At 34.6% G+C, this 72089-nt stretch overlaps 1 pseudogene; it reads right to left on the reverse strand.

Annotated features, from left to right (window-relative positions):
- Positions 1–22091: 22091 nt before the first annotated feature.
- On the reverse strand, positions 22092–37456 carry LOC149535589 (DNA replication licensing factor MCM7-like; annotated as a pseudogene).
- Positions 37457–72089: the final 34633 nt, after the last annotated feature.

Raw genomic sequence — 72089 nt, forward strand, 5'->3', positions numbered from 1 at the left:
GTTGAGCATAAGAGGTGGATTAGAGCATAAAGATGAAAATGTTGCAAGGTATCTTAATGGGCTCATATAAAACTTGCAAAATGGGATTACCTTGTATTTTGCTAAGATGCTTAGAGATAGATAGATGTTGTAAGTAGTGATGATTTTCTTAAAAGATAGATGACTATGAGGTGACTATCCTAAACTGAATGACATCTCTAGGAATTGATTGGATTCTAGTTCTATATGATTGTGCCCTACTTTAAACAAATGGAAGTTCTAAGCATTGTAAATCTATTTCAAGTCATTAGAATGTGACTTCCTAAAAGTATGTACTTATAACTATTTTAAACTATGTCAAACTCTTCATGAAAGCTATGACCCAAATGCATCCCCATTGTGTTGAATCTTCTAATATACATCTCCATTAAAATATGTTTGCTGGTGTAAACCTATGAGGAATTGTTGGTCCCAATTCAGTTGTGTGTCAATATTAGGAATGTGACCAATTATTGCCACAAACCTTAGTATTGACATAATTTAACCATATTGCGGGTTGAATTCAATTGGGTTTGGAAATAAGTTATTATTAACATGTGTATGAACTGCCAGAGCAATTATAAATATAGTAGATAATAGCCTTCCATGTTTGATATTGAGGGATAATGTATGCACATGCTATAACAAAACTAGAGGATCATATTATATGCAGATTGAAATTTCTATTTGCCATTCAAAGCATATTAAAAAAATTATTCTAGGAAGTCTATGCTAAAAAATATAGTGTACAAACAACCATTACTCCATAAATCACTTCAACTCAATCATTATATTGTACAAACAACCTCATTGAATATGTCACTTGAACAAACTGATCATGTTACAATAGTATTAACCTCATGGAACACACATGGGATGAATATACATAATCAACTATTAACCCTTTCCAACACACCAACTTTATGATAATAATGAGTCAAATTCCAACAAATTGGAATCCTTAGAGAGAACTATATTTGTCACTACCCCATTATCATCAGATCGAGACCTATTTTCCTTCTTATTTTTTGATGATTGTGATCCTCTGCAATTCCAAGCATAAGATGATTAGCATAAAATGGTACTTGAACAAAGCACACTAATAAATATTGAGGATGTGAATTGATAATACCATTTCGCAGATGATTTTGGCATCTCACTCTTTACCACTTGTGCATCAACTTTATTAGCCCTCTTCTTTGATGACCTGCACATGAAGAATTGGAATAGTAAAAAATCTAAGATAAGATTAATCCACTAAGATTAACACACATGGGATGAATATTCATAATCAACTATTAACCCTTTCCAATAAACCAACTTTATGATAATAATGAGTCAAATTCCAACAAATTAGAGTCCTTAGAGAGAACTATATCTATCACTACCCCATTATCATCAGATCAAGACCTATTTTCCTTCTTACCTTTTGATGATTGTGATCCTCTCCAATTCCAGGCATAAGATGATTAGCATACAATGGTACTTGAACAAAGCACACTAATAAATATTGAGGATGTGAATTGATAATATCATTTCGCAGATGATTTTGGCATCTCACCCTTTATCACTTGTGCGTCAACTTTATTAGCCCTCTTCTTTGGTGACCTGCAAATAAAGAATTAGCACAGTAAAAAACTAAGATAAGATTAATCCACTAAGATTAACACACATGGGATGAATATTCATAATCAACTATTAACCCTTTCCAACATTCCAACTTTATGATAATAATGAGTCAAAGTCCAACAAATTGGAATCCTTAGAGAGAACTATATTTGTCACTACCATATTATCATCAGATCGAGACCTATTTTCCTTCTTACTTTTTGATGATTGTGATCCTCTACAATTCCAGGCATAAGATGATTAGCATACAATGGTACTTGAACAAAGAACACTAATAAATATTGAGGATGTGAATTGATAATACCATTTCGCAGATGATTTTGGCATCTCACCCTTTATCACTTGTGTGTCAACTTTATTAGCCCTCTTCTTTGGTTACCTACAAATGAAGAATTAGCACAGTAAAAAATTTAAGATAAGATTAAAAAAATGGGTCCTATTAAAGAATCTAATATAAATTCAAATAATGTATCTAGATTCTAAACAAATAAAAACTAAATCTCATCACTTACACATCATAACAATACAGTCCACCTTAGTCATGTGATAGTCTTGGGGAAGAGGTTGTAACATTGTATTTGGATCCAATTGATCACCTTTTATCTCTCTCCCTCTCTCCCTATTCAATCTAATGAGCCAACTAGATATGCTCGACATTTTAATGCCTCGAGTATTGCCTCATGGTCTGACTCGCGAACTTTCCAAAGAATCTTATTATGTGGTTTTCCACCATATTTTATCAAGTGGACGTTTGATGCAACAACAAGGTTTGAATAATGAAGAATCTTCCTCTTTGTTTGCCAATCCTCAAATAACCACAAGTTAGGATTCTTCATAGGATATCATCTAAGCCATTTGCCTATTACAACCACCGCACGAACATGGTACTCTAAACCTTCACCATCTATAACTGAGTAATCCAATTTTTGTTTGGCTTCAACACAATGACAAAAATAATAATTTGTCCCTTCTTCATTGTCTTTAGGTGCAATAATAGCAAAAACAAGGCCTGCAGTGACAAATGTACAAAATGCGGTTATTAATTCATAAAATACTTGGGTAAAAGTTATAAAGTTACATATTGAAATTACAAAGATATATAAATATATATATATATATATTACCAGGTTGCACTAGATCTAACAAGCAGTCAAAGTCAATAGACGAATCCATCTCTACCATTTCTAGTGCTTGTGGGAGACGATAGGTGTCAATTGGGTCCAACACTTGTATATCCCATTTGTCCACCCATTCAGTTGACTCACAGTCATCCCAATTTTCCTCTACACATGATGGACAATAGCATGCCATTTTTCATGTGTGGATACTCCATGAACATGCATTAGAGCTTCTAAAAGAGTGTAACTCACTACATCCTATTAGTGTGCAACATTCCTAATACAGTGCAATGTTAGTATTATCTATCAACGAAAAAAATCTATGAACTATAGACTCACCTTCCTTACCTAGACCCATTGTAGAATTACACCATTGGATGATGGATTTTGCATCTATCAACATTGTTCCATCTTTGTACTTTAGTTTTTCTCGAGCCAAGGTTCTTTTAATGCATGCGCTTGCACCATTGTGCTCTCTCTTACCATGACCAACCTTTGTGAAATTCCACACATATTGAATTCTACACAACATGTACATCCTGCTCAACCAATAGAACATCTGTGCATTCTTCAATTGAAATGCACAATTGTCTGACCAAATAATGTGCTGACAATATGATAAGCCCCTGTTAGCCAAATCTCCATAAAATAGTTGAAAACAACCATGTACAAACTCCGTAGAATGTGATTGATCATTGCTGATGTAAAAATGGTACTCCCTCAAAATCTTCCTATCATCCTTTGTACTTGTAGGTGAATGCATGAATGTTATGCAAACAAATATGGAAACCTATTGAGATGTATAACACTTTTCTTGCACCTCATTTTGTGGTTATAGTGTGTAGTTCTCTGCAAAATCTACAACTGAAACAATGGTATCTAGTGGAAACGTATCCTTGCACAACTTGAATTTCAAATCCAACCATCGAGCTCTATGGGTATGCCTTACATACTCATTAATAATCTTTTCACAAAAAATCTTCATGAATTCATACACTGAAATTTTTTCAATGACTAGATCACATCTTTTACCATGTTTCCCATCTTTTAGAGCATATGTCACTATCTTGAATTTTTTGTAATCTACTATTTCATTTCCAATTGCATGCGTACTATCCATATGTTGACAAGTTGATAAAAGTTTCAAAGAACCACAAAATAAGCACATTCCATCCAAGCATGATGTCTTGAAATTTTTTTGGCCATCTCAATGTTTGATATGAATTCCCTTAAAGATCTTGGTGGCTCTTTTATGTCACAATCCTGCAAAACAAACTGAGAATGCAAAACTAAGCATATATGCCTTAAAACATCAAAATGGTTAGAAAATTCAATATGTATCCTACAACAACAAGTTGTGTGTGTGTGATTTATCTTCACATAAAAAGGTTTACCCATCACAAAAAATCTTTGACTTATTCAAATTTGAGAATACATACTAATAAATTTTGCAAAAAATTGTGTCTAAGTTGAGTCCAAAAAATGTTTCGCATGTGGCTCGCGATTTTGGCTACCAATCCTCCTTCTTACAACATCTCTTTGATTAGGAGAAACACGTGTATTATTTTTCTAAAAATATTCGATCAATGATTTCAAGGAATCACTAATTTCTTTATCCTTTCGGGGTAGGCTACCGTTAAATGTCCATAACTAATTTTTCTTGGATCTTCTAATCTCTCACACCTTAGCATGGCTCTCCTTAGGGTACCTCTACCAATTTTTAATGATTTTCTTGTCTTTCTCATGAGTCGAGCTTTCTTCATTTGGCTACTTACTATTGTCAATGTGAGTACTCGTCATGTGATATTACTATCTTTGGTGCATGATTTAGAACCCACTTTGTCTCTCTCTCCTCTCCCATCCCCTACTCTCTCACACTCACACTCTCTTCCATCCCCTACTCTGTGTCTCTCACACACACACAATCCCATCCCCTCTCTCCCTCTCCCTCTCCCACTACCTACTTTTTCTCCCCCATCCCCTATTCTCTCTCTCCTCTCCCATCCCCTACTCTCTCACACTCACACTCTCTTCCATCCCCTACTATGTCTCTCTCACACACACACTCCCATCCCCTACTCTCTTCCATCCCCTACTTTTTCTCTCTTACACACACACTCCCATCCCCCCTATCTCTCTCCCTCTTCCACTGCCTACTTTCTCTCCTCCATCCCTTGCTCTCTCTCTCTCTCCTCTCCCATCCCGTACTCTCTCACACTCACACTCTCTTCCATCCCCTACTCTATCTCTCTCTCACACACACTCCCATTACCCTCCTCTCCCATCCCCTACTCTCTCACACTCACACTCTCTTCCATCCTGTACTCTGTCTCTCTCTCTCTCTCTCACACACACACACACTCCCATCCCCCCTCTCTCTCTCCCTCTCCCATGGCCTACTTTCTCTCCTCCATCCCCTGATCTCTCTCTCCTCTCCCATCCCCTACTCTCTCACACTCACACTCTCTTTCATCCCCTACTTTTTCTCTCTCTCACACACTCCCATCCCCCTTCTCTCCCATCCCCTACTCTCTCACACTCACACTCTCTTCCATCCCCTACTTTTTCTCTCTCTCACACACTCCCATCCCCCTTCTCTCCCATCCCCTACTCTCTCACACTCACACTCTCTTCCATCCCCTACTCTGTCTCTCTCACACACACACTCCCATCCCCCTCATCTCCCATCCTCTACTCTCTCACACTCACACTCTCTTCCATCCCCTACTCTATCTCTCTCTCTCACACACTCCCATCCCCCCTCTCTCTCTCCCTCTCCCACCGCCTACTTTCTCTCCCCCATCCCCTGCTCTCTCTCTACTCTCTCATCCCCTACTCTCTCACGCTCACACTCTCTCCCATCCCCTACTCTATCTCTCTCACACACAAACTACCATCCCCCTCTCTCTTTCCCTCTCCCACCACCTACTTTCTCTCCCCCATCATCGTACTCTCTCTGCCACCCCCTACTCTCACACTCTCACACTCTCTCCCATCCCCTACTCTCTCTCTTTCAAAGATACACACACTCTTATCCCCCCACTCTTCTTCTCTCCCATCCCCTACTCTCTACATTTGTCAGACACACTCTCATCCCCCTATCTCTCTCCCTCTCCCTCTCCCACTCCCTCTCCTACCACCTAATATCTCTCTCTCTCTCTCTCTCTCTCTCTCTCTCTCTCTCTCTCTCTCTCTCTCTCTCTCTCTCTCTCTCCCCCATCCCTTAGTATCACTCTCTCTCTCTCTCCCATCTTGTATGAGCTCTCTTTGCCACCACCTACTCTCTCCCACACTCTTACACTCTCTCCCATCCCATACTCTGTCTCTCTTACATGCACACTCCCATCCTCCCTCTCTCTCTCCTCTCCCATTCCCTACTCTCTAGATTTGTCACACACTCTCATCTCCCCACTCTCTCTCCCTCTCCCACTCCCTCTTGCACTGCCTACTATCTCTTGCTCTCTCAAGTACTCTCTCTCCCTCTCTAATTTCTCTGTCCCATCCCCTACTCTCACTCTCTCTCTTCCATCCCCTACTCTCTCTCACACTCTCTCCCATCCCCTACTCTCTCTCTCTCTCTCTCTCTCTCTCTCTCTCTCTATCTATCTATCTCTCTCTCGCCCCCATCCTGTACGAGCTCTCTCGGCCACCTCCTACTTTCTCTCAAACTCTCACACTCTCTCCCATCCCTTACTCTATCTCTCTTATAAATAAATACACATTCCCATTCCCCCCTTCTCTCTCTCTCGTAATCCCTATCCCACTACCTACTCTCTCCCATCCCCTACTCTATCTCTCTTACATGATTCCATTCCACCTCTCTCTCTCTCTCTCTCTCTCTCTCTCTCTCTCTCTCTCTCTCTCTCTCTCTCTCTCCCTTTCTCTCCCATCCCTCTACCATTTCCTACTCTCTCTATCTCTCTCTCCCTTCTCTCATTCTCTACTCTCTCTCTCTTTCACACATACACACACCCATCCCCCCCCTCTCCTCTTCCATCCCCTACTTTTTCTCTCACTTGCTCTCCCTCTCCCACTCCCTCTCCTACTGCCTACTCTCTCTCTCTCTCTCTCCCCCTCCCCCCCTCCCTCTCTCTCTCTCTCTCTCTCTCTCTCTCTCTCTCTCTCTCTCTCTCTCTCTCTCTCTCTCCCTCTGTACTCTCTCTTACATTTTCACACTCTCTCCTATCCCCTACTCTCTCTCTCTCTTTCTCTCTTACACACATTTCTATCCCCCCTTTCTCTCCCTCTCCCACTCCCTCTCACATGGCCTACTCTCTCTTCCATCCCCTACTCTCTCTTGAGCTACTTTTTCTTCCCCCTCTCCCATTCCATACTCTCTCTTTCATACACATGCACTCCCATCCTCCTCTCTCTCACTCTTCCTCTCCCACTCTGTCTCCCATCACCTACTATCTCTCTCCCCCATCCCCTACTCTTAATCTCTCTCTCTCTCATCCCCTACTTTCAATCTCTTTCCCCCATCCTGCACTCTCTCTTTTCCACCCCTACTCTCGCTCGCATCTTGTACTCTCTCTACCATCCCTACTCTCTCTCCCATCCTATACTCTCTTTGCCACCCCTACTCTTTCTCACTTTCTCTCTATCTCTCTCTCACACACACATGGCCATTCCCTTATCCCCCCCCCCCCCACCTAGTTCTCTTATGCAATTTAGGTCTTAATAGTGCATGCGCACTATAGTTTGTGTGCACTATAGCACACATGCACTACTGAGAAATCATGTTTTAGATAGCGTGTGCATGCTATAGGGCGCACATGCTATTGAAAGCTTATTTAAACCCAAGCCTAAGGCTTGGTTTTGCCTTGGAGATCCAACCCAAAGGTTTGGAGTTTATGAACAGGTCTGAGATGTGTTTTCCAACAAACATACCAAAAATGATTATTTTTCTTGTGTGCTCCCTTTCAAGATTCCTCGTGGTTGGCTATCGATAAGATTAGGTTACATAGCATTATAGGTCTTTGTGTTAGCTATCTAACCATTTAATTTATTTTTAATTTGAACTATTTCAAACCTTTCATCTATAATTTCTTTTGAGTGTATGTTCATTTTTTGTCAAAAACTACCATGTACTAATTGGGCTATACATTTTAGCTCGTTCATCAAATTTTGCAACAACGTAGTTTTTTAGAAACTAGACTCCATTCTACACACTTTGAAAAAAAAAAGTTTTGATTTTAGATTATTTTTCAATTATTTCTAGGGGGAGCACATAGATATTTCATATTTTTGGGATGTGTCTACTTAAAAAAATCATTAAAAAAAAATACACATTATAAAATTACCCAAAAAATCTGGGATAAACTACATAGTGTTAAGTAACTTTTGACTAGAGCAATTAAAGAATTTCAAAAAAAGGTTAAAATTTTAGGGGGGCCACACTTTGTACTGTGTTATGTTTTTTTGGAATAAATAGTACCACTTTTTGTGGCCCCCTTTTTTGAGGACCTAAAACTGAACCATTTTGAAAAAAAATTAGTAGTTTAGAAACTAGATTCAAAGGTCTACAACTTTTTTTTTTAATATGTTAAAATTTTGAGAGTAACTATCTTCAAATTCTTGTTGAAGTTCAAAATTTGTAGATTTCAGGAAAAAGGTGTCCACTTATACCCCCCTTTTGGCACCACAACTTTGTGTACTTACCCAAGGAGTGATTGATCAAGGCTTATTGTATGCAGCCATATGTTGTTGTAAGTTTGTTTAGTAGTTAGATATTTTTCTTTCTAGGTTTGTAGTTTTACTCTCCAAATTTGTAATAGTTTGAATCTATTAATAGAAAGTAAGAAAGCAAGAAAACTTTTCAATCTCTAGTATATTGTGTTTCTGATCTTGTCTCCATTTATCTATTCTATTGTGTATTTTTTTGTGCATTTTGTGGAGCATAGTTCTTACTTCTCATGCAAGTTAAAACACTCCATTGCCAAGTGTTTGTCATTTTGACTCAATCTCCACTGCCAAGTGATATTGACAAGGCAACTCTATCCATATTGACCAAGCAACTTGGCCATTTTATTGTTGAGTATCTCAGCCTTTACCTTGCTAAGAATTTCTTTGATGACCGAGTAACTTGGCCTTACCTTGCTGACTTACCCTTTTTCCATTGAGCAACTCAGCACCCAACATTGTTGACCAGATCGGTTGCCTCCGTTGTTTGGATATTTTTCACCAATATTACTCAGAAGTTACAAAAGCTAACTGTAGGCTTAAATAGCTAGAATAAGTATCAGTCATTCTTTTATACCATATGAATGCATAAATGGCTCTATTTTAGCTATAAAGCTTTTAACATGAGATGGTACATATTAGAGAGTTACTATATCAAATCTACTTAGCCTCACATTGGCTATCAATCATACATCCTCTACTATATATTCTTCCACGTCTTATTTATTTTCACAACTCAGTTTTGTCTTTGGTACCTCCAAAAAAAAAACCTAAGATATGTTAGAATGGTAAATTAATCATTGGTCAAACACCAATGTTTGCATAGACCACTAACCTAGCTACCATATTTTCTCATGTTCTATACATTGTTTCACCTATCTTTCATTACTATTACAACAAACCCTGGTATGTATCTTATGTAGTAATTAATATGTAATCCTCTATATAAATTTAATGACTGACAATGCAAACTGTAGAGCCTATATTAAAATTTCTCCATGGGTTTCTCTTTGGTGTTGTGTTGTGTAATTTAAATTGGCATCAATGCTTATGTTAATAAGCACAATATTCTCTGATTTACAATTTCCTCCACCTTGATTTGTCTCTATGTTGTGTTGGCGCATTTGCATTGTGCGTAGTATGTTCTTGGTTTGTAATAAAAATAAGTTGTTATTATGAAGAAGATATTGTCATGTTTGAAGCCACGAGTTACAAAAAGTACAGAAAGTGTCACATTATTATTGAAGTCATGTGAAATTGATGTTGCTAATCTGATAGAAGTTGAAGCTACCCAAGTATATAGTGTGTTGAGATTGTTGAAGATGGTACAACTACAAGGAGTATGTAAAACAAAGGCAAAGGTAGAGCATTGTGTGAAGTTGTTAGTTAGAGAGTGTTTGATTGAGTTATTTTGAAAAGGATTAACATTTGAATGATAGTTTTCTGATGGTGCAACATGGACTTACAAATGTGCACTAGGAAAAGAAGAAATCAAGAGATTGAAGCCCTATCATGAAAAAAAGAGAATTTGTGAAAAGAAGGATGCAAAAGTTGAAGGTAAAATGTTATTTTTCTACTATTAAAAGCATTTTAGAATGTGTTTGTTTTTAAGAATGTGTATCTAATGTTATAGGTTACTTGTGAGAGTTAAAATTTCTTGTGGGATGTACACAAATGTTTGAATGGGAGGTGAGATGATGTGCTAGAGATTTTTTTCATTGTGCAAAGGTCTATTTGAAATGTGTGTTCTGATTTGGAATGCAAAGTGTATGGGTTGGCAGATAGAGGGTGTGTCTATCTAATTGGTCTTTTTTCATATCAAAAGTGTTCATCACGTAATAGAATATTATTGGATTAATATCCCTAAACAAGTGATAAAGATTGAATAGGTGAATTTTTGTTAATGAGCTATGTAAATATATGGGGTACATTATCAATTGTAATCGACAGCCCAAAGGGCTTTTGTTTGGCATATTGATGAACCATGAATCTAGAAAAGGATTCTTATAGAAATAATGCGTATAACAAATGGACACCCACATATCTCCTTAGATGGATTTTTTTTTTATATGTACTGAATATTAGTTCGATGCAGTTGTAAAAGGTGAAAAACCCAAAGTGATGATGGTTTCTCCATAGTGATAATTTGTGGGCATTAGAACTAATGATTTCTTGGTTTGCGGTAATCTAAAAACTATTTGTGAGTGAGGTTTGTGGTGAGCCAAAAACACTTTCACGCAATTTTTTTGGTGATACTGAAACCACTTGTGTGATATTTTTGGAGTTTATGTTGAGCTCCAAACCACTTGAAAGCATTGGCTAGGGGTAATTTATAAAAACCTAAAGTGATTGTGATAAGGGGGAACAATATGAATAATGGTATTAGAGAAGTGATTGTAAATGGGTACCTATCAAGGATTTAGAATGAGACATGTATGTTTTCTAGATTATGGGGGGTATCCTAAAAAAATTGATAATTAATTTATTGGGGGATGTCAATAAGAGTAATTAATCACCCCAAATGTTTGGAAAGGAAATGTTGGCACTAACCCAAAGCCCACCCAGCTACCACCTTTACCCATGCTTTTCACATTCTGTCAAATATTTCACCTATCTATTGTAAAAGTTGCAGCTAACTCTTTGCTATAGTATGTATTTCTAATAAATAAAATAAGCTAGGCTTGTGATATGTAGAGCACATATTTGGGTTTCTCCATAAGTTTCTCTTTTTTTGTGTGTTGTGTGTTTTAAATTTTTAGAATGGTAAATTAATCATTTTTCAAACTCTAATGTTGACACAAACCACTAGCCCCAATCACCATGCTTTTTCACGTTCTCTGAAATGTTTCACTTATCTTTCATTACTACTACAACAAACCTTGGTCTGTGACTTCTATAGTAATTATCCTCTATAAATTTTATGAATGAAAAAGAAATATTTAGATCCTATATTTGGGTTTCTCTCTAGTGTTGTGTTTTTTTCTTAACAAGATTAAATTAATGTGTGTTTTTTCTTACTTTGAAGTCTTGTCTATGTTTGCACAAGCCAATGTCTTACACTTTGAAGCTAGTAACAAAAAGTTTCCCCTTTCTTCATTTTCTTTTTACTCCCAAATATTTGTTGCCTAATTTCACAGGTATAAATACATGTTAGATGATGCTATTCAATCATTTTCTATAATGTAGATGCATTAGCTTATAGATTTTATAGGAATCATATTCCTGATCTTTCCTTTGGGACAAACTATATCATGGGAGCCCCTAGCTAATAGGTTTAAAAATCCCTAAAAGAGAGTTATAAAGAGGTAAATTTAGAGGTGATAACAATAAATATTCATCTGGACCTTTTATATAGGTCAGAATATGTTATGCAATCAATGATGGCTTTCTAACTACATATTATGTGAATGAAATTTAGATTAGTTTTTCAAGTTGTAGGTATTGGTAAATTTCACTTAGTTATATTTAATGTCCAATCCTTCATGAGAGATCTATTTGATATAGACATGACATTCAAAATTTTGAATCTCGGTGAGGTTCAAAATTTTGAATCTTGATGAGGTTCAAAACCAAGAACATAAATCATCAATGGGCTCTTGGTCTACTAGTGAAGTTGAATAGCTCACAAAGAGCCTAATATGGATTAAGTCTTGTTGAGTGCAAGGCTTTGACATCATAAAGGATGAGACCAGGATCATGCTCTAGGTTATTTTATGTCCCATAATATCGAGCTCCTAAATTATGTACCTAGTGGCCTCTAGTGGCTGGTACCTCATAGGCTTTGTGCCTTCACTATGTTGCCTCATAGGTCTAAAACCTCTATCAAGAAAAAAAACAACTCATAAATCAATATTTTTATGACCTTTTTATACATTTTTTTACACATTCAAAACTTTAAAAATCAATGTGGTTAAAAATCAAGCATATCAATAAATATATCTATGACCATTTCATAAGTGTTTATTTACATGTTGAGTAATTTTTTTGTGATAGCCTTTGTCCAATATCATTATGTAGGTTCTATTGTTGAAGGAATAATATTGTATAAATCCATTTTAATTGAAAGTAGGATGTAGATTTTCTTTACTCCTTATCGATTAGAATAATATCCTCAGTGAAGGATCATAAAACATAGGCCTGATTGTATTGCTCATACAGAGAGTTCAAAAATCTAACATCAATTCATGAATGATATGTTTATACAAATCAGGAAATTTTCATATGAATAAGCCATCTAACAACCACCTTTTATAATTTTTTTTGATCTTAGCTTTTTATGTCATAAACAAATTGGTAGTTTTGTAGTAAATTGTTTCAATTGAAAAGCTAAAGTTATTTCCTAGGTAAGTTGTTCATTTATTCAAGGCTTCAGTACAACTATCTTCTCCACTTGTAACATGATTACACAATCACTTTATCTTGTCAAACTCTAACTAGTCAAATATCCATTTTAGTTTCTTCTCATAACTCAACTTTTCCTTTAAGTGTTTTTGTTATGACCAACTTCTCAAATCCTCTTCATCAATCATTTAGATATGAAACTCAAATCAGTTAGAAAATGATCACACCAATAAGGTTTGACATCAATGACAACATAACAATTGTTGTAATTGTAATTTTCAAAAGAACAATTGATATGTACAAAATAATGACACCCAAGATATTGAGCATATCTTCAACCTAACAATGATAATAAATTGTCTATAATTCACATCCTTAAAGTGGCTTTTTATATCTATAGATTTGTGAGAACATGTCTCCACTACTTTTGTTTTTTTGGATGGAGAATATATCAGTGAAGGTCATCTTACCTTAAGTAGTTTCCAAGAGAAGTGCTAACCTAACTGATGTTTCAATAACTTGTGCCTCATTACGTGTTTCCCATAGCACAAATTTGATGCAATATAAGGGAAAAAATGCTAAAAAAAATTAAACAATCACATTGTGATTTATCCAAATGATAAATGAAAATAGAAGTCTTATTATTCTTTTGATAACATAATGAAATGTTGATCCCAATAGGATTTGTGAGAGTGAAAGTTACTATATGTAAGTATTTAACAATTCTACAAAGCTTCAAATTACTTACTTGGTATGTCATACATAATGTCAGATTAGACATTAACAAACTAATAACATATTTCACTACAAACTTTTCTAATTATTGAATAAGTCATTAGCTACTCTTGGTATGCTCAAAATTCCCCTTTAAAGCTTTTCTGTTAACACCAACAAGTCTAGTGGTTGATGTTTAGCAAAATTTCCCATACATTTAATTTTTTTAGTTATGCAACAAGAATTCTTGTGCCTTATACCTCATTTAAATAAATAGCTAGAGGACATGGTTTCCATTAAAAAAATTGATGTAGTAGTGAAACACTTTCTTCATAAACACACACCATTCCTTTGACTCGGTTAATGGGTCAGCTCTTGTTTGGCATCTTTCCTAGAAAATTAGAAGACATGTCCCTAAATAGGCTCACTTGTAGCCAAAACTATAATCTATCAAAAAGATAAACAGATTATAGATTTGTAATAAATTATCATTGTGTTTTTGCAGTTTATTAGCACATTTGATATGTAACAAAACAATTTCAATCAACAAGTCAGAAGATATGCAATAATCAAATGTTTTTTTTAATAGTTTAGTTGGTGCTCTATGTTCCTCTTTTACATGGAAACTAAATTAAACAATAATCCATATTGTCAGGTTGGAGAAACCAGCTCATAATATTTAGTTTAAGTCACCATGTTTTTGGTATTTTAAAGAATTTTTTCATTGTTACTTAACCCCCCTTCTCACTCATACTAATAATGGATCACAAAGTGTGAGATCCGAAACATTGATGTTAAAGGAATGTGATCACTCCTAGTAAGAAGGAATGTGATTGGTACTTATCTCAGTATTGTTAGGAACCTGTTGTAGAAATTCTTTGGACTAATCACCCCAATTTTTATCAGTGATTATAGTTTTGCCCCAATTTCTATCAATGATTGCAACACCCTTATCTAGATTCAATGCAAAAGCTTCCCATAGGAACTTTTATCCCCATCAAATTAAAAAATGGTATTCAATGTAGAATTTTGTAGCCCAATTTGATAGCACACTTGAACAATGCAAGTGATTACATTTGATTGGTAAATTACTAAATAAAAAAAACATTATTGTGCTTTGAATGAAATGACACAAAAATGGACTTGATGAGAGATACATGTTTCTCTCTCCAATCTCTTTATTTTAGCAAGTTTCTTATTATTACACTATGGATGATAGGTACAAAACATAAAATAGAGGCCACATCAATTAATTTACTTAGTCAAAATGGTGGTATGGTGGCTATGGGTAGGGGCCCTAGCTCAATAAGTTGAAAGCTTCTCGTTGTAGGATAATATTCTTGAGGTTCAATTCTGCTATCTATGTAGTTTAGGTGTTGTGGCACTAATTTCATTCCTGTAGACTAAAAATAATAATAAAATGGGATGGTGGCTATGATTTCTAGCTTACTAAAATAGATTTTTAATAGATGTCACTTTTATTTAGATGATCAAAATGATATAAATTTATTTATGAAATTATTGCCTTCAACTAAGTGCTTAAGCTAAAGGGAATGATAGAAAACTCTATGGTGAAATGGAGAATTAATTTATCTTTGAAGTTGGGAGTTAAAAGTAAAATGCAGGGAGAAATCATTTTGGGATGATTTACGTAAGACTTCAATATTAGATTGGCAAAAGATATAGCAATTGTTATAAGATTTGAAGTACTAGATTAATAAAGCTACGTGATGCTTCCAATTAAAATATTCAAATCTTAACTCCCAAAAGTTTAAATTAGTAATTAAATTGCCTAGTAGAAATTAAATTTAAAAATAAACTTTCAAATAGAAGTAACTAGAAATTATACATATTTAAATAATAGATTAAATATCTAAGGACTCAACATACAAAAGAAAGGGACAGTGGAATATTGGGTTCTATTATTCCTAGGGACTTGGCCTACAATACTCCATGGTCTCCTCGCAAAAACTTTCAAAATACAAATATCTCAATCCAAGGCCTGCACAGATTCTCTATCATTTAGTGGCAGACATTGATGAAAGATACTCTATAATCCTTTCAAATTGCCCATTATTTTTACTTATATTTGGGCAAAGGTTCAAACCATATAGACACAATTATTATTGTCAAGCACACAATCCTTGTGCCTCACCTCCTTCTGACTCTTCCAATGGATAAAAGTTAGAAAACCTATGAAACAAGACAAGCTCTGTATAGACAAAAGCATATTCAGTGGCATCCAAACATCATTCAGCAACAACTTTACAGCTACTTAGCAATCACGCCTTCTCTTTGAAAAAGGTATGCCTTGCTCTTGCATTGAATAATTTGAGAAGAGATATTTTAGTAAATAATGGAGGTAGACCATGATGGAGCTCCTGTTGAGAAGAGTGTGGATAGTATTTTCTTCATTGTGCCCCTGCTAGAACGGTGTGAACAGAGCATTGAACGTGATCTGCTGGGTCGTGTAAGTGGCGTAGGCGGTGATCAAAATGATGGTGAACTGTAGGGAAGAGGTGAGCAGGCCATCGACTGTGAGGTTCAAATTCTTGATAGCGAGGATAACGAAGATCACAACTACGATGAAAACTAAGAGGCCTTTGTAGAGCCTACACCAGAACTTATCCTCAGGAAACCCTAGACGAATGCCACATGAATTTAAGCTGAATTTTATAGCAACTGTTATACATTTTGTGTTTTATGTGCTTTGTTCCAGATCAAAGTCTGAGTTTAAGGTGCAAAGAAAGAATACGAGATGTATGTGGCTTCCGTAGGCCTGGATGAGTTGTTATAGTGGGAGGGGTAAAATATTACAGTTAGTCTGATTTTACGAATTGCCTGAGAAATTTTGTTAGCATAACGAAGAGAACTCATTATTCATGATTTTTTTGTTGTGTGGAATTACTTAGATTCACAAAACAAATTCGTTATAAAATGCGGGACCAGAACATAGGCAAAAACCCACAAAATAAAACATTCATGCTAAGTAAAAGAATAATCTGTTCAGAGCAAGCCATGAGTAAAACCTGTCCAGAGTGTTGTGAATTCAAACCCTAGCCGCAGGTTCTGGAACCCTGCAACAAAAACAAGAATGAGAACCCTGCAACAATAAATATGTCACAACCCGTTTGTTCACAAACCAAACAAAATGGAAAGACATAATGCCACGTCGATTTTTGTTTGAAATTTTCGTTACAAAATTTTATTAATGGAAAATTTATTAACTAGGAAAGAAAAATAAGGAGTTGGTTCCGATATTGTGTCAGTTACGGGGAAGGTAGTTGAAAAAAAAGATTGGGATTTCTTGGCAAAGATAATGGAGAAAACAGGTAGAGCCCAATTGGGGAAGGGGAAAACGATATTGCATAAAATGAGCACACGGAAAATGCCATTGGGATGAAAGGGAAGGCTTGGTTTGTGCGAGTCAATCCAACTATTAATGAGAGCACTGGAGGAAGTCGCAGGGCTGTGAGAGTGGGAAACCACTTCCTCTTGAATATATTATTATGTTTTGTCTCATACTTGTTTGGTTATCATACATTTCATATTGTGTTAATGGTTGTACATAAATCTCCATCTAGAATATTATTGAATTATTCGAACATTGTGTTCATGATGTTGTATATGTGAGAAATATTATAAATTTAAATTACAACTCACAATCCTAAACTTTAAAAATATGCTCGGCACATGAAGGTGTCGAGTGCTAGTTTTGCTCGGCACTTAAAAACTATTCAGCATATGAAGGTGTCGAGTGTCAGTTTTGCTCGGCACTTGATGGTGCCGAGTGACAAGATGCTCGACACTTGAAGAGGAATGCAGTAGGTGTCGAGTTAGCTCGGCACACAAAGTAAAAGCTCGGCAACAATAGATGTTGAGTGAGCTCGACACCAACTGGAAAGAGGATGCCGAGTGTTCTATTTCAAACTGAATAAATATAACTTAAAGAATATTTCAACGTGAATACTTTCACCATTAAAATCAGAGAACCAAAACTTTAAGCTTTCAACCAAGTTTCTCAAATACAATGAATAGAAGAGGAAGAACAATAGATTCAAATATGCCTGCTTGCTTTTCTATTCAACCAAGATTTAAACTATTACAAAATTTAGGAGCATTCGACTTCGACCAGAAAACTCTAAAATAAACTTAAACCGATAATACTTCAAACTTCAATAAACTTTTAAACTTGCAGCTCTAATGGCTGCATACAAAGGTGCCTGGAGCAATCACTGCTTCAACAGGACAAAACAAAATAATAACCAACTCACAGAATGAATAGAGGAGTCACGTGCAACTGGAGATACTGAACATACTTCCTTCTGTCTTTGCAACAAGTGGATCTGCTGACCACTTTCTTCTTCTTCCTTTTCTCTACTCTGTTGAACTGAATTTCTAAATAATCTGAATGAATTAAAATGAATGCACAAACATTTCCTTTTGTCACATTCCATTTTCCCTCTCATTTTCTAATTTCAAAATCTCACCCACCATATTTATGTTTCTGTTTGTTCTGGATGTCAGAGGTGGTAGGTGAGTGTTTAGCTCAAGGGGCAAATGTAAGTTGCATTCAATATTCCAACACTCCCCCTTTGTCCTGAGCCAAACAAACAATGATCAGTGCTGATCGAATTCAACTACACTAAGACAACCTCTTAGGTGTACAAAAATTCCAATGCCTAATGGCTTGGTGAAAATGTTTGCTAGCTACTGCTCAAACATGCAAAATTCCATCTTGATATCCCCATTCTCCACCAACTCTCTGATGAAGTGATATCTAATCTCTATATGCTTGCTTCTCCCATGGAAGACTAGATTCTTGGACAATGCAATTGATGAGACATTGTCAGAATAAATTGTGGCTCCATCCTCTTGCCTTTCATTCAAATCTATCAAGATCCTCTTTAACCAAATAGCCTGACATGTTGATGCATTTTCTGCTATATACTCATCTTTTACTGTAGATTGAGCAACAATAGATTGCTTCTTGGATGCCCATGAAATTGCAGCTGATCCTATGTGAAACATGTATCCAAAAGTGCTCTTCCTATCATCTATACTTCCAACCCAATCACTATCAGTATAAACCACCAACTTGAAATCATTATTTGTAGAATAAAAAATTTCAAATCCCTTGGTACCTTTCACATACCTTAGGATCCTCTTTTCCACTTGCCAATGGAAATCTTTTGGTGTTTCCATAAATCTAGAAATCAAACTTATTGTATGCATTAGGTCTGGCCAAGTTGCAGTCAAATACATTAAAATTCCAACCATACTCTTGTATAGTGTTGAATCTACTCTCTTGCTAGAGTCTTCCTTACTCAACTTTAGACCTTCTGCTATTGGTGTGGGGGCTGCCTTACTATTTTGCATTTTAAATTTCTCCAAGATCTGCCCCACATATTTTTCTTGAGAGATGAAAATGTCATCATGCATTTGTTTTACTTCTATGCTTAGAAAATATTTCAAGAGACCTAGATTTGTTATTTCAAATTCACTTTTCATGGCCTCTTTAAACTCACCAATTAGAGCCTTGTCATTTTCAGTAAAAATTAAGTCATCTACATACAAGACAACAATCAATACATTACCATCTGTTGCCTTGATGTAAAGAGCGGGCTCACCATTCCTTTTGCTAAAGCCATTGCTCATCGAATATGAGTCAATCCTACTGTACCATGCTCTTGGAGCTTTCTTGAGCCCATAAAGAGCTCTCTTCAATCTATATACTTTGTTCTTTGCACCTGCAACTTCATAACTAGGTGGGTGCTCCACATAGACTTCTTCTTTCAATACACCATTTAGGAAGGCGGACTTCACATTCATTTGAAATACCTTCCATTTGTGCTGAGCTGCAATTGCTATGATAGCACAAACAATTTCCATTCTTGCACCTGGGACATATGTCTCATCATAATCTCTGCCATACTACTATTTGTAGCCCTTGACTACCAACCTTCACTTATGCCTATCAATTTTGTCTTCAGCATTGCATTTGGTCTTATAGAACCATTTCACTCCAATCACTTGCCTCTTGGGAGGCAATTTAGTTAGCTCCCATGTCTCATTCCTTTCTATAGCATCTATTTCCTAATCCATGACCTTACACCATTTCTTCACCTTAATAGCTTCTTCAAAATATATTTGATCACTATGAGAAAATAATGCAAAATTAACACTCTCATCATAATCTTCATACCTTTTGTCTTGGTATATCTCCCTAAGAGTCTTGGTCTTTCTTGGTAACAGGGAAGAGAGTGTGGGATCAAAATCTTCATTGCTGCTGCATTGCCGACTAGCTCGATCTTCACTGGTATTCGACACTGACACTCAGTCATGCCTAGAGGAGCTCAGCAATGACTAAACCTGCTTACCTTTTCTTCTATTTGCTCTCTCTTCTTACTGTTCATCAACATCTTCTTCACTCATAATTGGCACTTTACTTGAAGTGCTCAGTGACTCATCAATTGATCCATACCAACACTGATTTTCAAGAAATTCCACATCTCTTGAAAGAGTCATCTTGTTGTTCAATAGGTCATACAATCTATATGCCTTTGATTCTGAGTTGTACCCTATGAAGATGCACTTCACACCTTTGTCATCCAATTTCTACCTTTTCTCTTTAGGTCATGTGCATATGCAACACATCCAAACACCCTTAGGTGTTCAACTATCCATCTTCTTCATGACCATGCTTCCATTGGAATTCTTTCATGAACTGCCTTTACATGACAACTATTGATTAAGTAAATTTTTTTTTCCATAGCCTCTCCCCAAAATTCAGTAAGGAGACCTTTCTCTTTCATCATGCTTCTTTCCATTTCAACAATGGTCCTGTTCTTTCTTTCAGCCACTCCATTCTACTGTGGTGTATAGCTAGCTAAGAGCTCTTTGTTTATGTCATATTTCCTGCAAAAATTTACAAAAGAATCGGAGGTATACTCCCCTCCTCTATCTGATCTTAAGACCTTGATATAATGTCCACATTCCCTTTCAGCCTAGGCTTTAAATTCTACAAAGTTATCAAATGCTTCAGATTTATTCTTTTAGAAATGCAAACATGTTCTATGACTGAAATCATCTATAAATGTCATAAAATAAGTACTCCCTCCAATGGAAGTAACTTGCATAGGATGGACTAGGTTGGTATGCACTAACTCTAATGGATATCTAGCCCTCCTAGAATTTTCAGAATTAAAGGGAAGCCTATGTTGCTTACCCAAAATACAAGCCTCACACTTGTCACATAAATTTCCTATATGTGGCAAACCTTCTACCATTCTTTTATTTGACAACAAATTTAAACCAACATAGCCTTGATGACCATACCTGAGGTGCCATAGCCATGAGGGGTCTTCAATCACACTCTTTAGAGCTGATTGTATGGGAGGTGCAACACCAACTTGAGATGAGAAACATGTATCTATTTTCAAGGGAAACATTCTATTCTTTGTCATTTGAACTACTGCAAGTAAGTTCTTGCTCCCATCCTTTTCATGAATGACACGTGTCATTCTCCATCAGCACTTTGTATCCATTTTGAATGAGCTAACCAATTCTCATCAAATTGTGCTTCATACCAGGGGCGAAATACACATTTTGTATTTCCTTCTTCTCACCTTTCTTCACTAATACATTAGACCTCAATTTTTGATGTTAATTTGCGACGGCAAGAAAAGGTAATGTGTTTTTGGCTTTTTTTTTTCAATTTTAGCCCGATTCCATCGCAATTGCGATGACAGGCGTCGCAATTGCTACGCCAACGGGATATAAGAGAAAAAAAAAGCAAAAAACCCTCATTTGCATGAAATCGCGTGACACAAGGTTCTTGTGAAAGGAAAGGCGCACGCGCGGGAGATCACTTCAGCAGCATTGAGAGGGCCGGGGCATTGGAAATTCATGCATAGACATGGAAAATGTAAGTAGCAAAGGTAAAGCTCCTCAATACATTGAAAATTCATGCATATACACATTCTTTCTATTTGTTCCTATTTCTTGCAACCAATATAGACCTTTATGAAAACTATCACTTATTTTTAGTGACTCATCTTTTTCTACGACAAATGCATTTATCCTCCTTCGTATGCATAGAGCTTACCTTCATATAGCTGAATTCAATATGATGTTATAATAATGGTATAGTCAAAGATCTTAGATGCGTAATAATCATCAAGGATATTTGACCTATTAATATATTTTATGGAACTGTTGAAATCTTTCGAAAATCAATATAATTTAGTAACATACACAATGAAAGTTAGAATATGAAGATAATGGTAGAAAATTGCAAGAATGAGCTAGAGATGAATAGATACGGGAAGACCGAAAAATCTGGATAGGTAGACAACTTGTATAAGCTCACTCTTTCAATTTTCTTTCATAATCTTCTTGTCTTGGAAAAAGGTCATGATGTACAAACCCAAACATCAACTTATTTAAGTATATGAACATAAATTAAAAAAACAATGTCATCTTAGAGACTATAAATGGTTACACAAATGTACTATTTATTAGAATCTTAGTACCATTGAGATTTGAAGAATGCTTAAAAGTGATATGGTTACACAAATGTACTATTTATTAGAATCTTAGCACCATTGAGATTCAAAGAATGCTTAAAAGTGTTCTTGTTGTGGTGTAAGAATGTGGCGCATCACTCTGTGCTTCCTCTTGCCTCATGGCAGCATATGCACTGGCAATGTTCTCTGTTAAATCTTTGGGTACAGAAGGCACCATTCTTCTTGCAGCTGCTATATATGCCCTGGCAAAAATAACTCGTGAGAATGTAATTAATGCAGTCAAAATTATAGTATGTAAGTTGAAGAATTAGAATCTAAGGATCAGTCAATTACTCACCTCAGTATGGATGAATCAAGAGGAGCAAAACCCAAAGGAGGTGGCTTGCACTTTTGGTGCACATATAAGACGTGTCTAGCCATTTCCAAATCGCTATCCATGTCAGCTTTGTCAAGTATCAGCCACATTAAGTCAAAACGGGAAAGCAGTGCCGAAGGAAGATTGATATTTTCTGCAGGAGTTCTCCGGAGATCATACCGACCCCTGTCGCAGTTACAAGTGTTAGATCACAAGAAACAAAATTGAAGCAATCAAAAGGGGAAAAACTGTAACAAATTTTTCACTCAATATGCTGCTAATTTGGAAATGGTATGAAATGTATTCAGCAGTTCAAATTAATAATCCCTCATTCTTATAGAATTTGAGCATAAATACCCTTCACACTAGCCTGAAGGTTTCAAGAATCTAAGATTTAACAATTCATTTTGACATTAAACCAGATTAGAGATCAATGATTCAATTCATACCAGGCAGGATTAGCAGTAGCTAGAACTGCAGTTCTTGCATTTAAAGAGGTTGTTATGCCTGCCTTTGCAATACTCACAATCTGCTGCTCCATCACTTCATGAATAGTAGTACGGTCTGTCTCATCCATTTTTTCAAATTCATCAATAGCACATATACCCATATTTGCAAGAACCTGATTCATCCCACAAAAAATTGAAATGTTACTTTAGCAGCTCTATATGTACCAAATATAGATATTAGCTACGCCTTCCATGATTAGCCTTATAGAACATTTGACTAACATCCCAACCCACAATTACAATGCCATTAATAGGTCAATACATTGAATTACTCATACCAGGGCACCACCCTCAAGAACCATCTCATTTGTAACTGGGTCCCTTTGAACAGCAGCTGTGAGACCTACACCGCTGCTTCCTCGCCCAGTGGTGTAAACTCCAAGAGGTGCCACACTGACCATGTGTTTCAACAGCTGACTTTTTGCTACTCCAGGATCTCCCATCAAGAAAACATGAAAATCGCCCCTAATTAGTGAATTCAATGAAAATTAGCTATACAGTTCCTTGAGTAGAAACAATTGGAATTGATGTGAGTCGGTAGATATTTGGCTCTAGCTACAACCAGTTATACTATTAAGGTCACACCTACTGCATCAAAAACAAGGGTAACTTATCCAGCCAAGAATACATGAAATATAATAGAAATCCATCAGTTGTAATAATGAACAGTTCATAATCTTAACTTACAGGGATGCTACCATTTGAAATTCATCAATCATACCTTCATACCATCATTCAGTTTCTTAGTGGGAGCACCCACAAGTAGAAGCAATAGAGCTTTCTTAACATCCTCGTGACCAAATATTTCTGGAGCCAAAGAACATGCAAGCTTGTTGTAAATGTCCCCATCCTCAGCTAGCCTTTTGATTTGTTCTTGTTCATCACCTTGCAGAACATACCTAGAGTGCAAAGGAATAAACAATATTTAAAAAAAAAAGGTAAATCGGTAAGATATAACACAAGATTAGAGTTACATAAATCACAGAAGCTTATTACCAATTAATATCTACCAAAATGTTCCAATGAAAGGCCACGTGACTATTGACTTGTGTGCTCGGCAGCAATTCACAGGCTCCATCTTATGAAAAAATGTACAATTATAGTTCTTGGAATCATAGACCTAGTCCAAATACAGATTGATTGCTTATCCAAGTACTAAATCTCAATGGTTTGGAAAATGTGTTTGGTTAAATTGCAAAAAGGATTCTATAGAGATGGAATTGATAGTGAGATTCAAAGGTTTTTGGCCAGCCCTTGGTGAACTGAACAAATAGATATTGGAGTTGGAGCTCCTTTCTGGAAGGAGATATGCAACTTTACCCTTGGACATGAGAGATTTTTGAGGTGGATATGTGAGACGGGAAGAAATTTGTGTGTGAGCATCAATGGAGCTAAAAGGATAACCATCTGTTATTGTTGAATCCTTGGTACCCACCTTTTAACCTTCTCACTGAATCCTTCGACAAGATATCTGGTTAGACTTCTAACTCACTCTCTGCAATACTAGTTTATCTTCCTCTTTTGAGGATTTTTGGCATCTAACACCCTGGCTAGATTTTTAGACATGGACAAAGACTCTTTAGGCATCCTTCATACCATTTATGCTTGCATTCTGGTTGAGATGGATATGGCAAAAGCTCATCCAACAGATCCATATTTGAAAATTGCAAAAGGCATTTAGGTGTAACTACTGGATTATGACGAAACAGCAAAAAATGTTTTCAAACAGAGCACGTGGCTACAGATTGTACCACGAAGAGAAAACAAAAACAAGCAACTTCACAGAGGAAGGCTTTCCCTCATCTTTATTTGGTGGGGAAAAAAAATAGTTACTGAAATGCCCAAGAAGCTTGAGTGCAAGGAAGTAGGATCACAAACCCACAATGGTCTCAGTAGGGGCAGAGACATTTTTAAAAGTGTCAAACCTGATTGTTCTTCAACAGTAGAGCGTAAAGATAAAAGCTAGCTTATAACAGAGCATGGATGAGGAGAGGTTTTACATGGGCAAACCTAAGAAGCAGTTGCAGGGTGCAGAAGGGCAGGAGGAAGAAAAGTGGGGACAAGAAAGGACGGGAGAATTGAGGAAGAAGGAACTTTTAATATGCTTCCATTTACAAGATAGGGAAGGAGTTAATCAAACTGATTTTTTGACCTGTTACAATATGATGATGTTGGTTCTTGTTAATTTACTCCAATTATTTAAGGCTATTTAGATAACTTGTGTGGCAAATTTAACTGGAGACATGTCCCTCCATAACATATTGATTTTACCCAATTTGTAATTTTTGATATTTTCTTCACTAATAATATAGAGTTACTCTAGAATCATGCTGGCTACTCATACTGGATAATGATGTTTGGTCATTTTTTCAAATTGTAGCAATGGGCAAAACTAGTCCCTAATTGAGATTTATCAAAATAACAAGCTCATTATGAAAAGTTGAGATCTGTCAGAACCTGTCCTATATCAAGTTTGAGACTTTTCAATGTCACAAGCTTATTATCAAAATTTGGATCAAGTTTGAGACTTTTCAATGTCACGAGCTTATTATCAAAATTTGCAACATGCGAAAACAATAAGATCAATATCTAAGTGTGAACCCTATCAAGACAACTGAATTAGTCCATGCAAGTTTAAGCTGCCATACTAATAGACCTATTAGCCTTCAAATCAGCAAGAAAATGTTTCCACCAAAATACCAAGCCAAGAGAAGTTTAAGTAATTCAAAAATACTACTTAATGTCACTATAGCTGATGTTAATGTGTCAATAACCAAGGTTAGCTCATATACAAGCCTTGTAAACAATTTTTCAGTTATTAATGAATATAGTAGTTAAACCATCCTGCTGCCTAAAAATGTAATCACTTTTTCTATTACAAATTATTTTGACATTTGATCAAATCTATTTTTACTATTCCCCTATTGGTCCTAGCATAAAGTGTGATATAGCTTCATTGATGGTATTTCTTATATGAAATGAGGATCATGTCTGGAAAAATAGAAGTCCTTACAAAACAAGAAAGAGAAAATTTAATGACATATGAAAAGCTAAAACTTACTCCTTGTATCTTTTCTTGAAATGAGTAATTGACATCGTTTCCAGGTATGTATCAGCCACCAAACCTGCTCGCGTGGCTCGAAAGCCTGTGTAAGGCAGAGGAAGAAATATTCCAGAGATCTCCACAAGATCACCTGGCCCAACCTGGTCAAAATAAAATCTAGTTATGGCAAAATTATATATATGTTATCAACTTGACTTTTCTATTAAAGGCTCTCATGCTGAATTGAAAGCCAGGTAAAGAAAAAGATATTATACACTATTTTGTTGGTACCCTGTGTAGCACAACAAACTTGTTCTTACTATAAGAAAATTTTCTTTTCTTTTGTTTCATTGCAGATCTTCTGCTTGCACGGAGGTCTCTCCCCATCATTGGACACACTTGATAACGTTCGAGCTTTGGATCGCATATAGGAAGTGTGTCTGTACACATAAGTATAAACTTCTTCTTTTCCTGCAACACATATAACAACAATTTTAAGTGCTTGCAAGGTATATACTTATGAATAAATATTACATCCTGATTTAAATGTATGAAAACAATGATCATTCCTTTTAAGCTTCATTCATCTCAAGGTGCAATTCACAAACTCAAGAATAGTGGCTTTTTTTCTTCAGGATACCTTTAGGGGAAGAGTATGTGAATGCCCCCTCATGTTTGGAGTCCAGTTTAGAGGAGATGGCTATTTACACTGCTAAGGTTTGTTGAATCTAATTCTGAATAACATTGCTTGCTATTGTTGAATCTAATCTAATGTATATTTTAATTAGACTTTTAGCTTATATGTTTTGAAATTTTTGTTAGGCCTTGTAGGTTGTATAATTTGATTGTTGGAGAGCTTCTATAGCTAAGCAAGAAGGTCGTTGCATGAGTTAGAGCCGTGCGCTCGGTTATGAAAATTGTTTTTTTTTTTAATTCTAATGTATATTTTAACTAGACTTTTAGCTTATAAGTTTTGAAATTGCTTTTAGTGGCTTAATGTTGTAAGGTCTCTTGAAATAAACAAACTAGATAGAAGCAAAATGTTATTTTTTTAATGTTGTTTTCTTTATTGTTTTGGAGTAATTTTGATAATACTAATACTATTGTTGTCATAGAGGGCTAGTGGTTGGAGGGAGGGAAAGGAACCTACAGTCCCTCAGTAGGCCCCCCCTGAGGAGGACCCTTTCTATATCGATTTAGCAGAGACCGATGACCCGATCGGTTCGATTAAAATTAATTTAAGGAAAATTAGCAAAGAAATTCTACGTTTGGCAACCATAAAGCCTATGACTCAACAAATAAAAGATAGGGCATCTGAATTGTTGCACACCTCTGAGTCCTTAAAAGTTAGTATTAATGAAATTTTTAATTATAACAAGACTTCAATAATGGTTTTTATGTTATGCTCTTTTATGGCATTAATTAAAATATGGGTGCGTTGTCTTTACAGAGTTTTTTGCTTGATTTCGAGCCCCATTCCCATGATGAGGGTGTTGCAGGTGGTTCAGGTAGATCGCATGTTCCATTTCCCACTTCTTTTTTCCACTGAATATATATAGGAATGATCATAATCATTGACAATACATGCTCGAACAATCCTTTTTTTTAATGCTCTAACAATCTTGTCCATGCTAGTCCACACATTCTATATTTATGCATCCTCTAACAATTTTATTCTTCATCTTCACATCAATTGACACTGCCTCCATCCAGGACAACCACAAATCTCTTTCCGACTGCTGAGTCAGCAACACGCAGCTTACATGCATCGAATGTTGCACCATCTGCTGGTACACAAATCCTTCTTTTTCTCTCTTATGACAGCAACAAACAGTTTCTTTTTTATAACTTTATAACATCAATTATCATTTGTTCTTTTATACTTCGATCGTGACAAAGACTTATGAAACTTATGAAACTTTTTGCAATAGGACCTGCAACATCATTTCCTGGAGGTTCCTATGTTCCTAGTATGGGAACGGTGAAGGACATCACATTGATCATCAGCGACGATGAAGGCATTCCATTACAAGTAGCCAAAGTTCTAGGTACTTTAAAGTTTAGTATTATTCTATAGTGATATAATAGTAATTTATTTTTGATCACTCTTCATCGACTAATGATCCCATGATTGTTTTGTAGGGAATGATCTTTTTTGGAGAAAACTTGGTGATGAGTGTTTGCGAATATTTGGGCCCACCATGCATACCTGGTGGAACATCATATCCTAACTAAAACCCCAAACCACTATTTTGATTTTATATCATTGCTATAATAGTTTTCCTTTTCGTCCATTTCTTGAACTATATTAAAGGTAGCTTCACTTCATTTATGAGTCTAACATGTTTTTTTTTACTTAAAAGGTGGAATCACCAATGCAAACCATTGAAGGATGATCTTATAGAGAGCATGACCCAACTCTTTGGACCTCGTGCATTCGAGAGAAACAAGCTCCTTGAAAAAGCTAGTTTATGTTTGAAGTATATTAGGGACCAGTACAGGAAAAATTTACGGGATAACCCCAGGTACAAGCGTCCGCCCTATGTTCCTGACGCTGAGTGGCAGGCTATGATTTTGGATGGAAAGTATAAAGCTGACAAGAAAAATAATATTACACCAGTGGAGAGTATAGCAAGGTATGTGATACTGTTGATAATCTAATTATGTACTAATTAACCTCCATATTTATACTATCTAACATATTTCAAACTTTTCATAGATTGCCTAACACATCAAAGGCAACAAAGGCAAGACTAGAAAAGCACGGGAGACACAAGCTCGGCTCTGGTGGTTTTTTGAAACTTCAAGCAAGAGTTGTAAGTATTAGTAAATGAAAAATTGTATCAAATTTTTTATATAATGTGAAGGGAAATTCTAGGACTCCCTTATTTAGCTCATTAATTATAAATAGGTCAATAGAATACAATAACAGTAGTGGATTTTCATATTCAATATAAACAATTCAACAATTGAAGTCAAGACTCTACAATCTAGATTAGTGAAGAAAACTTGTGATTCACTAATATGACATTATTTAAAATCTCACCCTTGACTAAATTTTCCTCCAATAGTTGAGAATAAAGGCAGTGATTGAAAGAATGAAGGAATGCAGCAGCACTTGCAGCCATTTTTATTTCCAAAGAGCTGAACTAAATCTTACCCAACTTAAGAATTTGGAGAAAATATGTTGGTACAAGCAAAGCATACAAACATGCAACATTTATATAGTAGATTGCTCCATCAAAACTGCTCAATTTTTCTCCTATTATATTGTGATGGATATAGATGATTTGTTGTTGATATTTTAACTACCCTCCATTGGTTGATGAAACAATGCAAGTAAAATTCACCATACCACACAAAAATGCAGGGCTCAAAGTTTAAGAGATGCCTCATAGAAGACGATAAGAGAATTGGCTTTCAACAAGGCTATAGAGCCATGGCTGAATGGCTACGAGCTGAAATTAGTGTGGAAGGTTCTAATACTAATGCATCTCAGCCATAGGTAAATAAGCTAAATGAAATTTATTTCAAATTGAATACTTTATCAATTAGTCTATTTGATGTTAAGTTCCAATATAAAGTGAGAATATCTGTTTTAAGCAAGCAATGATAACAATGCGTAGGATGTTGGAATGCAGCCTGAAAATCCTTCTACACAATCTGTGGATGTCGAAGGTTCGCATGATGTGCATCCCAGTGGTGGAGGTATACATTTGCTATTAAATTTTTTATATGTAATTGCAATTGGTGTTTGGATTAACATAACATTTTGTATAGCAGCTGTAGAGGATCAAGGGGTCGATGTTCATGACCGTGTTGACGTTGAGTCTAGACAAAATGATGTGGTCAAATCAGGTAAAGAGACACAGTTATGTTATTTAAAATAATTAAATACTTGTAACAATTATAATAAATTATTTTTAATTTAACTCTTTTATTTGTTATTGTAGAGGACCCCCCTTTGCAACAGCATAGGAATTTGAGATCATCAAGAACAGAGAACAGAACAACTAATGAGGGGGGAATTGATGATGACACTGATGCTCCTCTTAGAGCTTACATAGAAAAAAGAAATAGAAAGAAAAAAAAGAAATGATTGTCACTACATACCTTAATTGATAATGACTGTAGTTTATGTCTCAATGAATTTAATTATGTGCTAATGAATGTTCATGAATTATGTGTTAATGCAGAATATTGATGAATGTTGCATGTTAACGAATCTTATGTGTTAATGAATGTTATCATGTGATATTGATTGAATGTTATCATGTGATATTGATTGAATGTTACATTTTATTAATGGTTGAAAGAATGAATAGTTAGTATCTTATTAGTAGTTTTCAATAAGTATAGTTTTTTTTTCTTTTGAACTTAATTTTTTTTCTTATAATTTATAACTTTTAACCTAAGAGTTAAATTCTACTTAATCAATTAATTTAAAAGTAAGAAATTTTTATATCATTTCCATCAATTCTAACCCTCTATATTTTATTTCTAAGAGTTAAACACCCCACAAAAAAAACTAATATAATATAATTTATGGCAAGGAGAGGTCTTGAAATGACTCATCTTACAATTATAGGAGTATAAAACTTAAAATCTAACAATGAGATTTTTAATATAGGTTAGTTTTTATTTTAAATATTCTATTTCAAATAAATTTTAAATTTTAAAATATAAAACATGGTAATGTACACATAGATGAATTTCACTTAATTTTAACTCTGAATATATTACACTTTTAAATATGAAATTATTCTTGTGTGTATTTGCCATAGATATATCAATATATGACAAATATACTTTGAAACAAATATTAGGTGTAAATAACTCAGTTAGGAAAGGATTTAATAACTTTTTATTTAAATTTATATTATAGAAAAAGATAATTCCTAATTAATTTGATTGATTTATAAATGTAACAAATGGGCATCTTATTATATAAAATATTTATTATATTATATTATTTAAAAATAATTAATTTTGATAAATAGATTTTAGAAAGTTTAGTCTAGTTAGAAGAAAGTGATCACAATAGTACAATGCCTATAATAAGTACTAATAAGATCTTTTATGTGTACAAATTTTGAGAGTATTGATCCTCCCAATGCTCTGCACGATTAATGTAGCACTGAGCAGTGTTGGTGGTGGAGGCGTATGCAGTCCAAAATATCTAAGTTGGATTGAAAAATGGCCCGTCAAATACAGAAAATGTGAAGGGCAAATCGTACTATTTGTCTTGGAGAATCATAAAAGGATCTCATATATTATGACACCCACAGCACACCTCGGACAATATTATCTCAGCTGTTTGACTCACTGCAATTTGTTTTGTTCTATCTCAGTGACTCAGTATAAAGACAATTGACATGAAGTTACTCGTTCAACTATCATCGAGTGCTTCATCAATAAACTAAGAAAGATGACTGCTCGTGATCTCAATTAGTCAAGTCACGAATCATAGGAAATTGCATATTTCACAATTTCTATTTTCGAAAAAGCAAAAGCAGCCAAGGTGTAATAGGACAATGCATAATTATAATTATAAATATGTGAGTATTCGAGAGCAATGGACAAAGCAGATTATCATTTTGAAGTTTAGAGTGTGAGAAGTTAGTTATAATGATTAGTAGTGCTCTTCTTTATACCTGTTTTTTTCATGAAAACTATATATCTAAATTATACATGAATGAAGAACATCGTAGCTAAAATAAAGTTTAAGAAAATAAAATCTAAAATAAATCAAGATTGTTAAAAATTTAAGACAATATTAGAATATTTTAAATGAAACGCTGAACAAAGCATGTATTGAATTCTAAAGAATAATATTAATGAAACCAGTCGGTATGAGGTATAGGAAGTTGAAACATTTCACAGTATATTATGAAAGAGAGATTTTGAAATGAGTGAATTAGGGGATTATATGGTTTCCTAAACGAAAATCTTTACTAGTAATGTTGGCAAATGATACTTTCTAATGGGAATGCAAGAGACAAGTGTGCAGCATCTTTATCAAACTATTGTCCGACTTAACGAATATAATATGTAGTGAAGAAAATAACTTTGCTAGTTGATCAAGATTTATGCAACATGTTGTAGTATACATCTCTGGTCAAAGTGATCAGTAATTAAACTTACAAGTACACTGCACTTGTGCATGTGCCACTGCTTTAGTGATTCAGAACTTGTATATTTGAATTGTAGATTTAGTTGGGTTAAGTTAAATTCAGTTTCCAAATTATGTCATTTACCAATATTTGTAAATCAAATCAAATAGTTTGGCTAAAGATCAACTTTCAATTTAGATATTGTTATCAAACTTTTCAATCCTATCTATTTTACAACTTTAAATATATTTGTTATTTAAATAGAATTCAATTCTCCTTTCATGTTATTATGAGTGCCACAAAGTTGATGTACCTATAAATCCAGTGAGGTCAACAGTTTGTTAATAGTCTCTTATGATTATGTCCTCAAAACTCAATTTTAACAGCAGCATTTTCGTTGTATATTAATATAACTATTTTAGAGCTAATCGTTTGAAAACTTCAATTGGCTAATTTGGCTGTTAAGGTCAACCATTTTCAGTTATTCCTAGGCGTAGTTTTTCAGAATAGTACTCCTCTATTTCCGTGGGGATATTTGGTATGTGTACATACATTACTCTTTGAGAACCTTGTGTCATTAGCCATGGTAGTCAGACAGTCATAAACTAATTGTAGGGGTAAATGTCTAGAAGCAATGCCATGGTCATTTTTCTTCCACGATATGAAGGCCAAAATAGTTCTAGTTGAGCTGTAAAGCTGTTGAGACAGGATGGTACACATTAGAGTTAAAATATCTGATATATTCAGCCCCACATTGCTCATCAATCATGCACCCTCTACTATATATTCTTCCACTCTCTACTATATATTCTTCCACTCTCTTGTTTATTTTCACAACTCATTTGTGCCTTTGGTACTTCATAAATGCCCAAGTTTAAGCTAGTGGGTTGTGTTTCGATACTAGGAAATCCTTTCTATTTTTGCACAAGCCAATGTCTTAGTCTTCTGGGACCTTTCATCTAGGTCAGAATATGTGATGCAGCCAAGGATGACTTGCCCGCAGCACCTTGTGTGAATGAAATTTTGATTATTTGTTTCATGCATTGTGGGTGTTGGCGAGTCGCCCTTGGCTACATTTAATGTCCTGCCCTTCATGTGAGACCCAGTTGATCTATAAACACTTACAATCTCAGTGGGGCTTAAAATCAATACTTCTATGGCATTTTCATGTGGGTTTATTTACATGTTGAACTGATTTGTTTAGCAGGTCCTCTCTCAACTATCATCGTGCAGATGCTGTTGAAAGAGTAATATTGTATAATGCAAATATTAGCAAATGCAATGTTGTAGTTCTTTGCTTCACTCCAAGAGATTGTTTTATAACCTATTAACAGAATATATTCACAAGGCACATAAAACGTAGCCTTGTTCACATTGTTTGTCTATGCAAATCATGCAATTTCCATATGCAATACTGCGCCGTCTGACAAGAACCTTCTATAATGCTTTTCTAATTAGTTTTTTTATGTTCTTAAAAAAATTGTACTTCCGTACTTAGTTGTTTCAATATATAAACTAAAGCTCTTTCCCGATTAAGCTGATGCCGGTGTATGGTTTTAGTATGATATTATTTTATTCCATCAATGAATAACGCAAAAAAAATATAATAAATTTCAACTTTGTATTTTGGTATATTTTTTATCTTAAATTTCATAGATTTTAAACCATCTTTTCATGAATATTTTGACTGGGTTTCTCGAAATCGTTATCAATTATTTAAGATGTACTAATGCATTTTAATAACTGCATAGTCATTTCTGATTTCTCCGACTTCAAAAATTATACCCACAAAGTTTGCAGGGGTAACACTGGGAACACTTATCATGGAAGTCATACACATTTGAACACTCATGTTTCTTATTTAGTTAAACACAAGATCAGATTAATCATAGACTGAAGAGCATGGGCAACCCCTTTTGTAAACAACAGTTTACTTATACATACGACCAAACCCACATCCACTTTAATCTATCAATTGTTTTCTGTCGTCATTTCAACGGTGCAGTGTACCTGCCAAACAAAATTATATCTTCTCTTTGTCGCCTGATACAGGTGTGGCCCCTTAGTGGACTTTATAAAACCATTTTCTGCCTCTACCATTTCTAGGTTTCAAAACTCTATAGTACTTTCTATCACAGAGGAAGATGCCTCGAAATCACTGCCGGTATAGAACTCTTTTAACCCATTGTACCACATATTTTAGCTGCTTGGTTGAAAAGATTTTCACATCGTTGTCCTTTACATCTATTCTAATGAAAGTTGCTCAACAAATTCATCAGTTATGAGTGGATCATTAAAAAATGTTCTTCACATCATTGTCCTAATTCTTATTTCTATTGTTCTAAAAGTAGATCTTCTTAAACCTAAGATGTCCAAGTTAATGTCATCGCACAACTCTTTTAACCTATTCTATATTGTACTCTATATATTTAAGCACATAAAAATTCTTAAATCTGTTGATATGGAAATATCTTAGTAAGCTTATTAAAAAAAATTAGTGGAACATTGAAGAATTTTTTATACCAGCGTTCTAATTTTTAGGTCTATTGTAAAGAAAATAGCTTAGTCTAGTAGATGGTTGAAGAGTTTTTCACATCATTGTCTTAATTTAAAGTCTTACATCTCCTACAATAAGAGTAGTCAAGAGATTTTCACATCAATGTCATTGTCCTCGCATCCACTTTGATCTCTAATATTTGCAATATAACCATATAATTGTTTGTTTTTTATTTCTTGATGGTTGCACTTTTTTCCTTTAAAAAAATTGATAGGGTTTTACAGAGTAGCCTTGTTAGTAAACAAATTTGTCACTTGCAAACTACATGATTTGGCCCAACAAAATCTGTGTGGCAAATCAATTTCTCCAACAGTTGGATAGGCCCTTGATATGCGGCTTTCCTTGATCAAAATAAAGTTATTGATGAGGAATGCACCACATGACTTCAAAGCTTCCCTAAATTAACATAAACTGCTAATACGAACAATCAAGCACTATGCTTGAAGATAATCATTAGCACAATGTTGATTTCAACAATTTGGAAGTATAGAAAGAGAACCCAAATGCACTTTCCTTTATTTTCTCGCACCAACAACATAAGCAAGGACTGTACACACTTTCCAAAAAGTGTCTTATCACCAAAATTATAATTGTTCCCCATTTCAAAGTCCAAAAAGTCTCCTTTTACCCTTGGTATTCATGAATTTATAATCTATACCAGCATAACCAACTTTTTAGGTTCATAACCATTCAAAAAGTTAAAGTTTAAACAATTTCAAAGATGGTCCATAACTAATTATAATTTTTACAAACTCTAACTTTCAATGCTTAACTATAACGAGCAAAAAATTAAGAAATTGACTAAAATCAAAATTAATCCTAGAATTGACCTCTTTACAAAATATACAAGCCAAACACCGAAGACAACTTTAGACACTCCTAGTTCTAAATTTCAAGTGTGATCATTGATATCTCCTACTACACTTGATATCTTAGTAGTCCTCACTCGCCATTTATGTTTGCTCACAATTTTTAAAGGTCTTAAAATATACTAGTTGTTGGCTCCTAATTTAGCAATGTTTTAATAACCAAGTATACAGGGTAAGATTGCATCTATGGGCAGCTATCTTCAATAATGGGGACACAATTTACCAAGAATCCAGCCCAACTATAAGGCTAGACCCTTCTTCTTCTTTAGGCTCTGCAAAACCTAGGCGGATGGACCTGTAGATTCTTTATATGGTACTAGCTATCAAAGCATACACTAAATCTAATATAAAGCATATAAAACCCTTATTTCTCCTATTAACTCATGTAATAACACAGATCTACATTAGCAAATTGCAACTCTATGATATTCACAAGCTGAGTGAGGGCATCACATTTAGGTTCTTCAACATGAAAGGGACATACGATTGATTAGTGATGTTGATTTTCAACAAATCCTCAAACATGGAGCAATAAGAATGAATTGATCCTACAAATGATCGGTGCCTAATCCATTGGGCAATTCCATGAATTGAATATATACATCTGGGATATCCAAGACATATTTCATACACTAGGATATCAGATCCATCCTATCACTTTGTGATTCAGACATTAGTGTTCATTAAGACCTCATTCTTATGAAATATCCTTCTCAAAATAACCAGCAACCCTGTCAAACACATCAAGCATTTACTTGGCCCTTTGTTCCAATAGAAAAACATATGTGACATAAAACTTTAAAGGGATGCAAATGGTCTCAGCTCTTTGTTCCTAAACCACATAAGATTGCAAATTACTGAGATAGGAGACGAGAATTAGAATGAAACTAAAAAAATTCTAGCTCACTTGTATTCATTTCCTTGAAATTATACATTCAAATGCATGAAATTCAAAAACACAATCACCTAACAGATCTAAAGCTAGCTGAATTAACTTCACTAATGTTGTTCATACAAGAGAAATTGCTGAAAAAATATATGGTATCACAGTATGGGAACACATAAAAAATGTATCCAAAACCTGGTATCTCAGTAGTGATTGGTTATTCTCCAAAGACTGGAACCCTTACAATGGATCAAAGAAAGAAAGATATAGACCAAGATGAATTCTCATATCCGATCTGAAGATGACATTTGTCCACTTGGAATTCCATCCCTAGCAATTGCAAAACCTCTTTCATATCTCTACCCATTTGATCAGATTTTGTTTTCATCCTTTTTTTTTGTTATTGATTAGAAAATATCTTTGTTGAAATGATGAAAACTTGTTGATTCATCAAAATATCCGATCTACCTTAAAAATGCTAGTGAAATCTGAGTTTTGACTAAGTGAATGTGATCAGAATTCGCCCCAAATTAAATTCTCACTATATGTTATTGATCTTGTAACTACATTTTGAAATTTAACTCATTCCACTTAGAAGGCCCCAAATTTCATGTTTCTGGCTATAAGTGGAACAAATGAATTCCTATGTAAAAACTAACTCCAAAATCAAAAAATTTAGATTCTCATGATTCCGGCGATATATAATATCACATACTTCGCTTACTAGAAACCCTCTGAAAGCTAGTTTGAAAAATGTCCCTTTGCCAGAAGACTTAGTTAAGTTTGCAACTCTGATTTTAAATTTTTTAAAATTTAAAATGTCCCTAAAGTCAAAACTTTATAAAATGACCCCTTTTTGATTTAAAATGAAACTGAACATGCATTTTTGAGAAAATATATTAAAAATTTTATCTTTTCAAATATTTCATATTTTCCCTCTCCTTCAATTCGAGTCAACAAGCTTTGACCAACATCACCACTCTGCTCTTGAGCGGCACGTCACCATGTGGGACCCATTGATAGGTGTCAGTAGCCTGCTTACCTGCATCGCTTAACCATCGAGCACCTCCATCTTGCGGGGATGCACAGGCCATTGATCTGTCCATGTGGTGCAATCTTAAGCATTGGTTGAGATTCGTTGTCGATCGCCACATCATCATGCGCAGGGACTCACCACCACTTGTCACATTTTTGCAATCCCGCGTTATTTAAACCTCGATCACTTTCATTTTGCGGCGTGTTGAAATATGAGCCTTTGCCACCACCTCATCTCATGTGCAATTTCATTTTTGCAATCCTGCATTATTTAAACCTCGATCACTTTCATTTTGTGGCATGTTGAAATATGAGCCTTTGTCACCACCTCATCTCGTGTGCAATTTCATTTAAAAGTTGTGATGTCATCTCCTAGCTGGCATCCACTTTAAGTTGACCACCGGACCCCATGTGAGCTTGTGCTTCCAAAACGTGCCCTTTCTTAAGACAACATGTATATTTAGTGGAGTAGTATTTAAACCTCTAAAGAATCTTATGCTCAGTGAATGTGGGATAATGGCTCACTGTTTTAAGCCATCCTTACTTCATTTCTCTAAAAAAATCAAGCACACATCCTCTAGTTTGATTGGATCGTGGACCTCTTTAATTGTGGAGACTGCTCTTTTTGTGTTGTGGCTTGGTCTTAACTGGCAGACTATCTTCCTTTGTGTGTGGATTTTACTATCTACTACGAGTTCTTGTATGTTTGATAGCATGGAGCTTTTATTCATGCTTATTCCACATTGCTTGTGGCTCTGAGTTCCCATTATGCATGTTCTCCTTATAACAAGGTGTAATCTGCCTGCAACTGCATTTGCCCCTTGTTCTGTTGACAACTTGGTTACTTAAACTTGCCTTTTATTCATGAGATTCCCGTTTCAAAAAATCAGTCTGCTGCCTTTGTCTTTATGCATCTGTGGATTGTCCATTTTAACATGGCGTCTTCTTTGTTAAACCGGTGCCTTGTGCTAGGTATTGCATGGGTTGCCCTTTTTCATTGGGCTGCTTGTGTAGACTACATCTCTCTATTCCTTTGGCACCTACCTACTTGGAAGCTATAGCTTCTATTCTTTAATGGTGTAGATTCTCTATTTTTACATGTTGTGGGTTGGAGTTTTATGTTCTACTGCTATGAACTGGAATGGCTTTCTTTTGTTTTATATGCATAGATTCCTCTTACTAGCCAGCTTCTTCATTTTTGGTGTGTTGCTCATTCCCCTTTTATGTAGGGTCTTTATCAGTGGTCACTCCCTTTTGCTTGCATAGATTGCCTCTTCCCTTCATGCGGCTTTAGTCCCGACTTCTTTCTTTTTGATGTGTGTTCTTCCTCTAAGTTGCGGGTTGTGTTTTGCTTTGGATGTGGTCTTCTACTTTCTGCCCATGCCATGCCCTGTAGTTGTTGGGCCTCTAAAACATCCTTGCCTCCAAATCCTTTGTAAGTTTTTCCATATGTTTAACAAATTTTTTATTCTCACAATCTTGCTTCCAAAAATCAAATGTTTCCATCCATGAAGGGCTAATATATATTTCCAATATCATAGTGTGAAGCTTTAGTAACATTCAACCCAAATTAGAGAAAATTGAACATTGAGCAGCCTCGTTTGCATATTCTTTCCAAGCATTTACAGTAAGGGCACTTTCTACCACAGCCTCAACATGAAGTCAATCACTAGCCTCCAACATATCAATTGCGAGATTTTTGCAACATGTACGGCTGTTGTATATTGAGGTTCTTTACTAGTTCTCATCCAATGTCATGGGTACCAAATGCAACATAAGTTGGCATAGCTTTCATTATTGTTGAAGGTCAATCATTCATAGAGCACTATATTCCTGCTTGCCACTTTCTTGTACCTCTAGATACCATCAAATTTTCTATCTATGATTTGTATCCTTTTCACTAACTAGAGAATTTCCCATTGGTCAATGGAGAAAAGCCAATATTTCACCATCTTCAAATGATGGGGAGTTTTCCTTGAAACTTGTATGCATGCGTATTCAATCAAAAAGTCACTTGCTCACAGTTTCTTCATGCAATTTGGACCAAGAAACATCTTTAGCAATCACCATTTAGAGATGTGTATAATTGCATGTACAATTGATAGGTTAAGTTGGGCATATATGCAAATGGGTGACTAATTAAACAATGGAGGATCTCCAAGTCAATGCCATAGTTGGCTTCTTGGCAAATGTCCCCCCTTTTTTTATTCGAATCTGTTTATTGCAGGATGAAAACCCTTCAAAACATTGAAATGTGAACTTTGTATAAATGGTCCTTCAAGTAATTGAAATGAATCTTCAGGCAACATATGTTAAATACTTTTGATTGGAGGGTGTGAAAGTTGCATTTAACCAGGATGGAGTTCTTGAGGCTCACGGACATTCTTCATCAAAATCTCATTTACACATTGACTTGACATTGGAGAATGATGCTTACATATTAAACATCTGAAAGTATAATTATTATAATAATTTTATAACAACTCCAATCTTGAATACCTTATCAACTTGCTGAAGTTAGCTGGACCCCAAAGTGGCTCCGACTAATTTTTTTTTTTAAATTTCTGAACAACTGATATTGTAAAGTGATCCATTGATCACATCATACTGATTAGAGTCAAATTTGATCACTGAAAACAACATTAAAACTCATTTCACCACTTATCTACAAACTGTGAATTTCAACTAACAAGGCCTATCGACTAGCTTTAAAAACTGATCCAAGCACCTGACCGGGCTCTGAAAACTGGCACACTGACTCCTTGTTTTGTATACTTTCACCCTGTCAGATCTCGTCTTATGACGAATTTCTATTCAAAACATATTTACCATCAAAGTTGCCTTCTCATAATTACCTAGAAGAAAACATGTCAGAAAACACTAAACTAGGTTTGGATTTGGCTTTGAAAATTGGGCAAATGAGCACATGGGGAAATGAAAACTAGGGCATTGGTTCTTTGTCATTAGGACATTATGGATCTACGATTTGGACTCATGACAAATAATAGAGCGCAAATGGTGATCAGTCAAAGTGAGCTACTCAGATTTTGCAAACTAGAAACACTGACAGAAAATATTTTTTGCAGATGGAATTAACCTGAAAAAGTGTGCAGACGGATTTGTCATAATTTAAAAATTGGCACACTTAAAGTATTTTCAGAGGTGAACATAGTGGTATAATCCATTCAATTTCACCTATCACAGATTAGGAGTTATAACACGTCAAACAAAGCTTTTAAGAATTTTGTGCAATGTGCATCAGTATGAAAATAGTAAACTACCAACTTTGAGGGTTTCAAAACCTAGTCAAACGAATTTGAAATGGCTTGAAATCTTAAACATAGGTTCTCTAGTATGGACACTAAATACTTCCAAAGTGGTGAATCATGAAACAATTTTGGGTGTGAGATATTTAGTTGCAAACACAGCCTTTTGTCGTTGTTTGACACAGATAAAAATGTAGATTTGACAAATGCTCAAAATGAGACTTTAGGGAATGGCTCGAAATGTCAATTTATCATCATGGAACAAGTGGATGTGCTAAATGGAAGGTGCTAGAAGCATTAAACATCTCATAGAGCTCAAAGGTACAACTGGGCAAATAGGCATTTAAAAGCGTTTATAGGGCTCAAATTTCTCATTGGTACTCAAAATTGACCATGCAATTTTTAGTCCCAACACTAGTCTCATAGGGACGTCGCTGCAATAGAGAGATTGTATAGTCCTTAGATTAAGCAGAGAGGATGTCAATAAAGGTGGTAGTGATATTGTTGTTTCAGTGAGCATTTGTAAGCCATAAAAAATCCCCCAATATGGCATGATGAAGGAGGGTGCTGTGGGCTTCACATTGCACCAAACCAACGAACATGTTTTACTATTCACATCTCCAAGTGGACATTTTGTAAAACCAGTCATGTGCCTTGTCCGGGAAACCAAGTTCTTCACATACCGAAAGGGTGAGAGGTTAATTAGAAAGGTGATGAAACTCATCTTATGCTCTACCACTTATATTCATTCTATCGCCTCTAATGATTCTTAGCACATATGGACCATGCTTTGCACATATTATAATAACATTTTTCCTTTGCTTGAAACGGTGCTATCTGATGTACACTCCAACTAACTCCTTGAGACGAGATCTCTTTGTTGCCTTCACGGGACTTTCTTGGGGAATTTCTATGAATAACTTGGATATACCGTATTGAACTGCCACAGGTTTGGGCTAGAATTTTTTTAATTTGTAACATGTTCTTTGAATCCTCATTTTTCCATCATTAACACTGCACTTGCATGTCTTCAGAAACTTTTACAATCTGCCCATATCTTGGGGATGAGATTCACATCCGACAACAACATGGAAGCTCTGAAAGTTTCTGCTACACCACATTCCTTGATCACCGCCAACGAGATGATTTTCACAAAGTCATTATGACGAACAATTCACCTTCTTCTCCGATGCTTTCACATTGTATTTGCACATTTCCCTTAATGCTTATATTAGAACATCACCAACATTTTGATATCAGTTTTGAGGCATTTGTCAAATAGATAAGTTGCAGAATGTCTTCAACCCCAAATCAATGAAACAAAATGTTTCTAGCGCATTGGTTGAATCTTTAACATCCAAATGATCTCGATATTCAAAGAACAATAACAAAGAGCATGAGAGAAGATTACAGAGATGACTGAGGCTAGAGAGACTCGTAACAAGCAGGATACCTTTTCTCCATTCTATATCGATTGATACCCGTCAATTAATTAGCATTTTATAATGGATGACTCATTTCTATTTCCTCAATCGATATCGATTGTTACAGGCACATATTTCTATGTCCTGAATCGATGACGATTCCCTTGCATCTGTCATTACATCCAGCGGGTCGCATGCTCTCACCTTTGGTAGATATGTTTTGAAGTTCTTTGACTCCAATTTGTCATTTTGCCAAACATTTGTCATATATTCCCTGAGTAAATCGTGCATATGGGCATTCCAAATGGTTCTTCTCATAAGGATCAAAACTTCGGCACATATGATTCATTCATGCTTTATATACTGTAGACCATCATTATCATATTCACACAATGGTGTGCCTCAAGTTTCTTTGGTAAGAGTTAGAAGCAAGTCTAGAGTAGGCAATTCTCAGTTCAGACCCCCAAACGTGCAATCTGTTGCCTATGATCCGATAGATGTCTTTGGAATACATTATAAGGGATACATCCATGCTTTATCCGCACTGAAAAGAGTAGAAGATACCATCACGTTTATATAGCAATGGCGACAAGAGAAGGAGGAAGCCCATGCAGAACTCTGTTTTTGAGGAGAAGTTATGAGTATGAATGTGGCGGCTTCCTGCGAGAGGGAATGGATGTATCTGTTTCATAATCCATTTCCAATAAATGTATTACACTCGCCTCTTATTATCCCTTTGAGGTAATTCATCTCTCGATTCTTAACCTCCATCAACTAAGCAAAAAGGTTAATAACCATCTCCAAAACATATATTTTGAGCTTTAATCTTAATCTTTGTGGGTTTTTGGAGATTAAGTTTGGGAGGAGAGTGAGTATTGGTTTGGCAAGAAGAAGGTTCTGAAATAGCTAGGGCCAGAGGCACACCTAACTATCCAAACACTTTGTTGAGTAAACATAATAGAAGAAAACAATACAGAGAACAATACCAAAGAGAGAGAACAATAATTATTTTATTAATTCAGCAATAATTGGCACTCAATAGTAACCGGAAAAATAAACAAAATAAGCAGGATTATAAGGCAACCCAGGATGCTCTTGCAGCAGACAACTGGGATTGAAATAAATGATTCTCTTGAATCATTGAGATGTCACAACCTAAGCTAAATCCAACTCGGATTGAAAAATCCATGTAGCATCTTCAACTAGTTTGTTCTTCCAAAATTCACCAATTATTCATAGTAATCTTTGTCTTTCATCCCTTTACCAACTCTCGGATCTAATATATGTTCAATGTCTTCAATCTACTTCTTAGGATAATCATCTGGTACAACAACGTCATCATTTGACTCATGATACTTAAATGAATTAGCAACATTGAATATAGGAGATATATCCATGTCATCAAGTAACTCAACTTTATAAGCATTACCACTGTCAAACTTTCTCAAGATCTTACAAGGTCCAAACTTCTTCATTTTTAACTTACTATATGTTCCGACAAGAAATTTGTCTCTCTTTAGATGAACCACCACCTTATCACCAATTTCAGAAACATGATTTCTCCTACAACTATCAGCATTCTCTTTATACTTCTGATTACTTTATTCCAACTTCAACTTCACTTCCTCATGCAAAGACTTCATAAAACTAGCAAATTTTTCACTTTAGCACTTCTCTTCTCTTCACCAGCAACATCCCTCAAATTAGATAGTCCTCTAGGCTACATCCTATTAACAATTTCAAAAGTTTTTTTTTCTTGTACTCCTATTCACATAATTATTATATGAAAACCTTTCTTATGCCAATACCATATCCCAATTAGTCAACTTATCTCCAACTAAACATCTCAAAAAATTACCCAACCTTCTATTAACAACCTCTGTCTATCCATTTGTCTGTGGATGGAATGTAAAACTAAATGTCAACTTAGTATCCATCTTCTTCCACAAAGTCCTCCAAAAGTAACCAACAAACTTACTATCTACTGATGCATCCATGCACATCACAAAATCCATAGAAGGATCTGGTATTGCAAGGATTATTGCACTCATGAGGGTCTCTTGAGCTCTTAGAAAGCTCTTTCACACTTCTCTATCCACTCATACTTCTTCCTCTTTCTTTGAAGGGATGTGATTGGGTTTGCCAATCTAGAGAATCCTGCAATGAAGCGTCTATCGTATCTTGCTAGTCCCATAAAACTCCTCACATTAGTGACACTAGTGGGTGTTGGCCAATCCATGATGGTCCTAATCTTTAATAGATCTACTGAGACCACATTACCTGATATAAAATGACCCAAATAATGTATCTTAGGTCTGAAAAATGCAAACTTTGACAAGCTACCATACAACTAATTTTTTCTCAACTTCTGCAACACTTGTCTCTGGCACTCCTCATGCTCTTTCTTATCATGATAATATATCAAAATATCATATAGGAATATGACTACAAACTTAGCTAGAAAGGTATGAAATAATCCATTCATGAGGCTCATGAATATAGCTGGAGCATTCGTGAGGCCAAATGGTACCACAATGAACTCGTAGTGACCATACCTCGTATGGAATGCAATCTTGTGGATATCACTATCTACAATCCTCAACTAATGATAACCCAACTTCATATCTATATTTGAGACTAGTTAGGCACCATGTAACTAATCGAAGAGATCATCAATCTTGGGAAGCAAGTATTGGTTCTTAATTGTTACTTTGTTCAACTGTCAATAATCAATGCACAACTCAAGTGATCCATCCTTCTTCTTCACAAAGATCACTAGTGCACCCTAAGGTGACACACTAGGTCAAATATGTCCTTTCTTTAAGAGTTCCTCCAACTAGATCTTTAGCTCACCAAGCTCATGAGTAGTCATCCTATATGGTGCTCTAGATAATAGCTTGACTCCTAGCACAAGGTCTATGTAAAAATCCATTGCTCTAGGTGGAGGCATACCAAGGAGAACTTCTAAAGGAAATGCATTTGCAAACTCTCGTAAAATAGGAAAATCATTGAGCGATGGCTCTCCTTTTGAATCCTCCTCATTGTCGCTAATGGTGATAGAAAATAACTAACATCCCTTTCGTAGCACCGTCTAAGCTACATAGTGGAAATCATACAAAGAGACACAAGTCTTTGTACTCTAGATATCACCCTAGGAATCTCATGCTCATTCACACACTCTACCCTCTTCTGTTGATAATTCAACTTGGCATTGTGAGCATAAAGTCAATATATACTAAGGAAAACATCATATGAACCTAGAGGAGTAATGTGTAGATCAGACATCATGTACATGTCTCCAATATGAATTTGAAAATTTTGAACCATGGAACTAACTAACACCTTGGCTCTTGAGGCTAACTGTACCTCCCAACTAACATCCTATCTATTTGCCACTAGCCCATAATGCTCCACTATAAATGGAGATATAAATGAGTCAGTAGCTCCAAAATAAAATAAAATAGCAACCACACTACCTCATATCATACATGTGGCCTCAACAACTGAGGCCTAATGCTTAGTTTGGCAGTTATCAACCATTGCAAATACTCTATGAGATCTACCCATGTCACCAACTATAGGCTTTGAGGTAGCCCCTCTCCGACCACTAGATGATTGTCTCTACAAACACTCTCTAGCTAGGTAACCCATGCCACCACAAGTGTAACACGGTCTATGGGTATAAACTTGTACACTCTACGATTTGGACTATTGTGGGCCTCCAGTCCTACTAGATCCACTGTAACCACCCCTAGAGGACTATTGAGTCCTCACTGGTTGTGACTATGGGGCCTATGTCTTCTAATCTTATTTAGGACCCTATAACTTCCACTACTTGGGCTTGGAGCCCTGATATCCTTGTGATGGTTTCTACCTAGAGTCTTGTTGCTAGAACTATTGGCCCCTAAAGGACCTTGCTGAGTGGTTTTGATTTCCTTTCCAAGGAGGTCTCTTCTTTCCTGACTTCTAGAAATGGTTTTAGTTCTGAGACATAAGTTGAAACATAATGGTTTTAGGTTCCTAGTGTTGAAATTGGGCTCTGATACCAAAATGTCATTTCCAAAATTTAGGGCAAAAATACAACAACAAATTATTATTTTTAAATTAATAAACATAATATTTAGTACAAACTACATTGAATATGTTATGGGGAGTTGAAAAAGGATTTAAGTGAGTTTCGATTGCATTTCATAATGATGCAAAGTCACCATCTCAAATGTACTGCACCATTATGGAACCTTAGGTTCTAGTGCTACAGTAACATCTAGTTTGGGTTACACAATTTGGTTTGATAAAACTCTAGTTAAAGTATGACATTATATTCGAGAAAGTATTAGGGTTCTATAGTTCTTGGGTTTAAATTGAAATAAATATGCTTAATTGAGTAATGTTAGATTTATATAATTTCATTTTTAGACATGCACATGAAATAATACCACCATAATGGCACATTTAGGTTTTCACTATTCAACCTTATTTTATCATTTTATGTTTCATACTATTATAGTCATTAAATTTCATAGATTACACTAGGCTATTATGTCATATTTTATTTGTTTTAGTATGTCAGTTCAAACTTCTAAGTGAACTTGTATGCATCACTTAGGAAGTGATTAGACCCTAACATTGGTTTCCAATTAATCATAATTTAATGATAAAACTAATTAATACATTTGAACATTCATTATGCAATTACATATGATATACTTTTCATTGTTACATCACCTTCCTATTCCACTACCTTGATCTAACTCTAACATACACCTAAAGACTAATATCCCACAAGTATTTTAGATATATTATTAAATCTAATATATTATAAATATGAAATTCAATTTTCAAATATCCCATATAAATAAATAAAACATATCTTAAAAAAATCTAAACTTAAATCATTAAACTCCAATCTATCTTATCGTAACCTACCCACACTTTTTTCTAACACACTACAACATTTGGGGTCAAATTGTGATGACAATTTGTGACGACAATGTAATTTGTGGTCATTTTTATGTTTTTTTGCAATTTTCGCTGACGCCTTCACAAGACCAATGTTGGCATCATAATTGTGACACTCACGTGAGTATTAACAAAAAAATGACATAAATCATTTCCCATTTGTTTTGATTGTGGAGAGTTGTGCATGAAAAATGATGGAGAACTTTGAATGTTGTCATGCCCTTGTTATTGGTGTATTTTTTTACTATGATCTTTGCATTTTATTTTTGTGCCTTTGCTCTATGATTTTTTTTATGTGTATCTCTACAGTTCATTGACTTGTCCTTGCTCTGTGATTTGGTTATCGTGCCCTTGCTCTGTGATTTGGTTGTCATTCTCTTTTGATCTCTATATTTTGTTGGCCTACCCTTGCTCTGTGATTTCATTGTCATGTCCTTGCTCTATGATTATTTTTCCATGTCATTCTCTTGTGATCTTCGTTCCCTTACTCCATGATTTTGTTGTCATGTCATGCCCTTGCTCCATGATTTTGTTATTGTGCCCTAGCTCTACAATTTTCTTCAACGGAGCTATGTAAATGTTCATTTATTTTCTTTCTAAACATGTATCTCTTTGTATTTCCTTCTAAACATGTATATTTAGAGATCCTTTTTTAAGGTGCTTATTACATCTTAGCAGAATAGTAAAATTGATCCAACTGCATATATATTCCAAAATCCAAAGAATAAAACAATAAAGCTCATGTAACCTGTGCTAAGTGACTTACCTCAAGATCCTCCACAAAAATAATGTAGACTAGGAAAAATGGCAGAGTTGGCAAGAAATTTTACAAAAACATATCATAGCAATTTTTTTTAGAAAGAAAGCAGCCATAACCCAGTTAAATGGGTCTAGTTGCTGATTAGCTAGGTTGATTAAAAATTCTTGTAAAATTATCATTAGATTAGGTACAATAAAATGAACAATTAGTTATTCCCAGCCAGTAGGATCAAATACATTTTTCCAAGGTGATAAATTGCATATGCAAGGAATTGAAGAATAACTTCAGTGAAGAGTTGAGTGTCGAGAGTTGAAGAAGCAAGTTTTTCTTCTGTGTAAATGTCATAATCACAAGGCTCATTCCCTTTCAGAAGCCTCTACCACAATGACATTACATCTAAACCATGCATAGGATGTTGAAATGGTTCCCAACCTTTAAACATTCTTATAAGCATTTGATAATTGGGATCATCACAAGGAGACGATGGAAATACTTGAAACACCATTATAAGTATTTGATATTTGGACTATAAATTCTCAAACACACTTGCAAGTGATTCCAATTTCATAGTACCTACTACAATACTTTCCTAGATTCTATCCAATGGCTCCCATAATATCCTCTATGTTGTCTAGTTATCAGTTCTGTTGTGTAGTCTTTTTCTAAAGCCACTTCTCCTTCTCTTAATTCTAAAGCTACTCCTCCTTTTCTCTCATGCCTTAAATTTTGATTATCAAACTTCTGAATATCTAGCTCTACCTTATCTAAAATCAACTTCACATTGTGTTGTAACTCTGGGTTAGGTGTTTGATCATCGATAGCTTTCATTTCAACACTCAAGTTTTCAAGATTGGTCAACATCCTCACTTACAGACCTCTCATGTTAAGAAATTTCTATATCATTTCAATACCATGTCCATTCTTCTAAGCTAATAGTTCTTCAGGTGCTTTTTCTTGTAAAACATTAATTTTGTTGAACAATTGTAAGCTCTTAGAACTTGTACATTATCATTTTCATATATGTATGTATATATAATAATGAATAATAATAATATTTTCATGTATGCCAAAATAATAACTAACATTACCATTGGATCATATAATAATGAAGTAACCAACCAAGCTAATTAGCAACTAGACCAATTTAATTGGTATTTCCAATGTCATAGTACCTACCGCAACACTTTCCTAGATTCTATCTACTGGCTCCCATTATATCCTCTATGTTGTCTAGTTGTTATTTTTGTCATGCAATCTGTTTCTAAAGCCGCTTCTACTCCTTCACTCTCATGCCTTAAATTTTGATTATCAAACTTCTAAATATCTGCTTCTACCTTATGTAAAATCAACTTCACTATGTGTTGTAACTCTCGCATAGGTGTATTTTCTTGTAAAATATTAATTTTGTTGAATGATTGTAAACTCTTAGAAAGTACATTTTTGCTTTCATGTATGTATGTATGTATGTATAGACACACACACACACACACATAGAGATCTTGTGGATTTTGGATTATGGATTAGAAACAAAAAAGAAAAGAAAACACAACTTTAATCATTCCCCCTTTTTTTGATTGATTGTGGAGAGCTACACGCAAAAGAGGGTAGAGAGTTGGAGCTTTGAATTTTGGTGGAGATCAGTGGAGATCTAAGATTTTGTTGTCGTTCCCTTGCGATCACTACATTTCATTGTCATGTCATGCCCTTGTGATCTTCATGCCCTTGATTTGTGATTTTCTTCAAGGGGACAATAGGTACCTATGTAAATGTTCTATTTTTTTTCCCTTCTAAACATGTATCTCTTGTTCATATATAATAGCTTTGGTTAGATTCAATTATAATTGATTATGATGATTGTATGCATATGTGCATGTATGTATGTATATTATTTCACTATGTGAAGTGCTTTGCATGCATCCATACACACTTGCATAGTACTTTTGCTAATTTAAATTAATCATTCATGTCTTGATTTCACACAAGCAATTATCCTTGCATTCAATCGAAACTATTCATACCAAAATAAGTATGCAAAAATTTGTACTTATAGATTATATTATCTCTTGGTGATTGAGAAAAGATCTTGTGCATAATATTGTCTAGGTAATGATTAGATGAATTCACATTAAGTCATAATAGGATCGATCAGATGATCCATTTATGTTACTTCATACTTGTTTTATTGAACATTTTTTTTAACATAATTAGTGATACTAGAATTATATAGTTACAATTAGTACTCTTGTTTATTTTATTTAATCATATATATTTAAGACTATTTATTTTCTTAAAATTAGACTATATATTTGTTATCACTAAAACACAAATATAGATCTTTGATACTTATCTTTTTTAAATTTCAAAATCTTCATATTTAACATGAAGAGTTTCCACTGCTGGACAATGAAATAGCAACAATGTGGAGCCACATAGCTCATGGCTTTTTCCACCAAATTATATTTTTGTCCTTCAAAAATATTATAGGTGAATGGTTTTCTGATTTTCATACATTTAATAGTTTATCACTCTTCTTTTGAGGTGATTATATATTCTAAGATAGAGACATCTATCTTAAAGATGGACATACCAGTTTTGATCAAGGGTAGGTGCACCAAGTTATGGTGCCAAAAAGATGACACGTTTTTTTCTCATTCTAGTTTTGCAAAGTGTGCACGTGCTATAGTGCGCACGCACTATGGCTTGGGTGTGCCAAGCCATAACATGTATGCGCTATAGTGCGTATACATTAAAGTGCGTGAGCACTTTTCAAAAAAAAAAAATTACAAAGTGCGTACCCGCTATTTAAAAGTAAATTTAAAAGGCTTTAAATAGCGTGTGCGCGCTATAGCGTACACACACTATAGGGTGCACACGCTATTTAAAGCTTTACATTCTACCAAGCCCAATGTTTGGCTTTGGCTTGGGGATCCAACCCAAAGCTTTGGAGTCTATAAACTGGTCTAAGACATGTTTTACTGCAAACATACGAAAAATGATTGATTTTTCTTGTGTGCTCTCCTTCCAGTTTCCTTGTGGTTGAGCATCGATAAAATCAGGTTACATGACATTGTAGGTCTTTGTGTTAGCTACACAACCATATAAATTTTTTTTTATTTGAACTATTTGAAGCCTTTCATCTATAATTTCTTTTGAATGTATGTCCATTTTTTGTCAAAAATCAACATGTACTAATTAGGCTGTAGATTTTAGCTCATTCATCGAATTTTACAAAAACTTAGTTTTTTAGAAACTAGACTCCATTCTACACACTTTGAAAAAAAGAAGTTTTGATTTTAGATTAGTTTTCAATCATTTCTAGGGGGAGCACACAGATATTTTACATTTTTGTGATGTGTCTAATTAAAAAATTTATTTTAAAAAAAAACACACATTATAAAATTTTCCAAAAAATCTGGGATAAACTACATAGTGTTAGGTAACTTTTGACCAGAGAGAAGATTTTCAAAAAAAAATTTAAAATTTTAGGGGGGCCACACTTTGTACTATGTTATGTTGTTCTGGAATAAATAGTACCACTTTTTGTGGTCCCCTTTTTTGAGGACCTAAAACTAAACCATTTTGAAAAAAAATTAGTAGTTTAGAAACTAGATTCAGAGGACTATGACTTTTGTTTTTGTCATATCTTAAAATTTTGAGCGTAACTATCTTCAAATTCTTGTTGAAGTCCAAAAATTGGTGATTTCAGGAAAAAGGTGTCCACTTATACCCCCCTTTTGGCACCACAACTTGGTGCACTTACCCTCAACCCACTTTCAAAGCTGATTCCCTTATCAAATTAATGAAACTAATTAGAGATGACACACTTATTTTCTACAACTTGCCCAATCAGCCATTCACACAACCATCTTCCCCCTACCCCACCATAGCACACAACCCTTATTTGAGGTTTATATCTTAGTCCCTCTTGGGTTTTGAACATCATTGAACCTATTTCAAAATAGTTGCATTGGTTCAAGGAAGTTCATATGTTCGATAAGTTTAGTTTCCTAGGAAATTTAGTAGTTTAAATTTTCAAAAGGCTCTTGGCTTGGATCAGAGTACTGAGATCCAAAGACTCTATAATTTAGATTGAATGGTTCATATCGATTTGTGCAAATGCTTTCAAATGTCTCCAAGAACATTTAGGTGTCTTTTGGTTCATAATAGTCCATGCACCACAAATCAAAATCAACGTTCACATTTCAAAGGCCAAAGGTTCTAAAACTGAAACTATTGATTCAAAGTGTTGGTTCATCAATCTAAATGTATAGTTCAACAGTTCAAGTTTGACAATTCCAAGTAGCCCATACCATTTCACAAGACCAAGTCTAGTGATTTGTATCTAGCAATTTGATGATATAGAAATTCAAAATGGAGGACGATATATTGGCATCACAAAAAAATCATCCCATATCAATAAATAACATCTAATATTCTATAAGTTTTTCTCCTCTAAAGACCCAATACATGGAGCAATTATCATCATGACTAGACTCACTCTTCTCAGACGAATTCAATCAAAACTATTCATACCAAACCAAGTATGTAGAAGTCTATACTTACAGATTATATTATCTCTTGGTGATTGAGTAAAGATCAAATACAATTTTTCATTATGATAAAATTGCATATGCAGATGTATGTATGTATGTATGGATATATGTATCCTCGCATCTAGTTGTTGTGCCCCTATGATCTTTGTATATGTATGTATGTATGTATGTATGTATGTATGTATGTATATATATATATATATATATATATATATATATATATATATTTTTATATATACACATGTGTATCTATGTATGACTATATGTATGTATATAAATATAGAGATCTCTGTATGTGTATGTATATATACACCTACATATACATAAAGAGAAGCTTCTCTAATCACCTGTTGGGGAAAATATAAAGAGATACATGTTTATAAGAAAAAGAAATGAACATTTACAAGGGTACCACTTCTCCCCTTGAAGAAAATGGTAGAGCAAGCACTACTACATTTGGGCCCAAATACACTACAAATTATACCGTCGTTACAAATTTCCATCGCAATTTGACCCCAAATTTTTTAGTGTCAAAGGGAACAAAGATTAAAAGGGTATGACATGACAAAAAAATTGTAGAGAAAGGGCATGACAATAAAATGCAAAGATAAAAAATGCACGACAATAAAATGTAGCAATCACAAGGGCATGAAAAAAAAATTGTAGATCTGCACTGATCTCCACCAAGGGCATGGAAACAAAATGTAGAGATCATAAAGGCATGGCAATGAAATGAAGTGATTGCAAGGGCATATCGCTACATGACAATAAAATATCCACCAATATTCAGATCTCTCCACCCTCATTCAAAGCTCTCCACACACTTTCACGTGCAAAAGAAAAGAACGTTTACATAGGTGCCTCTTCTCCCCTTGAAGAAAATTGTAGAGCAAGAACTACTACATTTGGGCCTGAATACATTACAAATTACACCATCATTGCAAATTGCCATTTCATTTTGACCCCAAATGTTGTAGTGTCAAAGGGCACAAAGATCAAAAGGGTATGACATGAAAAAAAAATTGTAGAGAAAGGGCACATAGATCACAAGGGAACAACAATGAAATGCAAAGATCAAAAGGGCACAACAATAAAATGCAACGGTCACAAGGGCACAAAAACAATATCGTAGATCTCCACTGATCTCTACCAAGGGAATTGAAGAAAAATGCAAAGATCATAAGGGCATGGCAACGAAATGCAATGATCATAAGGGCATGACAATAAAATCTCCACTAACATTCAGATCCATCCACCCTCATTCCAAGCTCTCCACACTTTTTCACACGTAACTCTCCACAATCAAAACAAATGGGGAATGATTTATGTCATGTTTTTTATTTTTAATATCTAAAATCAACTTTACATTGTATTGTAACTCTAGCATATAGGTGTTTGATCCTTGATAGCTTTCATTTTAGCATTTCAACATTCAAGAATTCAAGTTTCTTCTTCATTGTATAGTCCTTTCCACCTTAAAAACCACTTTGTTACTTCATTAAAATTTGGACTTGAACAAAGGCAATGATACAAAACTTGTTGCCACTTTGGAAAAAGTGTTGCCTCCAAAATTACAACCATATGATAATTTGGAATAGCACATGCCCAAGCCATAACCTAGTTAAATTGGTCTAGTTTTTGATTAGCTAGGTTAATTACAAATTCTTGTAGAATTGCCATCAAATTAGGTATGATAAAATGAACAATCAGTTGTTTTTAGCTAGCAGGATGAAATAAAAATTTTCAAGGTGATAAAATTGCATATGTAGATGCATCACTTTCATGCTAGGCATGAAGCGCATTCCCCAATTTATAATGAATGGTTGGATATAAAGGCTCCATATGCTGGTCCAACAATGGAAGCCAAGGATGTAACCATGCATGTATTGATGTTAATTTGGTCATCACTATATGATCCAGAATGTTATTAAGTATTGAAGTTGGTAGTAACTTCTCCCATGTCTCTAAAAAATTTAGCATATGTTTAAGGTCCCTTGGCTTCCAAGAATTTTTAGCATAGGTTCAAGGTAGTAACTCATTACAGTCAAATCTTCACTGAAGTTATTCTCTCTACAAAAATGATATTACCTCTAAACCATGCAAAGGATGTTGAAGTGGTTCTCAACCTTGAAAAACTCTTATAAGCAATGGAAAAGAAAATGTAGATGCAATATATGACAAATTGCATAACTTGTAGTGTTTATATATAGAGAGAGATCTTTTTAAAGATGTTTAGTACATATGAGCACAAAAAAAAAATTGATCTAGCTACATACATATTCTAGAATCCAAATAATAAAACAGTAAAACTCACTCAACCCATACTAAGTGACTTAGCTCAAGATCCTGCACAGAAATAATGTAGACCAGGAAAAATGAACATAGTTCACAAAACAATTTATAAAAATATATCATGGAAGAAATTTTTAGAAAGAAACAAGACATAACCTAGTTAAATTGGTCTAATTTTTGATTAGTTGGGTTGATTACAAATTCTTGTAGAACTATCATTAGATTAGATACAATAAAATGAACAAACAGTTGTTCCCAGGTAGCAGGATCAAATACAATTTTCTAAGGTGATAAAATTGCATATGCAAATGTATGTATGCATGTATGTGTATATATATGTATGTATGTATATGTATGTATATATTAATTTATATGTACATGTATGTATGTATATATGTATGTATGTATATACATATATATACATATGTATATGTATATATGTGTATATACATATATATACATATGTATATGTATATATGTGTATATACATATACACACATACACACATATGTGTATAGAGAGAGAGAGAGAGATCTTGTGGACTGTGGAGATTAGTGTAGATCTATGATATGGTTATTGTGCCCTTGTGATCTTTGTATATGTATGTATGTATGTATATAAATACATATGTATACACATGTATATGAATATGTGTATAAATATGTATGTATGTATGTATGTACGTATATAAATAGAGAGATCTGAGTACAAAAAAAAAAAAGACACTCACTCAATAGGTAGCATGGTCACAGATGCAATAGTAATGCCTATTGGTAAGTAGATTCCTCTTTTCCTCTCTAATTTTTTATGTGTTTATTTCACTTGAACTATTATTTCTTAGGGGTTATTTTGTAATATTGAATTATTTTTATGTAGTAGGGGATGAGCACATTCATGGATACTCATGTGATGAATTGCTTGTAAGCAATGAAGATTTCCTTCCCATGAGAGTAGCAAGAGGTGATGAGGAGATTCTAGGTACTCTAAAGATTGATCTCATGACATTACAAGTAACTTAATATGCTTATACACATATGGATGTCTAGGTAATCAACCTTGCATTTAATAAAAGGAATATGTACTTCAAAACCATCTTTGCATTAAACAAAATAATCATGCATGCATAACCAATTTTAGATTTGAATAAGCGGTCGCCTTGTAGAATGAAGAATCTGTACTTGTGGTCTATCTTAAGACATTTTAGTAAATGCAACCTAGTCTACTTGTCTTTTGAAAATAGAAGGATAAACTCTAAGTTTTAGCATTAACTTGACTGCTCTATTTAGACCCATTGATTATTTTCACAAGCTTTAAAACATAACTATATAAGGAATGAGTTAGGATGTATATAGGTTAACCTTGCATTAATTGTAAACTACAACACAAAGGTTGCCCCAGGGTATTATAGTATTGTAATTATAAAAAATTGCCTGATTCACCTGAGTGGGTGTATGATGGAAAATTTTTGTATTTGGTGAGTAAACCTCACCAGTGGTTATAGGAATATAAATACATCAAAAAAATTATAAACTAGAACTACATGTTTGTTAGAGTGAGTAGTTCAAGGATCTTGATCCCGTGGATATGGGTATGTAGGTAGCCTTGTAAGTAGAGTTTGTCTCTAGTGTGCAGACACCTTGGACATAGTTAGGTAGCACTTAACTATTTTAGGACATTATTTCTTAACACATGTGGATTATTCCCCTACAAAAGCCTCTACCACAATGACATTACCTCTAAACCATGCAAAGGATGTTGAAGTGGTTTTCAACCTTGAAACACTCTTATAAGAAATGGAAAAGAAAATGCAAATGCAATACATATATTACTATTATTTATGTATATGTGTGTGTGTGTGTGTGTGTGTGTGTGTGTGTGTGTGTGTGTGTGTGTGTGTGTGTGTGTGTGTGTGTATGTATGTATGTATGTATGTATGTATGCATATTATATGTTTATATCTGTGTATATATGCAAAGAGATCTTGGCACAATAGAAAACTTGATCCAACTACATACATATTTTGGAATGCATGCTTAAGCATAATGTAACCCTTTAGAGAATTTTATATATAAATTAATTTCATGGTAGTGTTTTGATGAATGTCGCAATTGCTTTCATGTGTGGATCAAATAATGAATTGAAATATTGAAATAGAAGTGATGAAAAACATTTATTGTTTGAAAGAATTTTAAGTTGTTGAATCATTCCTAAGATATATATTCTAGTTGAAAGGTAGATGTTATCCTTTTCAAACTAATTTTTTTTTAGAAACAAGAGTAAAGTTTGAAGTGCCATGCTAATTTAATATGAAGTTCATTTTGTTTAGCTGGAAGTAAATCTATCATTTTCATGTGAATTAGTTCTATCAATGACATGTGTAAAAAATAGAGAAGAGTTTACAACTATGAGTATGTTGCATAAGGTAGAGCTATGTGACTTATGCCTATCCTAACTTGAAGATTATCTTGATTTGATCATATATAAGAGAGGCTATGAGAAGGCAGATGTGTAGCCTAATCTTTAGTGATCCATCAAATAAACTAGAAATGAAGTGGAAACATTGCATTTAGGTTGGAGATGCTAGAAATCATGAGGATAAAATCAATGAGCTTATTATAATCAAGATGAATTAAGAATTCTTCACATTTTCTTGTTTGATCTTATTATCTAATCTTTATATAGTCAAGGACACAACTATGAGTATGTTGCATAAGGTAGAGCTATGTGACTTATGTCTATCCTAACTTGAAGATTATCTTGAGTTGATCATATAAAAGAGAGGCTATGAGAAGGTAGATGTGTAGCCTAATCTTTCTTAAAGTCAAGGAGACAACTATGAGTATGTTGCATAAGGTAGAGCTATGTGACTTATGTCTATCCTAACTTGAAGTGGAATCTTTCTTAAAGTCAAGTAGACAACTATGAGGATGTTGTATAAGGTAGAGCTATGTGACTTATGTCTATCCTAACTTGAAGATTATCTTGAGTTGATCATATATAAGAGAGGCTATGAGAAGGTAGATGTGTAGCCTAATCTTTAGTGATCCAACAGATGAACTGGAAATGAAGTGGAACCATTGCATTTAGGGTGGAGATGCTAGAAATCATGAGGATAAAATCAATGAGCTTATTATAATCAAGATGAATTAAAAATTCTTCACATTTTCTTGTTTGATCTTATATCTAATCTTTATATAGTTTTAGATTAAGGTAAGAATAGGTTTTGAAGGGACCCAAAACCCTTAACAAAAAAGCAAAAGATATTCAAGTGAGCACAACTAGGTTTTTCAAGGATCTAAAACCTACAATATAATAGTTACAAAATCAAGTTTTATAGGGACCTGAAACCAAAAAATAAGACAATTATTAGAGGATGAGACAATTTGTAATTTTTTCATAGAATTTGAAGTCAGTTGTCAAATTTTCATGTACAAGGGGTAGTGTTGTCTATGTGCTCCATTAACTCATCCATTGCATAGTATATGCTTAGTAATTCTAATTATCACATGCATAAGTGTATTCCATACTAGGGTGCTTAACTTAATGAATGAGCACACCAAGCAAAAGACCTTGTGTGATGAAGAATTATATAATTTTTTACATATTTCACCACATATAAGTGCATTGTAGGTTCATATACATTCTTAAGTAGACATTTGTGAGTACTAGGTGTGTGAAGGCTCCATGCAAAAACATATAGAAGAAAAAAGGTCATGAACATTTTTGATGACATGTTTGCCAAGAGCATACACAAGTTCCTCAAGGTGACTTCAATTATTAGATTTTCATATACATTTTTCTTGTTATCATTCATTTCTTTATTAAATTTGTTATATAAGAATCCATTGCACTTGTATTTGGTGATGAACCCTATGGGTATAGTTATATGTTTAGAAATGGGAGAAAAAGCCCAATATCAAGGCCATTCACACAAACAATCTATTGATTTTAAGAGACTTGATAACTTAATAAAAGTTAAGTATTTCCAAGGAGATTTTGACTTGAATGTAAAGGGATTTTAGAGTGATTGAATAGCATACTATCTCATCCATGACACCTATTTCATTTTCAATTCTACAGTCTTCATATCTTACACATCATTACTTTACATTGTGTTGTAACTTTGGCATAGTGTTTGATCCTTGATAGCTATCACTTCAACATTTCAACATTCGAGTTTTCAAGTTTACTCTTCATTGTATAGTCCTTTCCAGCCTAAAAACCACTTTGTGACTTCATTAAAATCAGGACTTGAACAAAGCCAATGATACAAAACTTGTAGCCACTTTGGAAAAATGTTTCTTTCAACATTACAACTGTATGATAAATGGGAATAACACATTCCCAAGCCATTACCCAGTTAAATTGGTATGGTTTTTTTATTATCTAGGTTGATTACAAATTCTTGTAGAAACGTCATCATATTAGGTAAAATAAAACAAACAATTGGTTGTTCCTAGCTAGCAGGATCAAATACAATTTTCCATGGTGATAAAATTGCATATGCAGATGCATGACTTGAATGTCAGGCATGAAGTGTATTCCCCACTTTATAATGAATTTTTGGATATAAAGGCTTTATACATTGGCCCAACAATAGAATCCAAGGATGTAACCATGCATGTATTGGCACACTCTCCCTGTGAGGATCCCAAGTATCTACTATTGTTGTTAATTTGGGCATCACTATATGATCCAGAATGTTATGAAGTACTCAAGCCAGTAGTAACTTCTCCCATGTCTCTAGAAAATGTAGCATAGTATCAAGGTCCCTTGGCTCCCAATAATTTTTAGAAGCTATTCTCACTACAATAACAACAACTTCATTGAAAAGTTGAGTGTAAGGAGTTGAAGAAGCAAGTTTTGCTTCTGTGTAAATTCTATAATCATGAGGCTCATTCCCTTGTAGAAGCCTTTGGCACAATAACATTACCTCTAAACCATGCAAAGGATGTATGTATGTACGTATGTATGTATGTATGTATTTATGTGTATATATATGTGTGTATATATGTATGTATGCATGCATGTATGTATGTATGTATATGTATCTATATATATGTATGTATGTATATAGAGAGATCTTGTGGATTGTGGAGATTAGTGGAGATCTAGGATTTTATTTTCATGCCCTTGTGATCACTACATCTCATTGTCATTTATACATATGTATATGTATATATATGTGTATGTATACATACAAACACATGTGTGTGTGTCTATGTATATATATAAACAAAGAGATCTTGGCACAACAAAATAATAATAAAGCTCACTCAACACATAGCATGGTCATAGATGTGATGAAAATGCCTATTGATAAGTATATTCCTCTTTCTCTCTCTCATTTTTTATGTGTTTATTTCACTTGAACTGTTATTTCTTAGGGGGCATTTTGTAATATTGGATTCATTTTATGCAGGAGATGATGAGGACATTCCTAGATGTACCCATGTGATGAATTGCTTGTGAGTAATGAAGATGGACTTCCCCTAAGAGTAGAAGAAGGCGACGAGGACATTCCAGGTACTTTAAAGATTGATCTTTTCTTAAAGATTTTATATGTTAATGGGGAATTTAGATGTTAGGGTGGGGGTAGGTAGGGCCAAATGAGCTTCTACCTTCACATGGATGGCTTTGATTAGTAAAGAATATTAAAATATTCTCAAAATCAAGTGAACCTCAACATTAACCTATGATTGCATGACAACTAACTATGGGAATATTTTGGTTTAAGGAAATGCAAAAGGACACCATATTTCAATATGCAATATGAATTCATATGCATACAACATCAGGTGGAGTTGAAAAATGCAACAGGTTTGCACTTTTGTTAAAGGTTTTTAATTAGGTATTTTAAGTTATAGACCATCATAAACATTGTAAATGATGGTCTACAATTTTAAAAACTTAATAGACCTATTAAATAAATATAATCATGTTTTTCTTAGCTCCACCTATTTTCCATGCATTCTAACATAGTTTCATGTGCATTCTCAATTCAAAGTTGTAGAATCTAATTTTGGATGAGATGGAAAAATTATGTCACTTTTGTAGGTCTAGAACCTTTTTGTATACTTTAAAGATTGTTCCTTTCTTAAAGATTTAGATGTTAATAGGGAATTTAGATATTAGGGGGATGGGGGGTGTACAAATGAGCTTCCACTTTCATGTGGTTCACCCTAATTAGTAGAGAATATTAATTATTGTTGGAATCAAGTGAAGAAAAATATTAACCCATGATTGCATGACAACTAACTATGTGAATCTCTTGATTTTAGACAATGCAGAAGGATTCCATAGTTCAATATATAGTCTCAATTCATTTGCATATGACATCAGGTGGAGCTGAAAAAACTCCAACAAGTTTTCATTTTTGTTAGAGGTTCGCATAGACCTATTAAATAAATGTAAATGTGTTGGATTTTTTCAGCTCCACCTATTGCTCATGCATACATAATGTAGCTACATGTGCAATCTCAATTCAAAGTGGTAGAATCTTATTTTGGATGCAATGAAAAAATGACATGCACTAGAATATGGTAAAATGATGTCACTTTTGCAGGTTTGGAACCATTTTTGTACTTAAAAGATTGATTATTTCTTAGATTTTATATATTAATGGGGAATTTAGATGTTGGGGGGTGGGGCCAAATGAGCTTCCACCTTCATATGGTTGGTTCTGATTAGTAGATAATATTAAAATATTATCAAAATTAAGTGAATCTCAATATTAGCCTATGATTTCATGACAACTAACTCTATGAATCTATGATTGCATGACAACTAACTGTGTAAATCTACTGTGAGCTATGAGAGTATCATAGCTGAATTTGAGCCAAAAATAAAATATTAATACAAAAAGTCATCATAATTGTGATGGCTTCTTCGGATAGCTATCCATCACTCCCATTGAATTGTTTTCACATACCATTTTCTATTGCGATGACATGTGTCATTCGCTAGCTATCAATCCCACAATATTGTTGTCACTTTCTGTCGCACATGCAATGACAACCCCAATGGCTAGCCATCAAAATTATGATGGTGTACAGATGAACTCTTGTCATGGTTTTGTTCCAAATCATGATAGCTTTACCCATCACAATTGTAATAGGCTCCCTTGACGTTGAAATTTGCAATAGCAAAAGTCTGACACCCATTCGACAGGATCCAAATCTTGATGGTGTTGTTTAGATGATGGGTGGCTACCACAATTCAAGCCCAAATGTACTAGTGACACCTAATACCTACTAACTAAACTATCTTAATACTAATCATTTATTAACTATAATAAAAATACTAACTATATACACCTAATAATATTTATAAATACTAAAAATATCCTAAACTCCAATCACCAAAAAAAACTAACCATCTTACAATATACTAACTAACTATGACACTAGCAACCTTAATTAGCTCCTAAACCATCTTAAACCTTACCTACACTCTTACCCCTAGTCAAACCCATTCCCCAAAGTCATTCGGTGGTTTTCCAAGTATATGTACATGGTCCTCCACACATGTCACATGTTTTCCAAGGCTTGAAAATCCTCACCCCATTTGAAATGCATGAAAGGAATTAAGGGAAAGTGGGTGTATAAAGGGGAAAGTAAAGAGGTTGGAGAATTTTAAAAAAAAAACTTTATCTCCTGCCAAGTTAATGCCAAGTCAATAGATCTACAATGCATAGGAGAAAGGGATAGGTGATTTCATCATGTATGAATGCCTCTTTTGAGAAAAATGTATATGAAATTTACAAGCGATGTTTAAACCAATTGCGTTGCAATAATTATGACAAGTAAGAAGGGTAAGTTTGACAAATTTTAATTGCCCAAGATAAATCAATGCCCATGTCTAGACAAAAGACATGCATGGAAAGGAAATTAAATGAAATTCCAACTCAAAGAAATGAAGAGGGGACATTGGAAAGGGGTGGGTAGGAAAGTGGGATAAGTTGGGTGAGGGGATCATGTAGAAAGGGGTAGCTTAGGATAAGTTTTATAGAATAGTTTAAATATATGTTTTTCCTCCTCTTTAAAAAAAAAAAAATTATTTATATAAATAATTAAGTGGGTATCTTTGGAAAATATACCCTGTTACTTTTTATAATTTTAATTTTTTGTTCCATATAATAGACAATATCCTATAGGTGTTTCTTTTATCCATTTGTTTTTTATGCAATTTTTTTTGAGAGCTTAGAAAAAAGGCTTAATGGGTATTTTCTAAAGTGATATTAGGGATAATGTAAAAGTGATTAGGGATATGTTAGTGGGTGATATCATGTGCCCATTCAATTTTGAATAAATATTAATTATTCCATTTTGTTCATTTAACAAATTGAGAATGGAACTATAGAACTATATCACTTGAACATAAAATTTGATTTTTTTAATAACATAGATATATCCATCCTCGATCTAATTTTGATTTCTTCATGCATCAACATACCTATAGTAAAATTAATCATCTTGCATTCAATGTTGAAATACAGGGTTACCCGAAATTGAATTGTGAAATAACTAGAGTTCTATATTCATACTATTCCAAGCATTTACAAGAGATTTGAAATAAAATCTATTTGTCATCTTCTCTTTTCTACTATCCAATTTATACTTAAGGATCATAATTATTCATATAAAAATAACATCTACATCTTGAAATTTCAATCAAATAGTTCTCAATAGAGATACAAATCTATTTTTATACAAAGGTACAAGATACACTGAAAATCATCACAAGGAGAAGTCTCTAACAAGTCTGAAGGAACATAACCAAGGCTCCAATTTTTGGGATGCTCCATCGAAGGAACTATACAAGAAATTTGCAAAATTCAAATAACAACCATGAAGACCTTACCTCCCATCTTAGACCCCAAAAGACCACCCACCAAGCTAGGAGAACTAGTAACCAACTGGGTGACATTCAGAAACCAAACATAATGACATAACTCAACATAAAATTCCAATACCCTATATGCACAATAGGTTTCATAAAGAACCTATGACTAGGGAGAAGGTGGATTTTTCCAAGTAGGAGAAGTCAATGAAAAATATATTTGAGATTAGATTGTTCAAAAAAGATCATTGTTGAGGGACATTGTTGTGATTAGATTACAAGAAGTAGACTGTTGAAAAAGATTGCATGTCTCAATCATTGTTTTTTCACTGATGTCAAACCTGCTATTTGCTGGTAAGATAACTACTTATATAATTTAAGTACTATCAATTAGTTGATTGATAAAGAGGATTTGATCAAAAGATATAACAATAGCACCTAGAGGAAATGTTGAGTTGTGATTATGTAATGAAGTACAAGAATTAGTTAAGACAGTGATAATATAATGTATTGGTAATCTGCTTAAGGTTACAAAGGCTGGTTACACTCAGAAAGTTTAGAAGAAAAAGTTACACAAAGGTTGTCTGCTAGGCTTGATTGAGTGGAGTGTAGGTGCCAAGAAAAATCAGTGCAAGCCAAGTAGAAAATCAGTTGAAACTGAGTAAAAGTTCACTCTAGTGCATGTTGAGCAAAATAATGGATCCTGAGTAAAGTTTAGATGATGTCAAGCATGAGTAAACTTTAGTCCATGCTAAGTAAATTCATAGAGGATGTCAATAAATGCAATGTGTGCCAAGTATGAAAAGCCAGATCATGTCGAGTGGTTGCATTACTTAAAAGATCTTGAAATTGATGAATCTGAGCTGACAAGTTTGTTTTCTTGGATTATGTGAATCAGGTGGAAGCTAGTGGCATACAATTCAAGATAAACCATTTTGATAAAAATTCAAAGAATATTCAAGGAGAAGTTTCTAGAAAGGATATGGAATGTGTGATAGATTTATTGTATCCTACCTAATCCAACCTAACCCTTAATTGAAAAATGGAAAATGAGCAAGAAAAGGTCTTAATTTCCTATTTATAGGAATGGCTAGTTAGAAGAAAAAGTGTTGATGTTCAAGAACCTAAGGGAGATAAAGAATCAATGGTTTTGCTTCATCAGTGACCTAACAAAAGAGATTGCATTGGCATGTTAAGAAATAAGGCTAGAGGATATGAATGTTTTAAAGGCGAACAAACTATTAGAGCTGAAAAGTATGAAGGCCAAGTAGAATGGAGGACTAAAATAGTGATCTGTAATCTACAAATAAAGTTGTAAGTTGTTATTAGATCAAGCCTTATTGTTACTCTCTAACAATTGTATTAGTCTAGCATAAATAATTTGGATTATGGTTAACCTAATAGTCATTTGTAAATCCTTTAACTAGATGACATTTCAAGTGAATAGTCTAAAGTCCTCTAACAAGGCTCACTCCTAATAGGGTGATTGAAATCCTATAATAGGTCATATTAAATAGTGTGTATTCTAACCTTTAACAAAGTTGGCCTTTCATAGGGCATCACTTTAGAAGAATGAAAAAGAGTAGCATGTTATTGGTGGTTTTTCCCAAATTGGGTTTCCATGTAAATCATTTTGTCAAGTGTGTTGTTGAATTTGTTGTGTTTCATGTTTACATTTCTGCAAGTTGATTTGACGGTAACCTACAAGTTTTAAAGGGAGTGCATAATCTTATGAATGCATGCATGAGGATAAATGTTTAATGGGTTTACTAAATTGTGAAAAGTTTTATTTATACATCTAGTCCTTGGATAACTAATTCAACTAACCCCACGCCCCCCACCCTTAGTTATTCTAAAAAAATTGATCAATTGGTATAAGAGCCATCTGCTTAAAAGGACTATTTTGAAGGTACTAGAAGCACAAAGATTAAGATGTCAAAAAGAGAAGTACCAAAACTCAATAGAGATAACTTTCCTACATGGAAATGTTTGATGAAGCTACACCTTGGAGGACTTGGAGATCATGAACAATCTACCATTACTACTAAGCATGTTGACCTTGTAGGAGCCCCAACTACTGAGGATATGAGAAAGAAGAAAGAACATAACTAGGCAATGTTGGAGATTGCCTCTACCCTAAGTTATGTTGAATTTGATGATATCAAAGATCTTGATAGGTCAAAGAAAATGTAGGATTCCTTAGCAACTATATATGAGGGAGACACTAGTGTTCTTAAATCCAAAGATGAAAGTCTTAAAGATAAGCTTGATGATATGAGAATGGAAGAAGGTGAAAATATTGCTCAATATGTTGGAAGGATAAAAGAAGTTGTTAGTGCAATAAGAGGAGCTAATGGGAAAATAGATGATGACACTATGTTAAGTATTTTTTTAAGAAGACTACTACCTATATATGCTATTAGAGTCTCTACAATTCAAGAACTAAGATGCATACTAGGAAATGATCTATCAATTGAAGGACTAGTAGGGAGACTCACTACTTTTGAGCTATCTAATTTTTATAATTATAAAGATGAGAATACGGAATATTCTTTCAAAGCTAAAGTGTCATTAAAGGAACATGATGAGAAGAAGAAGAAAAAGGTAAAATATGTATCTAGTGATAGTGATACAGATGAGGAGGATGTTTAACAACTTGAAGCACTACTGGCAAAAAGATTCCACAAAGGTAAAGGTAAGTCCAAAGGTAAATTACCTATCATGTGTTTCAATTGCAATTAGGTTGGTCACATTGCTACTAGATGTCTAGAGAAGAAAAAATATAGAGGTGGAGACAAGTAAAGAAGTAGGAGAGATGAAGAAAGAAAACAAAACAAAGAAAAAGGAAGAAAAAACATGCTACATTGCTAAAGAGGAAACATCTAATGAACATGATGATGAAGTGGTGTATGATGTAATGAAGGATGAATTTGATGAAGATGAGGCAACTGCACTTGTGACCTATATAAACAATAATGATAGGTGGATCATTAATAGTGGGTGTTCACATCACATGACTGGAGATAAAAGTAAGTTCATTTCCTTGACTTTTTATGATGGAAATATTGTAAGATTTAGTAATGATGCACCATGTTTGATAAAAGAAAAAGGTTCTGTCAAGCTCATAGAGAAGATTTTATGTGACAATGTTTACTATCTTGAAGGACTTAACTATAATCTCTTGAGTGTGTCACAATTGAATAATTTGGGATGTAAGGTTGAATTTGAAGGTTGCTAAGATGTATGACACAAATGGAAGATTGATTGGAAAAGGTGATTGTTACCTAATTTTACCCTTGCCAAAATTTGAATTTTGAGTACTTGACCCACCCAATGGCCACTTCCCATCTTTAATATTATTTTAATGCCCTAGAAATAAAAAATAAAATGATTAAACCTTATGATATTTCTTTTTGCTAGCCTACAACTTTCCCCGCCATTGGATCTTGTTAAGATCTATTGATGTCACATTCTCGTTATGAAAAGTTGCAAGTTGTTTAGTCTATGCGACATAGTGACTATGGGACCCATTGTTTCTTCAGAGTACTTTGTGCAGTTTCTTTGCATTTGATTTGGTCTCAAATCTACGATCATCACTATCTTGCTATGGTGAGTTGCATGAAGGTTACGAACAGAGAGCCACCATAATTATTTTAAGTAATGCATAAAACATCTTCCACATGATCAATGCAGAATCAACAATGGTCACTATCTTGCTATGGCAAGGTGCTCACTTTTTATGTATAGTGAGATGAAAATCTAGTGACATGTGTCCTTGCAAGCCTGGGGAGATAACATTATAGTTGGCATTAACAGTTAGAAGCTAACAATTGGGAGATCGCCACAGTTAGGGTTCTAAGGAGGTGGTACAGACAGTTATAAAGATGTGGTCAAACTTGGGAAGACCTTGCAGGTGGCAAAATAAAATGAAATAATTGGCCCATGTGGCCCATTCTAGTTATAGGACTTGTTTGACCTGCTGATTTTCATTGACTAATGAGCCAGAAACGAAGGAGATCGAGTTTTGTTGCACAATCTGATCCTTGTGATCAATACCAACCACTCTTGAATGAATGTTGAACCCAATGCACGAAGGAGAACACTCCACCACCCCAGTTTATCCATCTACTTGGTCAGAATAGTTTAATGGTGTCATTCCTATTAGGGCCCTGTTTCAACAAATATCAAGTTTCATTGTATCTAAATTTGTACCCAGATCAGATTTTCTCTAGATCCTTATCGAGACTTAATGGTAGTGGTTTTAGAGTAACTTCAGTTAGAGAATATCTTAGTTATGCCTGAGCTATAAAGGCTTTTTTTGTAGATTTTGGTTTGGTCGACTCTTCTCTGACTTCTTTGATATTGTTCTGTAATTTCATTGTAAATTCCATTTGTCTTTGAACTCTATGACATTCTGCCTTATCTCTTTCATCCATTGATGTAAAGTGCAAGAACTATTTGCCTCTCATTGGTGTATTGTAGAGATTTGCAATCTTGTATGATTGTATCTCTTTTTGCCTATGAATGGTATATAAGTGAAACCTCTCCTTGTGTCATTCATTTGGGTTTTCTAATCTACATGTGATTGTTAGATTAAAGCAAGTCTAGATGTGTATATCTTTTGGTGTCAAGATGGTTCAATAGTGCTTGTATGGGCAGAGATTGGTTTGAACACTCTATTTGGGTGCATCATCCCCTTAGATTAGAATAAGTAGATTTTCTTCTATGCATTCGTTCTCCCTTTTCCTCTCCAAGAGTAATTAGGTGCACCTTGATAGTAAAGGAAGTCAGCCTTCTCTAGAGACTCAACCTCATAGTTCAAGTCCCACAGCTTAGAGGTTGTTTCCATGTTTCATAAGGTTGTCCTTAGGTAAAGACTTTGGACAAGGGTGCAAAACTTTGTGACAATAGTTTTTGGTATGCCTTGTGGAACTTTATTCAAAAAATTTCAAGTCTACTAGTGTCAAAAAGAAGATTTCAAGATTAATACCGAGGAGATAGTACTAGCTTTGATGTTCAAGCCTTCAAGGGTTTCATTCTTCAAGTACTTGGCGACTCTAAACTTCAAATACATCTGGTTCTAGACAAAAGTTACAGTAATTCATGCCCAAAGCCGAAACAAGGGCATCTTCTAGAGGTAAATTTCATTACCAAGAGCTTTCATTTTCAAATCCTAGAAGAAGGAAGACTAGAGTATCTTTATCACCAGTTAGTAGTGAAATATAAACAAATACACTTGCAAGATCTATCTCTACTCCTCCTACTATTAGATCTTAGCCTAGATTGTCATCATCACATATCAATAGATAACTTGTCTATATGGCATAGCCTAGAGCCCATACTTTTTCCACCTTTAATGGTGGGAGTCCTCTTTCATTGGCCCAAAGACATGACATACCAATAGCTGCACTCAAAAGTATACCAAATTTTACTAGTGAAACTTCTATCTCTCCCTCAGAACACATTCAAGAAGTTGCAAATGTCTATAATATCCATGGTATTATAGAGGATGGTGTTGTAGTTAGGCTTCTAGCCTCATCCTTGAAAGGAAAAACATTACAATGGTATAGAGGTTTGGCTCATGGTTCTATAACAGATTGGGATGGATTAGGAGTAGGACTATGTAAACACTTTGAGGACAAAAGTGACCATTTGTCATTTTTAGAATAGTTGACTACTATAAAAAGAGCCCCTCATGAATGTATGACTGATTTCAACTATAGATTTCAAAAGACATGGGATAGAATACGTACTTCAATAAAGTGTACCCCTAGTAATGCCTTCTTGCATTACCTCAGAGCTTTTAACAGTGACATTGCTACTACAATCCAAACTATGGAAGGAAATACATTACCTAATGCTTATGACATATCAATAAAGTTAGAAAACATCCTAATACAAGGAGGTAAGCTAGCTCCAAGGCCTCCTATGCCTTTCTTCCCTAATGTTCCAAATCACCAACCAGCAATGGCTTCTCTTCCCAGAACTTCCACATCACAATCCCTTGCTCTAGTCCCTCAAGCTTTCACATCTTCAAATGGAATAGATGAAATCAAGGAGATGATGCAATCTATGATGTTGAACATAGAGAATGTAGATAAGAGATTGTAGGACCAAGAGAAGAAGCTAGAGGATAGCTTCTCTGTGATGCAAAAAGTGAGCAACAAGGTGGTGACTTTAGAGAAACAACAAGCTCAAGGTAATAAGGCTCATCAATTGTAACATCAAACTCTGAATAGTGGTAGGCCTCCAAATCATAATTATGGGAATAATTCTTTTGATCAGAATAGGTGGAATAGCCATGCTTCAACCTCAAATGTAAACCAAAGTAGGGCCATAGTTCCTCAAAACAATATGGCCCAAGATCAGGATTTTTGTCCCTCCTGTAACTAATCCTATGCCTGTTGCATGTGTCAAAAGGCTGAATCTTATTTGTCTTTGACCATTCAAGTGCTTTCAGTAGGGCAATCATACAAGGAGGAACAATTTAAAGATGCCTCATATATGTAAGGACAAGGTGATTTCTCCCTTATGAATCATCAGGTGGAGGAACATTGTAATCTAAACCAAGATTCCATTCCTCACAACACTAGGAGCAAAAGAAGAGCTATTGAAGATGCTACCCCTCCTCCTCCCAATTTGGCCTCAACTTCAAATGCAATACCCTAGGAACAAGCAGTAAATGATCAATCAAATACCCTTTAGCAGAAAGGGAAAAAATATGGTAGAAAGGATGTAAGTGATCCTCAGGTTGTTCCATCTCAACCTCCTACAAATGTAGCTCCCAAGACTTCTACCAAGACACCTACTACACCATTTAGTGTGGTAGAAAAAATGAAGAAGAATAATGTGAATATTTCCATGTGGGATGTTGTTTCTACTATACCCATGCAAAAGAGGTTGCTGCAACAAGAATTGGAAAGTATTTGATCCTATGTCAAAAACCCTTGAGACATGCCTTAGTACATATTGTATATTAGAGAAGGATGCTCTAGTTCCCAATCTTGTGCAGACTAAAGAAGATATAAGTGGGATATGGAGCATGTACTTTGATGGCTCAAGGAATAAGAATGGATCAAGAGCTAGTGTGATGTTGATTTCTACTACACAAGTAAGGTATTACTTCTCCTTTAGGCTCCAGTTCAGCTACACTAATAATGTGGCCAAGTATGAATCCTAATTTAGGGTCTCCTACTTGCTTAAAAAAGAGGAATTCAAGCTTTAAGTGTATATGGAGATAGTGATTTGGTGGTTAATCAAGTGAGAAATCAGAATATCACCAAGAACGGTTTGCTCAAATCTTATAAACATAGGGTATGGGATTTTCTTGAGGGTTTCAATGCATTTAATATTCAAAGCATCCCTAGAAAAGAAAATAGACATGCTGATAAACTTGCAGCAATAGGTGCATCTCATGATGTGCTAGGGAATCTTGATGAGAAGAAGAAGCAACAAATCAAAATGGTATTAAGGCCTGCCATCCTTGACAACAACATCCATTAGCAAGTGTTTGAATCTGATGAACACATTATGAGATTCTTACAGAATGAAGCAAAGTTTTCAGATAGAAACTAGTCAAGACTGCAAGATCATTATGGTGATCAAATCATTAATCTTAGTTCCAACAAATTGCCTAATAGTCTCCTTACTTTAGAGAGTGTTTTCAATCCTAATGACCAAGCAAGAGGTAGATTCATGAACTTAGCTACTAAAAAGATGATCACACCCCATTCACGGTTGCTAATGGAAGATCCTTAAACTTGGGGAAGGTATGTTTTGAGATTGAGCAAGAAAGTTTTATTCATCTATGTCAAGAATTTAATGATATATTTTCCTGGACGAATGATGATTTGAAGGGTTTTGACCCAAAGTTGTTTCAGCATACCATAGATTTAATTGATAATGTCAAACAAGTAAGAAAAAAATAGAGGCCAATGAATCCCAAAATTGAGCCCTTAATGAGAAAGAAGCTATCCAAATTGATTGAGGCCAATATAATTTTCCCCATCAAGCACTCATCATGGGTAGCAAACCTTGTCCCTGTTAGGAAGAAGAATGGAGAAATTAGATTGTGTGTGGACTTTAGGGACCTTAACCAACCTTCCCTTAAAGATCACCATCCTCTCCCTTCCATGGAGTAAATTTTGTCCAAGTTTAGTGGTTCAAAGAGGTTTTCATTTCTTGATGGATTATCTGGCTACAATCAAGTACTGGTCAAAGAGTCTGATAGGTACAAGAATGCATTCACTATCAAATGGGGTACCCATGCTTACTGTAAGATTCCATTTGGGCTAATTAATGTAGGTGCTACATTTCAGAAGGCAATGGAGATGGCCTTCAAAAACACGATTCAAAATTTTGTATTAGTTTACCTTGATGATATCACCATGTATTCAAAGAGTGTAGACGATCATTTTGATCATTTGAGATAGGTGTTCTCAAGGTGTAGAGAGTTTGGGATAATCCTTAACCCAAACAAGTGTGTCTTTACTACCCATCAAGGAAAATTATTAGGACACATTGTATCTAAGGGTAGTTCAACCATTGATCTAGAAAGAACAAAAGAAATACTTGCTCTCCCTTTTCCTAAACATAAA

This window comes from Cupressus sempervirens, chromosome 10 (genome assembly GCF_028749045.1).
Source record: "Cupressus sempervirens isolate cs-2001-9-10 chromosome 10, ASM2874904v1, whole genome shotgun sequence".
Taxonomy (NCBI): Eukaryota; Viridiplantae; Streptophyta; class Pinopsida; order Cupressales; family Cupressaceae; genus Cupressus; species Cupressus sempervirens.